General features: G+C 48.7%; 2 protein-coding genes and 1 non-coding gene across 11 annotated transcripts; all 3 read left to right on the top strand.

The window, feature by feature from the left end:
* The first annotated feature begins 22,895 nt into the window (after positions 1-22,895).
* SRCAP (Snf2 related CREBBP activator protein) lies at positions 22,896-56,075 on the top strand. Of its 9 annotated transcripts, XM_059154355.1 has the most exons (36): positions 23,469-23,754; positions 24,968-25,016; positions 25,117-25,190; positions 25,921-26,183; positions 27,566-27,817; positions 29,288-29,473; positions 29,723-29,863; positions 30,643-30,865; positions 30,981-31,258; positions 31,891-31,981; positions 32,123-32,212; positions 32,711-32,899; positions 32,985-33,322; positions 33,426-33,603; positions 34,134-34,270; positions 34,516-34,685; positions 34,801-34,993; positions 36,368-36,504; positions 36,593-36,779; positions 38,409-38,578; positions 38,964-39,229; positions 39,436-39,723; positions 40,196-40,360; positions 40,622-40,807; positions 41,006-41,272; positions 41,593-43,082; positions 46,548-46,813; positions 46,950-47,152; positions 49,873-50,042; positions 50,177-50,373; positions 50,463-50,577; positions 51,032-51,151; positions 52,459-52,653; positions 52,809-52,892; positions 53,005-53,052; positions 53,805-53,955. In XM_059154355.1, the coding sequence occupies exons 4-36, from the start codon at positions 26,130-26,132 to the stop codon at positions 53,820-53,822; spliced, it is 7,092 nt and encodes a 2,363-aa protein (XP_059010338.1). In that variant the 5' UTR covers positions 23,469-23,754; positions 24,968-25,016; positions 25,117-25,190; positions 25,921-26,129; the 3' UTR covers positions 53,823-53,955. The 9 variants fall into 9 exon arrangements, with proteins under 9 accessions (XP_059010334.1, XP_059010332.1, XP_059010333.1 ...); XM_059154351.1 differs by having other exon boundaries at positions 22,896-24,048; positions 53,005-56,075; XM_059154348.1 differs by having other exon boundaries at positions 40,199-40,360; positions 53,005-56,075.
* Positions 31,672-31,800, top strand: LOC131820231 (small nucleolar RNA SNORA30/SNORA37 family). The gene has a single exon (XR_009349545.1). It is a non-coding gene; the product is annotated as a small nucleolar RNA SNORA30/SNORA37 family (small nucleolar RNA).
* A 77-nt stretch (positions 56,076-56,152) lies between the features above and the next one.
* Positions 56,153-59,853, top strand: TMEM265 (transmembrane protein 265). The gene is made up of 3 exons (XM_059154384.1): positions 56,153-56,661; positions 57,675-57,845; positions 59,369-59,853. Exons 2-3 carry the CDS (start codon positions 57,678-57,680, stop codon positions 59,528-59,530), a joined length of 330 nt encoding a protein of 109 aa, XP_059010367.1. The 5' UTR covers positions 56,153-56,661; positions 57,675-57,677; the 3' UTR covers positions 59,531-59,853.
* Positions 59,854-62,573: the final 2,720 nt, after the last annotated feature.

Below are 62,573 nucleotides of genomic sequence, written 5' to 3'. Positions count from 1 at the left end.
ATTAGTCTTTCCCCCTTCTTTGCCTGTTCTACTCTTCAGAAGGAAGTCCCTCTGCGGCCCAGACTGCGGGAGCTGGGAAGTTATGCTCCCCCTCTTTGAGGACGGAGCATCTGCCTTACGTTACTTGGAATTCTGTATGGGAAATCTGTCTCCTCTCCCTTTACTTATGTATTCAATAATTTATTTATATTATCATGGATTCATGGATATTTCTTTTCTACTTATGTCATACCTCAGTACTATTTTATTTATTACTCCCCAGTTTTCAGTTGGCTCCTGTGTCCCTTTCATTATGGGTTGTTTTTTTTTAAGCAGAAGCTGATTTTTTTTAATGTTTATCCTTTTAAATCTTTCAGTTTTTGTCTCATGTGCATGTATTATCTGTTCTTAAAAATTAAAAACTGCCAGTGTAATTAACATAAAAATTGTGTAGCTTATAGAAAAAGGTAGGAGAGGGGTGGCCGGCTGGCTCGTTTGGTGGACCATGTGACTCGATCTTGGGGGCATGGGTTTGAGATGACTTAAAGAAAAATTATTTTTAAGAATGTATTCATTTTTTACTTTTTAAAATATTTTATTTATATTTTTTAAAATTTAAAAATTTAAAAAATTTAAATTTAAATTTAAAAAAATTTTTTAAAAAAGAAGGTAGAATAAAAAGTTTCCTTCTTTCCCCGATCATTCCTGTTGCTCCATTTCAGCTTTCCAGAGATACCGTGTTGATTTCTTGTTTGTTCCTCCAGAACAATTCTTTTTTTCTTCTTTTTTTTTTTTTAAAGATTTTTAATTTATTTATCAGAGAGAGAGGGAGAGAGAGCGAGCACAGGCAGACAGAATGGCAGGCAGAGGCAGAGGGAGAAGCAGGCTCCCAGCCGAGCAAGGAGCCCGATGTGGGACTCGATCCCAGGACGCTGGGATCATGACCTGAGCCGAAGGCAGCTGCTTAACCCACTGAGCCACCCAGGTGTCCCTCTTTTTTTCTTCTTTCAAACAAATGTTTACATATAGTACATACTGTTCTGTGTGATGTTTTTCTAAAGTAACTATCTCTTGCAGGCTATAGCATTCCTATGGAAGGCTCTACCGTAATACACTTAACCAATCTCCTTTAGTGGATATTTAAGTTCTTTCCAGTCTTACTAGAACAAAGTGCTGCAGTGACTACCCACCTCATTGTATACGTGAGCAAATACATCTGCAGGATAAATTTCTAGGAGGAGAATTGCTGAGTCGAAGGGTACATGCTTTCAACATCTAGATGCTGCTGCATTGTCCTGCCCAAACCTTGTAGCAACTGCCGATTTTCACTCTCACCAACATCGTAAGAGAAGGCCTGTTTTCCCACACCCTTGCTAACACGGAGAGCTAACAAGCTTTTTGACTTTTGCCAATCCCATAGGTGAAAGATGGTGACTCATAGAAGTTTGAATCTGCATTTCTTTTAAATTTGAGTGAAGCTGAGCATCTTGCTGGACATTTACAAGTCCTTTGTGTCTGTTTTCTGTGAATTCCCTTTTCAAACACCTGCTCATTCCCCTCACGCCCTGCTCTCCATTTCTTTCTTTTTATTTTTCTTTAAGATTTATTTATTTACTTATTTATTTATTTTTAAAGATTTTATTTATTTGGCAGACAGAGAGGCAGGCAGAAAGAGAGAGAGAAGCAGGCTCCCTGCTGAGCAGATGTGGGGCTCGAGCCCAGAACCCTGGGATCATGACCTGAGCCAAAAGCAGAGGCTTAACCACTGAGCCACCCAGGCGCCCCGAGATTGATTTATTTATTTATTTGAGAGAGGAGAGAGGAGAGAAAGCAAGCACGCACACACAGGGGAGAAGCAGGTTCCCCGCTGAGTAGGGAGCCCCATGTGGCGCTCAATCCCAGAACCATGGGATCATAACCTGAGCATCATGACCTGAGAAGGTGGACGCTTAACTGACCAAGCAACCCAGGCGCCCTCTTTGGTTTTTTTTTTTTTTTTTAATCACCTTTGTTTTGTGCCTCAGTGAAAGCTACTCATTCATTTCTTCCATTACCAAATATTTGTTTACCTACTGTGTGTCAGACTCTGTGTGAGCAGTGTGACAGTGAGCAGAGGGCAAAGGTAATTCCGCTCCAGGAGATTAAAATTCTAGAGGGGTGGACAGAGAGTAAAGGAACAAATACATGTGGGTTGGCAATACTTGTTGGGGGGAAAGGTAGGGTTTGGGCTAGAAAGTTCTGGGGTGCTATTTTATGTAGATGGATTCAAGAAGGTTTCTGTGGGGGCTGCCCAGGGTGCGGAGATGGGAATACAGTGAGAAAAGGAAACATGCGGCCATCTGGGAGAGGCATGCTCTCGGCACAGAGGCCCTGAGGTAGGAGTGTGCTTGGTGAGCTGCGGGATCAGCCAGAGGGCCAGGGGGGCTGGAGCAGAGTGAGCGAGAGGCAGAGCGGGTGGAGGTGAGATTCGAAGGTAAGTGGAGACCAGATCACGCTGGGCCCTTGAGGCCTTTGTAAGGACCTTGGCTGCTTCTCTGAGAGAGGTGCTAGCTAGTCATTCCAAAGTTTATTTCGGCTGTACCTGTATAAAAAAAAATTTTGGGAGAGTTTTGGAGCAGAGGAGTGACATTATTCAATTTAGCTTTTTAAAGGACCATATAGGATGCTTGGGTGGCTTAGTCGGTTAAGTGTCTGCTCTTGGCTCAGGTCCTGATCTCAGGGTTCTGGGATCGAGTCCCACATCAGGGTCTCTGCTTAGTGAGGAGTCTGCTTCTCCCTATATCTGCCTCTACACACACACACACACACACACACACACACACACACATTCTCTCTCTCTCTCTCTCATAAATAAATAAAATCTTTAAAAAAAAATAAAGGACCAAACAACAGCACGGTCTAGGAATTGAGACATTACAGTACAGGTGCCACTGGGAGCATTTCTCATCATTAGCCTGTTCAACTGGGATGTTTAGGAGCTGGGCCTGCTGTAAGCAAATCCAATGTATGAAATTTCAGATGCACCTGATTTTCTTTAACGGACTGGGCAGTCACAGCCACGGCCATGGGCTCAGTTTGGCCATGGGCTAATGTGGTGATCCCAATCCCCTAATCCCAAAGATTTTGCTCATGGACGACAAGTAAGCCGACCCTTTTCCCAGTGGAAGGAATCATCTCCCCCAAGCCCAGCAGCCACACCCCAGAACTGCCTTCTGTTGAGCCCTTTGTACAAAGCCATAAATATGCATGTTCAGGAATGTTCCCCAGAATTAGGTAGGTGGTAATAGCTGCCCAACTTTGTGAATATACCAAAAATGCCTGAATTGTATAATTTAAAGGGTTGGAATGTATGGTACATGAATTGTAATTCAATAACAATAATAATGACAAGGGATGTTCCCAGAAACGCTGTTCATCACAGCACAAAGACTGGAAACAACCCAAATATCCATCCACAAGGATCTGTTAAATACACTTGTAGGATCATCAGTGGGTAAACATGGAAATGTCAAAAAGAACAGGGTGTGTCTGCCTTTGCAAATGTGGGAGACAGAGAAGGCTCTCTGCGATGGGTTGTTACGTTTTCAAAAACGAAGGCGAGAGGGGCACCTGGGTGGCTCAGTGGGTTGAGCCTTTGCCTTCGGCTCAGGTCGTGATCCCAGGGGCCTGGGATCGGGCCCAGTGTCAGGTTCTCTGCTTGGCGGAGAGCCTGCTTCTCTCTCTTTCTCTGCCTGCTGCTCTGTCTACTTGTGATCTCTCTCTTTATCAAATAAATGGATAAATCTTAAAGAAAAAAGAAACACATCTGTTGGGGTGGCTGGGTGGCTCAGTCGGTTAGGCATCTGCCTTCCTGTCGGGTCACGATCTCAGGATACTGGGCTCGAGCACCGCATCAGCTTCTTGCTCAGCAGGAAGCCTGCTGCTGCTTCTCCCTCCGCCTGCTGCTCCTCTACTTGTGCTCTCCCTCAATATATAACATAAATAAATAAAATCTTTTAAAAACATGTTTATGTGTAACTCTTATGCAAACATACATTTTAAATATCACAAGAAGAATTTAGAAAATACAAAAATCAAGAATTGGGGAGAGGAATGCACCCTCTGGCAGAGGGAGCAGCAGTGCCTAGTGGCTGAGGCGGAAATGTGCTGGGTGGCCCCGGGGGATCAGCCAGAGGCCGTGTGCGGCTGTCGCTGGCTACTGATCAAAGGGAAGACTGTGACAAGCATCTGTGGGGCACTTTCTACATGCCTGGCATTTTGTTGTGGGCGCTGGTGGGTAAGACTGAGGTATTTTTCCCAGTTCCTCCCAACTCCCAGAATTCCTCCTCGGTCTTGGAGGGAGTCCTCTCTTGCCTGTTTCACTCCCTGCCACCCTTTCTCCATCAAGTCGAGTCCGCAATGACTCTTGAGCAAAGGACTTCACCTTCCTGAACCTTAGTCTCCCCATCTGCAAAATGGGAAAACCGATCTAAGCCTGTCTCCGTGGAACTGTCGTGAGTTCTAAAAAGTAGCTAGAACTGGGGCGCCTGGGTGGCTCAGCTGTTAAGCGTCTGCCTTCAGCTCAGGTCATGATCCCAGGGTCGTAGGATCAAGCCTCGCCTTGGGCTTCCTGCTCAGCCTCGCCCTAACCCTCTCCCGCTCCCCCTGCTTGTGTTCCCTCTCTCGCTGTGTCTCTCTCTGTCAAACAAATAAATAAAATCTTTAAAAATAAACAAATAAAAGTAGTTAGAATTACTGTGAATATTAGTCTGCCTTCAGCACTGACTACTCGGGTTGCCTATTGAATAAAAAGAGTATAACCCTTCTCCCAATTACACAGAGAGACAGGCGAGGCTGGTACTACTACGCCCATTTCGTAAGGAAGTACAGCGAGGCACGGAGATGAAAAGGGCTTTCAAGACGGGCAGAGTTTAGGGTCGTACAGAAATAGGAGTTTGAGTCTGTGCTTTGCAGCCTTTAGGCTAGTTAGCTCTCTCCAAGAGTTAACCACAACCTATCAAAAAGGGACAAGGCCTCAGACCTCACCGGACTTCAAGGATTCAAAGCTGCTGGAAAAGAACAGGCCTCCCATAGTGCTTGGAGCACGGCAGCTGTCCAGGAGCGAGCTGCTGTTAGGGTAATTATTCTGGAAAGGTTCTGCATGATAATATGTAGGGACCAAGGTGTCGCCTGTGTTAGGTGCCGAGGTCAGATGACAGACTAGGTCTTGCGGTCTCTAACTCCTTCCCGAACACGGGCTCCTGCCCTCCCGAGCCCCACTGTGAATGAGGCGGACAGGCCCTCAGTGATGCAAATGAATGTTGACTTTTTTCATTAACAAAACAATGAGCTCGTTGACACCTGCGGTGGAAATGTTTAAAACTTTGAAAGGAGAAAAATCGGTTCACACGTGTTTGTTGATGTACTCACACTCGTCAATAAAGATTTCCCAAGGCCTGCTGGGATAACCCAAGGCTGGACCCCTGTTGCGGTCTCTAAAATTCTGTGTGAACCAAAGCCTCAGCGTGTTTCAGGCTAAAGGACGCTAAGCCCTCAGGGCTGGGGGCGGAGCGGGAGGACTTTGATGAAATGTGTATGAAGAGCCGGGAACCACTTAGAAAGTTTTCTTGTCTAAGGAAATCAGTTTATTTTACCCCAGACCTCCCCACCCCAACCTTAACTTCAGGAGGACGCTGACCACAACCGTTGGGGGATCAAGGAGCCGCTGACGGTCTCCCGGGGAACACACGGGGAGGAACACGGTGAGGAATAAGGGCCGTGGGCACCTAGGCCCGTTGTGCTGGCTGCAGAGCAGGCTGGTTAGGTACGCAATAGAGAGAGATGAAAAAATATATATACACTGTTTTTCATACACGTGAAGATATTCACTGAAGCATTCTTTCTAGAACGAAGGGAACGAAAACAATTCCAGTGTCCAAAAGAAGAGACAGAGAAAATACATCATTCGACATTCACACAATGAATGGACCAATATAGGTTTTTTTTTTTTTTAAGATTTTATTTATTTATTTGACAGAGAGAAATCACAAGTAGGCAGAGAGGCAGGCAGAGAGAGAGGGGGAAGCAGGCTCCCCGCCAAGCAGAGAGCCCGATGCGGGGCTCGATCCCAGGACCCCGAGATCATGACCCAAGCCGAAGGCAGCGGCTTAACCCACCGAGCCACCCAGGCGCCCCACCAATATGGTTTTTTAAAGATATGTTTTTTAAGATTTTTAAATTTATTTGACAGAGAGCGCGAGAGAGGAAACACAACAGGGGAGTGGGAGAGGGAGAAGTAGACTTCCCGCCGAGCAGGGAGCCTGATGTGGGGCCCGATCCCAGGACCCCAGGATCATGACCTGAGCTGAAGGCAGACACTTAACCCACTGAGCCATCCAGGCACCCCCCAATATGGCTTTTTAAAGTATAAGATAGATCTAACATGAACATCTGGGCTAATCTTCAAGATTTAATTTTAATAAGTAAGTGGAGATATCTTATGTTCATAGAGAGGGAGACTCAGGATTGCAAAGATGCAATTTTCTCCAAATTGGTTGGTAAGAGTCAATCCAATGCCAATTAAACTAATAACAGGATCTTTTTTTCATAACTAAAAATTTATTAAGGAGACAAAACCAGTGCTGCAAATGGGACAACAGGATTTTTTTTTTTTTAAATGAAATTCAATACATAGGGAGGGGGCGCCTGCTGGCTCAGTCAGAAGAGCATATGACTCTTGATCTCTGGGTCATGAGTTCAAGCCCCATATTGGATGTAGAGATTACCTGAAGAAGTCAACTTTACACACACACACACACACACACACACACACACGCCTGGGTGGCTCAGTCTGTTAAAGTGTCTGCCTTTGGTTCAGGGCACTATGCTAGGGTCTTGGGATTGAACCCCTTATCAGTCTCCCTGCTCAGTAGAAGTCTGCTTCTCCATCTCCCTCTGCTGCTCCTCCTGCTCATGCTTTCTCTCTCAAATAAATAATATATTTATTTTTATATATAGAGAGAGAAGTAAAGGGGCAAGAAGAGGAAGAATAAAGAGAAAAGGTTTGCTGTACCAGGATTGTTTCAAGGCTGTAGTAATGAAGTCAAGATGCAAATCAATAAAGAACAACAAACCAGTAAAACAAAATAGGTAAAAGACTTGAAAATGCACATGAAAGGAAACGTGGCTGAAAATCTCACGAAGGGGTCGATGCTCAACATCACCAGTAATCAAGGAAATACAATTCACGAGAACAATGAGATGCCACATCGATTTATATGCAGTCTGTGGCGACAGTTAACAAGTCAGGTAACACTAAGAGCCGTAGGTCTCCTGTCCATGGCTGGCAGGACTGTATATCCATTTTGGAAAGCAATTTATCATTTTCTTGTAAAATTGAACACTCACATACCTTGAAAAATGGCAGTTCCACTCTTGGCCAAATATCCAGGAGCAAGTCTTATATGTGTGCTCCTAGGAATATATGACTATATTAACATGATATATGCATATGAATATATGAATATTCATAACAGCTGTGAATAAATGGCAAAAAGAAAATCCCAACAACAACAGAAAGAACTCCAACTGCCCTTCAACAGGGGAATGGATAAGTGCATGAAGGTACATAGACCAAATGGAATACTACAGAGTGAGATTTGAATGAATCACAGCCACACATACCATATGGATGATTTTTAATTTTTTTATTTTTTTTTAAAGAGACATATATTTTTTTAAGATTATTTATTTATTTATTTGTCAGAGAGAGAGCGAGCGAGAGCAAGCACAGGCAGACAGAGTGGCAGGCAGAGGCAGAGGGAGAAGCAGGCCCCCAGCGGAGCAAGAAGCCCGATGTGGGACCGATCCCAGGACGCTGGGATCATGACCTGAGCCGAAGGCAGCTGCTTAACCAACTGAGCCACCCAGGCGTCCCCATATGGATGATTTTTTAAAACTTATTTATTTATTTGAGAGAGAGAGAGTGAGAATGCATATGGGGGGAGAGGAAGGGCAGAGAGAGGGGGAGAGAATCTCAGGCAGACTCCGTGCTGAGCGCAGAGCCTGAAATTATGAGATTATGAGCCTGAGATTATGACCTGAGCCAAAACCAAGATTTTTATTAATATGATACTGAGTGTAAAAAAAGAAAACAGGAAGCCAAGGACTACCTACACCACCATATCCTTTTTCTAAAATTCAGAAACACTACAGCTAAACAATATATTGTTTAATCATCATACTGGGGACAAAGCTACAGAACTAAAGGCAAAAACCAATAAACACTAAATTCAAGATAGTGGCTTCCTGGTTTGTAGAGGGGAGAAGCAGCTTGAATAGGATAGAGGTAGAAGTCATCAGAAGATGTAAATTATTGTCAATATGATCTTAATATTAATAAGTAAATATATAGGGGCACCTGGGTGGCTCAGTCAGTTAAGCATCTGCCTTTGGCTCAGGTCATGATCCCAAGGGCCTGGGATCGAGCCCCACAGCGGGCTCCCTCCTCAGCGGGGAGTCTGCTTCTCCCACTTTCTCTGCCATTCTCTATCTCTCTGTCAAATAAATGAATAAAACCTTTAAAAAAAGAAATTAGAATAAAAATGGAGGGTTTTTTTTAAGGTTTTATTTGACAGACAGAGATCACAAGTAGGCAGAGAGGCAGGCAGAGAGAGAGGAGGAAGCAGGCTCCCTGCTGAGCAGAGAGCCCGATGTGGGGCTTGATCCCAGTCACCCAGGTGCCCCCATAAGGATTAATTTTTTAAAAAAGGAAAAAAAATTTATAGATTCACCATACTGCCCAAGATATAAGTGTACAAGATTGCCGTCACAGCACAACACAAAATTAGTTACCCACCGTGGTATAGCCACACAAGTGAGTACTCAGCCACTATTTAAACATAAGAGATTGGGGCGCCTGAGTGGCTCAGTGGGTTAAAGCCTCTGCCTTCAGCTCAGGTCATGATCCCAGGGTCCTGGGATCGAGCCCCACATGGGGCTCTCTGCTCAGCAGGGAGCCTGCTTCCCTTCCTCTCTCTCTACCCACTTGTGATCTGTCAAATAAATAAATAAAATATTAAAAAATAAAAGTAAGCGATGCCTGGGTGGCTCAGTGGGTTGAGCATCTGCCTTCGGCTCAGGTCATGATCCTAGGGTCCTGGGATCGAGTCCCACATCGGGCTCCTTGCTCCATGGGGAGCCTGCTTCTCTCTCTGCCTCTGCCTGCCTCTCTGCCTGCTGTGCTCGCTCTTTCTCTAACAAATAAATAAAATCTTAAAAAAATAAAATAAAATAAAAGTAAGAGATGTCTGTATGTATTAACCTGGAAAGATGTTACACATACATTAAGTGTAAAAAGACAAATGCAGAACAATATATATAGTATGATACCATCTGCAGGCATAAAAGACACACATATGCATGGAAAATTCCTGAGCAAATGCAGACAGCTGTTAACAGCAGTTACTTCTCAGGAGTGAAATTGAAAGGGTAAAGGGAAGGACATCCTTTCTGGTCTATATTCAATGCTGGAGTTTATTTTTTTTATAAACAGCAAACACTTATTACTGTAATAAAAGAAATCTATTTCAGGGGTGCCTGGGTGGCTCCGTTGGTTAAGTGTCTGACTCTTGATTTCAGCTCAGGTCTTGATCTCAGGGTCATGAGTTCAAGCCCCATGCTGGGCATAGAGCTTACTTTAAAAAAATTAAATTAAAAATGTATTTTAGAAGTTCAAAACAAAGTATTACATGTCAATTACATCTCAGTGAAGCTGGAGGGCAGTTCATAAATTAAAAAGAAGCCATGTGGGGCGCCTGGCTGGCTCAGTCCATAGAGCACGTGACTCTTCATCTTGGGATCAAGATCCTAGAATATTTGAGCCCCATGTTGGATATAGAGATTACCTTTCTTAAGATTTTATTTATTCATTTGACAGACAGATCACAAGTAGGCAGAGAGAGGGGGGGAAGCAGGCTCCCTGCTGAGTGGAGAGCCCGATGCGGGACTCGATCCCACGACCCTGAGATCATGACCTGAGCCGAAGGCAGAGACTTTAACCCACTGAGTCACCCAGGCGCCCCTACTTTTTTTTTTAATAAAGATTTTATTTATTTATTGTGGTATAGTGAGAGAGAGAAAGCACCAGCCAAGAGGAGAGGGAGAAGCAGGCCCCCTGCGAGCAAGGAGCCCGACGTGGGCTCAATCCTAGAATCTGAGGATCTTGGCCTAAGCCAAAGGCGGACGTCTTCGAAGTGCCCAGATGTAGAGATTACTTAAAATAAAATCCTAAGGGGCTCCTGGGTGGCTCAGTCAGTTGAGCATCTGACTCTTGGTTTTTTTGGCTCAGGTCAGGATCTCATGGGTTGTGAGACCGAGCCCCACCCCCACCTCCCCAGATCAGCCTCTGCTCTCCGTGGGGAGTCCGCTTGAAGAGTCCTTCCTCTGTCCCTCCCCCGCTAGTGCAGGCCTGCGCATGCTCTTTCTCTCTCAAATAATCTTCAAAAGAATAAAATATATTTTTAAAGATTTTATTCATTTATTTGAGAAAGGGAGAGGGAGAGAGTGAGAAAGAGAGATCATGTAGCAGGGGGAAGGGTCGAGGGAGACCCAAACTCCCCGCTGAGCTGGGGACTCCCGGCCCCCACGGCAGGACTTGATCTCAGGACCCTGACTGAGATCATGACCTGATCCCAAGGCAGACGCTTAACCTTAACCGACTTAATCGCCAGGTGCCCCATAAATAAAATCTTTTTTGAAAAAAGAAGCACCATGGGCACCTGGAGGCCACAGTCCGTTGAACATCCAGCTCTCGGTTTCAGCTTAGGTTGTGATCTCAAGGTCATGAGATCAAGCCCCACTTTGACTTTGCACTCAAGTCTGCTTGAGATTCTCTCTCCCTCCCTCCCCCTCGGTCCCTCCCCTCATGCTCTCTCTCTCAAATAAATAAATAAATCTTAAAAAAAATAGAAGCAATGTAAAAAGAAGTAAATTTTTGCTCAGTGCATAAAAAATTTTTAAAGAAAATATAGGAGCACATGAGTAAGAAAAGATGTCAGTTTTTGCCTTCTTACCCTTAACAAAATGTCGTATTTAATAGTTCAGGGTATATTCTTTTAAAAATTTTGTCTGTCTTGGGGCACCCAGGTGGCTCAGTGGATCATGGGATCATGACCTGAGCCAAAGGCAGACACTTAACAAACTGAGTCACCCAGGCACCCCTAAGTACATGTATTTTTAAAAAAATAATTATAAAGCAAACATTTATGTGACCTCTACCCTAGAAATATTATTTTAAAATTGTTTTTGGGACGCCTGGGTGGCTCAGTTGGTTAAAAGTGGCTGCCTTCGGCTCAGGTCATGATCTCAGTGTCCTGGAATCGAGCCCCACGTGGGGCTCCTTGCTCAGCGGGGTCCCTGATTCTTCCTCCTCCTGCCTCGCCCCCTTCTTGTGCACTCTCTCTCTCTCTGACAAACAAATAAAAAAAAAAACTTAAAGAAAATAAAATTGTTTTTAAGTTTTAAAAAAATAAGAAAACTAAAACAAACACCTGTGTACTTATATCCTAGGATTAGTAAACATGTGTTCTGTTAATTTTTTGGTTCCTTGTTTTTAGTTAATAAGACAACAAAATAGAATGTGTTTTACCCTAACACCTTGTTTTAGAATAGAGTACTTTAGGGTTACTCTCTTGTGAAAACTTCAATGGACCAAGACCAATACCGACAGGTTGATATTCTCCTTTTGAGGTTTCGGTAGTCTTAGAGTTGACCCTGAGTGAAGATTCCTGTGTCTTTCCAATAAGACTTCATTAATCTTTGAAAAGCGCCTGGCTTCCTGGCTCAATGAGATACCGCAGGCTTACCTTGTACCTTTCAGCCGTGGTCACAGACTCAGCCTTTTCGGCAACCCGCCCTTCCTAGTTCCTTTTTAAGACTATGACCTGAACACTAAGATGCTTTGTTAGGATGCAAAACTGTCAAAATAAATGCAACTTTACAGATACAGGTGAAGTCCTCTTTGCTCCGTGAAATAGTAGTTATCACTGTCCCCTGGTCCATCATCCATGAGGTAGACCATCTTTTCAATATACTTACTGGTCATTTGAGTCTCCTTGCCTCCCAACTGCTGCTTCTTTGCCTGTTTTTCTGTTGTTAAAACTTCCATGGCATGTCCAAATTGTTTTGCTTTTATAAATAATGCTGTGATGGACATCTTCACACCTGCACATTTGCTCATTTTTCTGATTCATTCCTTAGCATGAGTTTCTAAAAGTGGAATGTCTGGGACAAAGGACATATTTTATTTTATTTTTTAAAACTTTATTTATTTGAGAGAGAGAACAAGTGACAGGGATAGCAAGAGAGAGCACACGCAGGGGGGAGAGGGAGAAGCAGGCTCCTGAAGAGCAGGAAGCCCAACATGGGAGTCGGTCCTAGGACCCTGGGAGCATGACCCAAGCCGGATGCAGATGCTTAACCTACTGAGCCACCCAGGGGTCTCTGGGACCAAAGATATATTTTAAATTTACAACTTTTTTTTTTCTTTTTAAGAAACAATTGTTTAAAAAGCCAAATCAGGGGCACCTGGGTGGCTCTGTAGGTGAAACGTCTGCATTTGGCCGAGGTCACGATCCCAGGATCCTGGGATCAAACCCCAGGTTGGGCTCCCTGCTCCGCGAGAAGTCTGCTTCTCCTTCTCCCTCTGCCACGCTCACTTGTGTTCTCTCTCTCTCAAATAAATACATAAAATCTCAATAAAAATCCAAATTAAAAAAATACTGTGTACCTGTACACACCCCACCCCCTGCAGCGTGTGAGTGCCCGTCTTCCCACGCGCTCCCCAGAACAGAACGTCACGATTTTAGTTGCCTTCTTGGAGGGTTGCGGATGTTTTGGATCGGCGTGCTTGCTTAAGAACGACTGGATTCCACCCGCAAGGTCCCCGCACTGTGTTGGCTGTGTTCTCAAAAGTTCCCAGTCTAGGGATGCCTGGGTGGCCCAGTCGGTTAAGCATCTGCCTTGGCTCAGGTTGGGATGGAGCCCCGCATCGGGCTCTCTGCTCAGCGGGGAGCCTGCTTCTCCCTCTGCCCGCTCTGCCTGCCTCTTCCCCTGCTTGTGCGCGTTCTCTCTCTCTGACAAATAAATAAAATCTTTTCTTAAAAAAAAGTTCCCAGTCCTCCTAGAGAGGAGAGAGGGGTTCTAGTAGCTCACCACCCTCTCCTAGCCTCCTGGGATCTCAGCCACTTGACAGCTGTCTTTCAGAGGCTCCTCTCAGAGGCCCCCCCGAAGAGCTATTTGCTGAATCTGGCGACTCTACTCCCAGGTTCCCGTTGCACGCCTCTCACCTGGACTGCAGCGGTTGCCCCCGGGCCTCACCCCTACAGTCCTTCTCGACACTGGCCTCTGCTCACAGCTTTCCTGCTACACTTGGAATCCCATCGGAACTCCTGAGCTGGGCCTTCAGAGCCCTGCCCAGTCCAGGCCCGGCTCTTCTCTCGATCTCAATGCCAACAGCTCCCCAGTTCCCTGCAGTCCCCTGGGCCTCCTGGATGTTCCCTGTTAGGATAAGCTGGGCCGGCCTCCGAGTCTTTGGACCTACTTACCTCTACTTGGAATGCTCTCTTCCCCAAGCATTCTCTGCTCAAATATCACCACACCAGAGAGGCCTTGTCAGGCCACCTTTGTCTAAAACAGCACCTCCCCTGCCCGAACCCTGCTTCCTACTTCCCTGACACACATCACCTGTCATTATTTTATACGTCGACTTAGTGTGTCTTAGTGTGTTTGTTCTGGTCTTCCCTCACCGGGAATGGAAGCTTGATAAAAGCTGGAACTTCAAGTGTTTGACTGGTTTGTTTTTCCAGTATTATCTCCCCTGAGCCTAGGATAATGCCCGGCACTTCTCGGAGCGGGATCTGACCGTCTGTCCCGCACCACAGCTGAGGGCACAGCCGTGAGTCAGTCTCTCTGGGTTCAAGCCCCGATCTTCTTGCTGCTTTCCAGTTGCGTCACTGGGGCAAGTTACTTAACCATCCTTTCTACCATCTATAAAACAGAGATGATAATCTACTCTCATTAGGTTGTTTTGAGAGATAAATGAGTTAATCCACGTGAAAACATAGGCTGGTGTTTGTCACTATTACAGTTTCTGCGGGAGTTAAACACCTACGGGTTCTTATTACACACACACACACACACACACATATGCAAACGTGACCCAACTCTGACCTTCCAGTGTATGTGCCTGTCACTCCCCCAGGCCATGGGTATAGACACGGACACAGAAACTAACAAGACAGTTGTGACCCCTCTCTTACTGTGAGTCTCCAGAAACTCATATAATTATTCCTAGAGTTAAAAGTGTTGAGAGACAACAAAGCACCGAATTTTTCAGGAGATATAACTTAGTCTGAGGGTCAGCAAGAGGTCCTGGAAACTTCTGTAAGTTCCGAGCTGGTGGAGAGGAAAGAGAGACCCGCGTGTGAGAAAGCCCAGGGCGGAGAAAGAGCCTGTACAGTGGGAAGGCCTGTGTGGCTGCAAGTGCGAGAGAGGCGGCGGGAGAGTCTGGGGGGACCAGCAGGCGGGGCTTCGGTGGTCTCAGAAAAGACTGCCACAGGAGTCGTGTAAAGGAGGGACTCAGAGCTGGAGACTGACTCTGTCCACTTAACAGTTAGCCAGGTCTTCCCTGGCTGCTGCTTTAGGTCTCTGTTCAACAGCCCCCAGAGACCACCTTGTTTAAATGGCATCTCCCAGGGCGCCTGGGTGGCTCAGTCATTAAGTGTCTGCCTTTGGCTCGGGTCATGATCCCAGGGACCTGGGCTCGAGGCCCACATCGGTCTCCCTGCTTTGCGGAGAGCCTGCTGCTCCCTCCCCTCTCCCCCGGTTTGTATTCTCTCTCTCTGTGCATCAAATAAATAAACCAGATCTTTAAAAAGTAAAATAAATAAAATGGCATTTTCCCTGCTCCCCATCTCTGCCCCTCTTCACCTGCTTTAGTATATCATGAGCCCTGACATTCTATCACTCTCTCCTTTTTCAAAGATTTTATTTACTTAAGATTTTATTTATTTATAATTATTTATTTGGTAGAGGGAGAAGCAGGCGCCCCGCTCAGCAGGGAGCCCGAGGCGGGACTTGAGTCACCCAGTCAGCCTCTGTCACTCTCTCTTACGCGTGCTCTCATGTCACCCCCCTTGAAACGGAACCTCCAAAAGAGCTGGGACTTTGGGGAGGGGGAGAGAGACTGGCCACAGGAAGACGGATGAGGAGGTTGGTGTGGATGGCCAGAGTTCTGGAGCTTTGATTTACTAGGAGGGTTAGGAGCAGCTGGCTGGCTGGTAGAGAGAGAGCAGGAGGCTAGAGGACTTGACTGCTTGAAGCTTCATTTGCATGGCACTTGACACCAGCCCGAGAAAGAGCAATTGTCCATATCAAAGAACGGAGAGGGGAGGCGGTGAGACAGTGGTAGTGAGGAAGGCGGACTGAAGTCCCAGTGGTCTCAGGGCGCCCGGCTGGCTCAGTCAGTACCTAAAGTGCCAGCAGTCCCCACAAGCCAGTTCTTGGTACGGTCACGGACTGTGAGTCATCAAGGGCTAAGGATCAAGTGTGGGGCTGGAGAGAAATAGAATATAGAAATGTGGAGGCGCTTGAGTGGCTCAGCCAGTTAAGCCTCTGCCTTTGGCTCTGGTTATGATCCCAGGACCCTGGGATGGAGCCCCATCAGGCTCTCTGCTCAGCAAGGAGCCTGCTTCTCCCTCTCTCGCTCCCTGCCGCTCCCCTGCTCACGTTCCTTCTGTCAAATAAAGAAAGAAAATATTTTTTAAAAAGAGAATATAGAAATACACTCTAAACATCTTTTTAGAAGATTTTATTTATTTGACAGAGAGAGAGAAGAAGCCAGGGGAAGGTGAGAGGGAGAGAGAGAAGCGGACTCCCCGATGAGCAGGGAGCCCGGCGGGCCTCGACCTCAGGATCCTGGGATCATGGCCCAAGCTGGAGGCAGAGGCTCAACCGACGGAGCTGTCCAGGCGCCCCAAGAATACAGAAATCTTTAAGATGTAATGGACAAGACTTGGTGGCCAGATGTGGAACGGGAGGGAAGGGAGGGGACGTCTTCGTTTCTAGTTTAAGCGCTTGGGGGATGGTGGTGTCATCTCCTCAGAGCAGATTCTGGGGTTCGGCTGGGAGGCCTGGAGGAATCCAGGGGTTATGCAGATGGGAACACAAATTCTGAGCTGAGGCAAACGTCTGGCTTAAGAGATGGACGTTGGAATGCACAATGAAATCATGACAAAATGCCTTGTTCTTCTGAGGCCTCTTTAGGCAAGTTAAGTTGCCTTAAGTCTAGTTGCCATCAGAAAAGCTTCCATGTCAATGTTTTCTGGTTGCAGATGGGCTTCTCCACTTCATCTAGCCTGTTCTATAGCCCCCAGATACTTCTAGCAATGGACGGCCCCTGTAAAGAAGGGGTCCAGAAGCTTAAACTTCTTAGCTTCAGGGTATCCGCCTCTGCCCTTGTGGATGTGTTGGAGAAGAGAAAGCAACGGAGGGCAGAATCTTGAGGAACGCCTACGACTGGTGGACGGGTCCAGAAGAAGCCGCCCGCGAGGGAGACTGAGAAGGGGCGTCCAGGGAGGTAGGAGAAGACTGGGAAAGGCTTCACAGAAGGCAAGAAGAATGGCTGTTTAGAGGATCACTATCACTAGCAATCAACCGTGTGCCAAGTTCTGCTAAGGCAGCCTCCGCAAGGTCTCGCCCTCTACCTCCACTGCCACCTCCTGGTCAATAGCCCCCATTACAACTGGGGGACTGCTCGGGAATCTCCATTTCCAGCCTCCAGTGGAGCCTGGACCACGCCCATCCCACCTCCGCGACTTTCACTAGCTCCCTGTCACCTCCAAACGAATCCCACTGCCTAGAATGCTGGACCTTTGGCCGCCTGGCTCCAGGGGACTTGTCTATCTCAATCTGCTCCCTATGGTCTATTCGCCATCCCCACAACCCTCAGCCTTGCTGCAGCTGTGTCATCTTCTTGAATTGCCCACCCTTCGTGCCTAAATTTTTCAAGGTCAGTCTCCAATGACATCTTATCTAGAAAGCCCTCCCTGATACCGACTTGATCTGATCTGACCCTTGACCACCTTCTCTTGTGATAGCAAAACGCTACCCTGATTTTCACCAAGCTCAAAGATCACTCCCAGTGAGGCTAAGTTCTTGGGAGCAGAGACTGTGTCATCATCTCTCCTGTCTCTCCCATTTAACCCAGTACAGGCCCTGACACTCAGTGGGCAGAGAAAATGCTGGTCAGGAGAGCACACCCACTACCACCCAAATGCAGGAACAAGAAGTTGCAGATTCAACTACCCTCAGGAGCCAGACAGATGAGTGCATGAAGTTACCTACAGCAAGACAATTAGGAATGGCAGGGTCTGTGGCAAGTAGGAGCTTTCATTCTTTTGCCTAAAGTATTAATAACACTCGGAACATTAAAACACCCTGTAAATCATATCTTAAAACTAACTTGACCTGAAGAGCCATGAGTTTGAGACTGAAATATCGATCCAAAGTACACCCCTCTCTTTGGAGCTTTCAAAGCAATTTTACATCAGTAACTCTATCTCCCTTATACGTGTGAGAAAAGTGAGGCTCAGAGACGTGAGGTGCTTCTTAAGATGACATAGCAAGGAATTAGTAGCACAAGGCTAGGTCCAACCCTTTCAGACTCTGGCCTGCCTTCCTGTCTTCTGAAGGTGATGGGAAGAGGGTCTAAAAAGATGGGCACCATTTAATTTTTTAAAATTAAGGCTATTTTGGGGGGCACCTGGGTGGCTCAGTTGTTAAGCATCTGCCTTTGGCTCAGGTCATGATCCCAGGGTCGTGGGATCGAGCCCCGCATCGGGCTCTCTGCTCAGCAAAGAGCCTGCTTCTCCCACTCGCCCTCCCCTTGCTTGTGTTCTCTCTCTTGCTGTGTCTTTCTCTGTCAAATAAATAAAATCTTTTAAAACAAAAAATAAATAAAAATTAAGGCTAACTTTTAGAAGAATATTGCATTGATAGCATTGAGGGAAAGGCACAGAGACTTCTTAGATACACCTGGTCCCCACACATGAGAATCTCTCTATTACCAACATCCTTCATGATAGTGGGACATTTGTTACAACTGATGAACCGACATTGACACAGTCTAATCACCCAAAGTCCATGATTTACCTTAGAGTTAACTGTTGGTGTTGTACATCTTATGAGTTTAAACAAATATATGACGACGTGTATCCACCATTACAGTATCATAGAGAGAGTATTTTCTTCCCTAAAAATCCTCTGTTCTCGCCTCCTATTCATCCCTCCCCCACTGACCCCTGGCAATCACTGATTATTTTAGTCTCCATAGTTCTGCCTTTTCCAGAATGTCCTACAGTTGGAATGATACAGTATGTAGCCTTTTCAGATTGGCTTCTTTCACTTGATAACATGCATTTAAGTTTTCTCCATGTTTCTCTCTCTCTCTCTCTTTTTCTTTAATTTTTAGAGAGGGAATTATGGGGGAGAGGGGGCAGAAGGAGAGGGGGAGAAAGAATCTTAAGCAGGCCCCATGCCCAGGGCAGAGCCCAATGCAGGGCTTGATCTCACAACCCTGAGATCATGACCTGAGCCAAACTCAAGAGTTGGATGCTTAACTGGCTGAGCCAACCAGGCACCCCCCTCTTCCATGTTTCTGTGTGTCTCAATAGCTCACTTCCTTTTCGTGTTGAATAATATTCCACAGTCTGGATGTATCATGGTTTATCCATTCAGCTACTGAGAGCCACTTTGGTTGCTCCCAAGTTCTGGCAATTATGAATAGCACTATAAACATCCATTTGCAGTTTTTTGTGAGGATGTAGGTTTTTAAAAAAATTCCTTTGGGAATCAGAAGGAGTGTGATTGCTGGATTGTATGGTTAGAGTATGTTTACTTTTTTTTTTTTTAAAGATTTTATTTATTTATTTGACAGACAGAGATCACAAGTAGGCAGAGAGGCAGGCAGAGAGAGAGAGGGAAGCAGGCTCCCCGCTGAGCAGAGAGCCTGATGCGGGACTTGATCCCAGGACCCTGGGATCATGACCTGAGCCGAAGGCAGCGGCTTAACCCACTGAGCCACCCAGGCGCCCGAGTATGTTTACTTTTGTAAGAAACCACCAAACCATCTTCCAAACTGGCTATACCATTCCCAAAAGCAACGAATGAGAGCTCCCATTGTTCCACAGTCTTGTTGGCATTTGGTGTTGTCAACATTCCGAATTTGGGTCATTCTGATCGATGCGTAGTGGTATCTCACTGTTGTTTTAGGTGGCATTTCCCTGATGCCACATGATGTGGAACATCCTTTCATACATTCACTTGCTGTCTGTATGTCTTCTTTGCTAAGGTCTTTGGCCCATTTTTAATGTTTTCTTATTGAGTTTTAAAAGTTCTTTGAATATTTTGAGTAACAGTCCTTGATCAGATGTCTTTGTAAATACTCTCTCCCGATCTGTGGCTTGTCTTCTCATTCTCTTCACATTGACTTTCACAGGGACATTTTTAGTATATGTGCTGCTGAAGCGAGCACTCACAGGGACATTTTTAATTTTAATGAAGTCCAGATTTCCAATTATTTCTTATATGGATCATCCTTTCCTTATTGTTTCTAAAAGGCATCAATACCACAGTCAAGGTCATCTAGATTTTCTATGTTATCTTCTAGATGTTTCACAGTTTTGCTCTGTACATTTAGGTCTGCAATCCATTCTGAGTTAATCTTTGTGAAAGGTGTAAGGTCTGTGTCTAGATTAATATTTTTGCTTATGCACGTTCAGCTGTTCTGGCTTCACTTGCTGAAAAGAGTATTTTGGCTCCATTGTATTACCTTTACTCCTTTGTCAAGATCAGTTGCCCATATCAATGTGGATCTACTTCTGGGCTCTCTATTGATCTTTTTGTTCTTTTGACCTATTTGTCTATACTTTTGCCAATATCATGCTTTCTTGTACTGCAGCTTTACAGTAAGTCTTGACGTCTTTCAACTTTGTTCTCCTTCAATAATATCTTGGCTCTTCTGCCTCTAAAGTTTAAGGTATAAACTTTTAAAATCAGTTTGTTGATATTCACAAAATAACTTGCTGGGATTTTTATAGGGATCGCCGCAAATCTGTAGATCAAGTTGGGAAGAATGGACATCTTGACAATATTTGGTCTTCAACACTCACTTTCCATTCAACTGAAATTTCATTTGTCAAATGGAATAATCTCCTTTTTACAGCGTTGTCTGAAATGTTATCCAGAGTACTGTAATTCCTAGCACAATGTCCCTGCTCTCAGGAAGCTTATCTTTTAGACGGGAGGAGGGCAGACAATAAACAAGCATCAGATAAATTAGTAATTTCCACGTAAGTGTTGTGAAGAAAGCATGGAATAGGGAGTGACTGGCAGTGAAAGGGCTGTTCAGTGTCAGGGAACTTCTGAGAAGGCAACATTTAAATTGAGACTTTGATGAAAAGGGAAAGCTAGCCATGAAGAAAAACTTTCAGACAGAACAACAAAAATGAAGGCTCTGGAAGCAGAAATGAACTTGATGGTTTGGAGAAGGACATGGTGGCTTCAGTGCAGTGAGCAAGGTGTAAACGGAGTTTTAAAAAATAAGTAGACAGGGGTCATGTCCTATAGGATATTTATTCTTAAAATTAAAGTATAAGATACATGCTTTGAGGTACACAAAATATACAAATGTTAAGTACACAGCTCAATGAATGTTCGCATCTATCTCGATCTGGAAATGACCTCCTCCAGATCAAGATAGAGAACAGCGGTCAGCAGACATTTTTGGTAAAGCACCAGACAGAAAGTCGCTTAGGCTTTGTGGGCCGAGGGCCTTTCTTGCAACTACTCAGCTATAGTACTGTAATAGGCAAGCAGACATAGATGCCATGTTAGTCAGTGGGTATGGTGGGATGCCAAGAAATCTTTAGTTACAGTGAAATTTGGTTTACATTTGCTTTTCATGTGTCACAAGAGTTTTCTTCCTTTGACTGTCCCTCAACCATTTGTAAGTGTAAGGCTTGTCACTTAGACTTGTTAACATTCTTAACTGGCAGGCTGTATGAAACCTGGGGCTGTACAAGACTTGCCCTCTGGGCCATGATTTACCAGCTCCTGATACACATTTCTAGTATCCTCCTTGTGTCTCTTCCCAGGTAAAAGACCTCTCTCTCAATGGGTATTATTTTTATCACCATCGGTTATTTTTTTAAAAAGATTTTTATTTATTTATTTGACAGACACAGTGAGAGAAGGAGGGGCTGGATGGGAGAGGGAGAAGCAGGCCTCCCACGGAGCAGGGAGCCTGATGCAGAGCTCCATCCCAGGACCCCAGGACCATTACTCAAGCCAAAGGTAGACACTTAACAACTGAGCCACCCAGGCGCCCCACGGTCAGTTAGTTTTGTCTGCTCTTGAACTTTATATAAATGGGATCATATGTCAATTCTCTTGTGTCTGGCTTCTTCAACATAATGTCTGTCCTATGGAGATTTTAAGATACATAATTTAAGTGAATTAAGATGCCACTCAGGGGTCATAAGTATGAGAGCAACATGATCTTATTTATATGTAAAGGTCACTCTGGTTGCTATGTGGAAAATGGAGTAAAGAGAAACAGGAGTGGATGTGGGGAAGCCAGTCAGCAACCATTATCTCCAACCAAGAGATAATGGTGGCTGGCTCTAGGGTGATAGTCATAGGAACAGAAGAGAGATTTGGGGTTTATTTTCAGTTTGAGCTCATGAATCCAATACCAGTTATTTTTGTTTTTAACCAAGTATTATAATACAAGTAGTTCACACTAATAAGTTTCCCAAATAATCTTTCTGAGACTGGCTTCGTGGATTTTCATGTATAAACCATGTTCCTATCCTCAAGGGGTTAATACTTTTGGGGGTGCGGTGGACAGACACGAATCCAGATATAATGCAGTCAGTGCTTTAAGAAACCCAGGAGGACCCAGGGGGACGCCTGGGTGGCTCAGTGGGTTAAAGCCTCTGCCTTCAGCTCATGTCGTGGTCTCAAGGTCCTGGGATCGAGCCCCGCATCGGGCTCTCTGCTCTGCAGGGAGCCTGCTTCCTCCTCTCTCTCTGCCTGCCTCTCTGCCTACTTGTGATCTCTGTCAAATAAACAAATAAATAAAATCTTAAAAAAAAAAAAAAAGAAAGAAAGAAAGAAACCAAGCAACCCAGGGGCTTTGGGAGCCAACAGTAAGGGCAGCAGCCTAGGGGTGGTCGAATGGGATCACCTGGGGGTTGTCACCCTTGAGCTGAGTTTTGAAGGAAGAATAGCTGAAAAAGGACGGAATGGTTCATGGGAAGGCCCAGAAATGGGAGATCTCTTGGGAGCTCAGGGTGGTCCTATGAGGGGTCTCAGAAATAGGTAATCTTGGTGTGGAACAAACCACCACCACCACCACCACACCCACCACCACACCCGCCTGGGCCTAAATGGGTGGACATTCATCCACTTTTTCAACCAACTAATCTGTCCTGAGTCCTTCTGTATGCCTCGAGGCTCCAGCAGAGGCCAGACGTAGCCAATGGGCAACCTGTGGCTGAATTTGACCCCCAGACGTATTGTGGCCCGCCGGGTGACCACTGGAAAATCGTGGTTTGAACAGTGGCTATTCTCGCGAATCGGAGCAGTCTCCAGGCCCTCTCATTCCTCACCCGACCCTCTTCACTTCCATGACTTTCGTGGCTCTTTTAGGTGTCGTCGTTTTCACACTGATTTGCTTACTGAAGTGTGAGCAGCCTACTGTGTGATGCTGCTTCACGCGCATCCGTCTGTTTTCGGCCCCGATCTTCGCTGTAAGCAGCAGAGAAGGACCAGCTCCGCGTGAACCGGTAGGAACTCGGCCGAGGGAGGAGGTTTTGAAGGAGAACCTCATCCGGGCTCCCAAGGTGGGCGAGAGTCGGTGCAGCTGGACGCTCGGCCCCGACCCTGGCTCCGCGGTCACGGGCCCATCCAGGAGCTTCAGCTCATTCGTAAAACGGAGTTTGTCGGGATGAAGAGGGCCAGTGCATAAAGCGCTCTCGGCAGAAGGCGACCGCTCCTCTTCCGCTCTGGGCTGGCGCCTCTCCAGGGAGCCCCGAACCAGAAAGCTGGCCATCGGACGGCACCACCAGCCCCGCCTAAGACGGAGCGGACCGCAGGGAACGCAGAGGCCCAGGTCTGCGGCCGGCTTGCTGACCAACAGCTCAGCTCTCCGGGTGATCTGGTCACAAGCGGGGGCTGCTCCGGACGGGCAGCCGCAGTGCAGCCTCACGGGCACGGCCTCCAGTGGACCAAGACGCTGGGCCGCGGGGCGAGCGCGAGTCTCCAAGACTACATCACCCAGCCTGCTTTGCGCTTCGGGCAGCGCCCTACGCTAGCACGCGAGCCTCCCGTTCCCCCAACCTCGTTACTGTCTCTCGCGAGAGGACGGGCCGCGCCGGCGGTAGCGATAGCGAGCTGTGGTGCTGGTGCTGGTGGTGGCGGTGGCGGCCGAGACGGCGGCGGCCATTTTGGTGGGGCCTCGGAAGCGGCGGCGGCGGTTCGCTGAGAGTAGCGTCTTCCATTTTTCCCACCCACCGCCCGCAACCCTGTGCCGCGAGAGGAGGCAGTGGAAGCAAGGCGGTGAAAGTAGCCGCGGGCCCCAGGGGAATTTAAAGGCCGCGAAGGCGGCAGCCAAGAGGGGGCCCTCCCCCCTCCTCGGCGGGAGGGGGGGTGGAGCGCACGCCCCCGAGGACGCAGGTAAGGAGAGGGAGACAAGATGGCGGACGCTCCACAGTTCCCCCTCCCCTGACGGGTGACTGCGCGCGCATCTTTCCACCGCCGCCTCTCCTCCCACCTTCCCGGGGTGCTGCGCGCGCACCTTCGGCCGGGGCCCCGGGGCCGGTGCGCGAGGCTGTCGGCGCGCGCCCATAGAGACAGGCTGAGGGGGGCCAGGCCGGCCAGCACAGGGCCCGGGCGCATCTCCTCTCCCCTCCCGCCCGTCTGCGCACGCGTGCCTGAGCGAGCGAGCGAGCCCTGAGAGGACGGACCCAGGTGCGCTCCTGCCCGCCCACCAACCCCAGCCGCCCCCCCCGGGGGCGCGCGGGAAGAGGAAGGGGGGCGTGGGACGAGGAGTCGGGGCGCGCGCCCACCCTATGCAGTCAGTAACCAGGACCCGGCGGCACGAACCCTCCCTTATGTCAGCCCTTCGCGGTCAGGTGGTGGGGGGCTCCCTGACGGGTAGGCATGAGAGACTTCCCAGCCTGCGACCCCCGTGTGCGTGGGCTTGGGCTCCGGCGGGAGCCCCCGGGCGGTGCGCGCAGCCGGCTCTCTCCGCCTCCAGGCGCGCACGCGCGGGCCCCTCCCCCAGTCCGTCGCGCACGTTGGGTGGGGTGGGAGTCGGGAGGGGGCGGGGCTAGCCTAGGGTTAGCGGCAGCTGGGGGCAGAGGTCAGGGGTCACGCCGGGTCAGTCTGTTGGGAGGCGCTGGGAGAGCGCCGTGCAGCCGGGGGTCAGGAGCTCAGGCGTCCTGGGGTCTGGTCCGCTCGGGTCCTGCGAATCGGCTGCGGAGGAAGGCGAGAATCCGAGGCTGCTCCGTGCTGAGGGCCGTCCTCGCGCGCGGGGAAGCACTTCCGGGCCTCGGTGGGTTTCGCCCACCTGTTTCCGGGGCACGGCTCCGCGCCCAGCGGCCTTTCTGCGCCTGACTTCTCCGAGGGGCCTGCGGCCGCGCGTGTGTCGGCGGGAGCGTGCGGCGCCGCAGGCGGAGGACGGTCCGCGCTCGGCCGGGAGCGGCTTCCGGAGCGTCCGCGGTGACAGCGCCTTCCCCGCGCCGCGGGCTCTGCTCCCCGCGCCGCGGCCGCCCGCACTGGCGCCTTGGAACTTCGGGCTTCACGTCGGGGCTTCCCTCCGGCCGGCGCCTTCGGCCCGTGGGGAATTCCTTTTCCGCGAAACATGGTTTGCTTCTGTTTTCCCGAGATGTGAGCTTCTCTTGCGGTTGTGGCTGTCTTCCCGGCCTCGGATGTGGGTGTGTTTAACAACCTCGGACGTGGCGGTGCAGAAGCGGGGGTCGGTGCGGGTCGGTGCGGGTCGGCCCTCACGGTGCCCCTCCCTGCTGTGTGTTCCAGGCGTGGCTCCCCGCGGCGCGGCGGCACCGTGGAAGTGCAGACCTGCACGGGGGCTGCGGTCTCGGCTCACGCAGGTGAGGGTGCAGGGGCCGCGTCGTGCGCGGCGCTGGCGGGACCGCTGTTTCGAGGGTCAGAGGGTTTCCGGCTGGATGCGGGGTGCGGGAACACACCGGGCGCGCTTAGACAAACGTCCGACCGTCCTTGCCGTCGCCAGGCGCGGAGCACGTTCTCCGTGGTCTTGGCACGAAACTGCCTCAGTTGCAGTCTTCCCGTCGGTCCCGTGTGCGTCTCTGTGAGCCCTTTGTAGCGTGCGGTGGGGAAGGCTCATCTCCGCCAGGGATGTCCTCTCTTTAGTCCAAAGAAGGAACTAAGCTCTTATTAGGGTGCGAAAGGTACCTGGCTTGCAGGGCAGGTGTGAGGGTTATACAGCGTACCGGGTCGGGCTTAGTAAAGTGTGACCCACAGTGGAAGCTCCGGAAACATAGGCTATAATCATCGTTCATTCTCTTTATTCTTTCTCTTACCTTTTTTTAAGATATTAATTTGACAGACAGAGATCACAAGTAGGCAGAGCAGGGGGGGGGGGGCAGGCTCCCCGCTGAGCAGAGAGCCCAATGCGGGCTCGAGCCCAGGACCCTGGGATCATGACCTGGCCTGAAGGCAGCGGCTTAACCCACGGAGCCCCCCCAGGAGCCCCCATTATCTTTATTCCTTAACATTGTTCTTGGTTTTTGTTTGTGTTTGTTTTTTTAAGATTCATTAATGTTTTCAAATCCCATTTTTACTCTTTTTACCCTATTTTAGGTGCTCCAGAGGCCGGTGGACCTGAGCGGAGGCTGGGACGCCCTAGTGGGCCCCGGGCCCTGGAAGGCGGGTCCCGGTGGCCGGTGGCCCAGAATGAGGCCAGCTCCCAGCATGCCCTGCAGCCGGACGCCAGCCCCTCGGCCAGCAGCAGTGGTGATAACGACCCAGTCATTCTTCAGGCCTCCAAAGAGGAGCCTGGGAGTGGGACCATGCAGAGCAGCCCCTCCCCTGCTCACCCTCAGCTCCCAATCCTGCAGACACAGGTTTGACGTGGGGAGGATTCCTTCTCCGATTCTGCTTTGTGGGCTGTTAGATCTGAGTCAGAAGAAATGTGGCAAGTTTTAGCCACATTTCCATGATCCTACAGCTATCTGTATTTGGAAAATTTTTGGTGCTCAGGTTGACCATCAGTGTGATTAGATATTCACATGCTTTTTGACAGTAATATGATATTGATCGCTAAGACTGTGGAAACTCATTGTTACCTAAAAAGGGTGGAATTAGGCCAGGTTGGAAATGGAGATTGGGACAACATGCTTCCTAAGACTGAGCTTTGAGAATAGCTTAGTTTCTTTAGGAACTGGAAAAACAGAAGTATTATGGATGGTGTGTAGTGTTTATACTTTTCTCATACTGAGGAAATGTAAGAGTAGGAACAATGTGGCTTTTGAGAGTAGACATACATAGGTTTGCATAGAGTAGGGTTTTGATGGGCATGGATTTGATACTTAAAATTTTCCTGAACGTGGGGCGCCTGGGTGGCTCAGTGGGTTAAAGCCTCTGCCTTCAGCTCAGGTCATGATTTCAGGGTCCTGGGATCGAGTCCCACATCGGGCTCTCTGCTCGGCAGGGAGCCCACTTCCTCCTCTCTCTCTGCCTGCCTCTCTGCCTACTTGTGATCTCTCTCTGTCAAGTACATAAAATTAAAAAAAAAAAAAAAAATTTCCTGAGCAGCTGGGGAATTTTGTGATACACACTCATTTGTCATTTAACTGAGGTAGGAATTCCAGTGGCACACCTGTTAGGCGAGTGTGCTGGAGTAATTTATATGAGTTTGCTCACATCCACATTTAAGTGAGACTTTGTTCTTTACTTAACTATTTTTTTGCACTATTTTATGAAGTAGTAGTTGAGTGTTTGAGAACAGTGACCAGTCCCCGTCCCCTTCCACTTTCCTAGTAAACGAAACAACCAAGATTGATGAAGAACATTAAGAGGTTTAAGTAATCTGGGAGGTGGTCATGGTTGCTTTTTGAACTTGGTGGTAACTGAGATTGATTCTAATAGGTGAATCTGCCATTCAGTGTAAAGGAAGAAAAAATGGGGAGGTGTGTATGTGAATGAACTTCTTTAGGTTCTGAAAGGATCATTAGTGTTTGAAATTATATGGTATGGTATTATTCTTGAATTTGGGAACTGTAAATGTCTGGCTGTGACTCCTTTTGCACGCCAGGCATCTGTAAACTTGGGTCTGCTATATTGAACACCTTACCAAAACATAATATCTTGTATATTTATATTTATAAAAATGAGATTGGTTATTTACTTGAGTTTTTTCTTGTAAGGTAGAATGAAATAATATGATGAGAACGTCCAATATCTTGCTAAGCATTCATTTTATCTATCATTTTCTGTTTATTTCTAGATGGTGTCGGACGGCATGACAGGCAGCAATCCTGTGTCCCCTGCCTCATCCAGTTCCCCAGCCTCTAGTGGGGCAGGCGGCATCTCCCCCCAGCATATAGCTCAAGATTCTTCTCTGGATGGACCTCCAGGGCCCCCAGATGGTGCCACAGTGCCCCTGGAGGGGCTCAACTTACCCCAGGCTGCTGACCTGGCTAACAAGGGACCAAAGTGGGAGAAGAGCCATGCTGAGATTGCAGAGCAGGCCAAGCATGTACGTATTGGGAAGGCCCATGAGGATTCTCTTTCCTCAACTTCTGTGTGCCATGAACTTTTTACATTTCTTTCCTTGTGGATTTAGAGGGTGGGCTCTGCCTTAAATTGCAAATGTTGAGCAAGTTGCTTGGTCTCTGAACTTCCTTGTCTGTAAGTTAAAGGTGGTGTAGTAGTCTATAAACTGTTGTGAGCTCTAAGTTAAAGGAGGAAATAGACCTGGAATGCTTTTTAAACTGTGAGGTTCTTAAGATTTACTGGTTTCTACTGCTCATTTCTGTCCTCTAGCCTCTGCTGCTTTACCCAGTGGTAAGTGTGGTCCCTGGACCGGCAGCATTGGCATCACCTGGCAGATTTGTTAGAGATTCAAGTTTGTTGGTACCCTTTTTACATCTATCCATTTAAAGCTAGAGGGTGGGGGCCCAGCAATCTGTCTTAAAAAGCACTCCACGTGATTCTGATGCATGCTTAAATATAAGAGCTATGGCCTAATAATACCCTTGTCTTTCTTGATTTTTTTCTTCACCCATCAGGCCATTTAGTTCCCTGTCCTCTCTGGCTCTTGTTTCCTATGACTTAGTTTTTGTCAGGAGAAGACAAGAATAATGGAAGCAGTTGTCTTGAGCTTGTTTTTAAAGTTTTCTTTCTTTATTTTAGAGAGTAAGTTGTTCAGGGGGAGGCAGAAGGATAGGGACAGGGAGAAAAGCTGAGAGGGGAGTCTGACGGGGTTGCTGGATCCTGCAAGCCTGAGATCATGACCTGAGCTGAAATCAACAGTCCAGTGCTCAACTGACTGAGCCACTGGGGCTCCCAGTTGTCTTGAGTTTTTAAGCCACTTTTGTCTATTTCAAATGCTTTCACTTTTTTGCGTGTGAAATTTAGCTATAGTAGAAACACGTTACCTTTTTATCATACTATTGTTTAATCTTTTACGTATAACTTTTCAGTATTTTTACCAAAATGTATATTTCTATAAAAACAAATCAGATTGTGTACATTGGGCTTTATATATCTAAGCATGAACATACTCTTAAGTGGAATTCAACAGCGATGAAGATCCTTTGTATCCAGTCTATAAGGGAGGGTAGGCCCCTGCCTCCCTGGAGGCTTCCCTTGAAATCTGTTTTCCTCAGTCTTTCCTATGTTCGTGGGGCATGGAGATTGAGTGAAATAACGGAAAGAACATAAAATCTGTGTCTGGAATCATTAGACCTATTTTTTAATTTCCAGCTCTTACCACTTCCTGGTTCTGTGATCTCAAGTAAATCCCTTAATCTCTCATCTTTTCCCCCCCCTCACTTGAAAAGGTTATAATACCTACTTACTTGCAGGATTGGTATGCGGACTTTAAGTCACATACAACATTCCGTCCAGACAGTGCCTATATTTAATCAGTGCCCAGGAATTCAGTTGTCTTCATGAGGTAGCATATATGTGTGGTAACTTGACTGACCTAGCTCTTCCCTGTTAGGAGGCTGAGATTGAGACTCGGATTGCTGAGCTGCGGAAGGAGGGTTTCTGGTCATTGAAGAGGCTGCCTAAGGTGCCCGAGCCTCCCCGCCCCAAGGGGCACTGGGACTATCTTTGTGAGGAGATGCAGTGGCTCTCTGCTGACTTTGCTCAGGAGCGTCGTTGGAAACGGGGTGTGGCCCGTAAGGTAGGTCATCTGCTGGGCGTACCTTCCAGTATTTCTTTTCCAGATTTCCTTTTCCTTGATAAGTGGGTTGGTTTGAAGGGAACCAAACAGAATAAACAGTATAGCGTGCTTATTCATGCCCATAGTTTCAGGAGGCAGGCTCTGACTTCCCAGATTTCTTGGCCTTGATTATTCTCATTGCTGTTGGTTTGAGGAGGGAGTAGGAGACTGGCCTTGGAATGTTTTCACTCTGGTTCCGTATTCCCACAGGTTGTGCGCATGGTCATCCGGCACCACGAGGAGCAACGGCAGAAAGAGGAACGGGCTCGGAGAGAAGAGCAAGCCAAGCTGCGCCGAATTGCCTCTGCCATGGCTAAGGACGTCAGGCAGTTCTGGAGCAATGTGGAGAAGGTAGGCGCCAGGGATCAGGAAAGGGCATTGCCGCCGGTTTGCTTAGTGCCAGCGTGGTAGCAGGAGCGGTCGAAACTGCTGCAGAGAGGGCGCCCGGGCGGCTCAGTGGGTGAAGCCTCTGCCTTCAGCTCAAGTCGTGATCTTGGGATCCTGGGATCGAGCCCCGCATCGGCCTGTCTGCACAGCGGGGAGCCTGCTTCCTCATCTCTCTCTCTCTGCAGGGCATTCAGCATGCTTTCCCTAAAACCTCTTTATGCCATTTACCTGTTTAAACATCATCGAAGTTCTCAGTAATCAAATTGTTCTCATATAGGAAGTTTTGTTTCTCAAGTACTGCCTGGTTTCTGTCTGTATATTCAGTCTTGTCTCCTGCCAGTTCCTTTTCTTTTCTACTTCAAATATTCTTTTTTTGCACATCCCTGATAACTTACCCATGTTCTTTCTGCTGCCGGGAGTGCCTTTCTTCTCATGCCCACTTAGGGAACACCTACTTAGTCTTTGAGATTCAGCCCCAGATACATTTGTAACTCTTTCTCTGCTGCCTGAAGTTAAATTGGCTATTCTCTTTCCTGTGCTCCCTTTGTGCTTTTTTCAAGCACTTTTTTGTTTTGTTTTGTTTTGTTTTGTTTTCTTCAAAAGCACTTTTAAGGACATTTAGTTTTTCCCTCTTGAAAAGCAAGCCCAAAGACTAGCACAGAGGAGGTTTCCCTACATGTTGGGTTAAAGATTACATGAATAAAAGATTATATTCGTGACCTGTCCATTTCATGCTGTGGCAGGTGGTGCAATTCAAGCAACAGTCCCGGCTTGAGGAAAAACGTAAAAAAGCTCTGGATCTGCACCTGGACTTCATTGTGGGGCAAACTGAAAAGTACTCAGACCTTTTATCTCAGAGCCTCAACCAGCCACTAGCATCCAGCAAAGCTGGCTCTTCCCCTTGCCTTGGCTCCTCCTCAGCTGCCTCTAGTCCTCCACCCCCGGTTTCCCGGCTGGATGATGAAGGTTTGTGTCCTCTTTGGCTCTGTTACTCTTCCTCACGTGCCCTTTCCAGAGCTGAAAACCCACCCTGTGGCTTGCAGGGCCCCGTGGACTTTGTGACCTTGTTCTCCTGCTATAGATGGGGACTTCCAACCCCAAGAGGAGGAGGAAGAGGATGATGAGGAGACGATTGAGGTTGAAGAACAGCAGGAAGGCAATGATGCAGAGACCCAGAGGCGTGAGATTGAGCTGCTTCGACGTGAGGGAGAATTGCCATTGGAAGAGCTGCTCCGTTCCCTCCCCCCTCAGCTGCTAGGAGGGCCTTCCAGCCCCTCAAGAACCCCCTCATCTCGTGACAGTGACCCCCGCGATGGGCCTGAGGAAGGTGGTGAAGAAGAGGCCTCTCGGGTGTTACAGGTATGCGGAGGATGGGTAGAGGGAGGACTCCGTGGGAGCCGAGCTGGAGGTTCAAGGACTGAGTTCTGGCTCATAAGGTCGTTGTGGTTTTCCGGAGTTCTCCCTGGTCGAGGGCATTTGGCTCTCGTTGAGGGATGGATAGTGAAGAATCTGGGTTTGGGGCAAGTTGCGTTCTGAGATGGGAAGTTTCCAATGCTGTAGTGGAAGAGTACTGTACTTTACAACTGTTACGTGACCTTGAAAAAAAATACTTAATCTAGTTCTGCCACTTCTGTGAAATGGTCCTAATACTCCCTATTGGTTTGTAGGTTTGGAGCTAGGATGATAATCCTGAAGTCTTTTCTGGACCTAAGCTGTCTCTTTCTTAGAAGTCTGAGTGTGTGGGGTTGGTGCCGGGGGCCTGTGTTTCTTATCTAGCACTTTCACAGATCCTCCTCTGGACAGTGGGGCCAGGATTTGGTAGCTGGTGCTGAAAGAAAACCCTTGATTGCATCCTTGCTCTGGGACTGTGCCAGTGGCAGCTGTCACTCAGTGGGACAAAGAGATTGTTCTGTGACGTCATATTCAACATTGCATCTTTCTCCTGCTGTTCTAACCTCCGGTCTTGTCCCTTTTCATGCTTTGCCATTCAGGTGAAGCCCCCACCCTCTGTCACACAGCGCAACAAACAGCCTTGGCATCCAGATGAGGATGACGAAGAGTTTACTGCCAATGAGGATGAAGGTCAGGCATGTTCTCTTTATCTTATTGCCCCTTGCCCTTTGAATTCTCTGGACCTAACATTTTCATGCTTTCTCCTCTCCTCAACTTGGACTGGGTCCTATGATTCTGTTCCCATTGATTTGGGGTCATTCTCTCTCGCAGCGGAGGATGAAGAGGATACCATAGCAGCTGAGGAGCAGTTGGAAGGGGATGTGGACCATGCCATGGAGCTGAGCGAGTTGGCTCGAGAAGGTGACATTCACCAGACGTTTCATGAGCATCCGCTTGGTGCAGAATGTGAGGGATAAAGAGATGAATAAGAAAGGGACTTTTCATCCCCCTTGGAGGAACTACAGGTCTAATGACAAAGAGAGATGGAAACAAATAATTATAAATAGACTATGACGACCGGTTATGATGGAAGTTTGAACAGAGTGACGTGACCATGTTGGAGAAGTGGAACTAATATAAGAGCATATTGGCCACATTTGACCTGAACCTTAAAGACAGGTTTAGTTTGATGTTGTCCTTCCCAGTGGAAGGCAGCAGCATCCATAGTTCTAGCCCAGGCTGTGGGGCTTGGCTTTGAAGCGGGTGCTGAAAGCACACTCTCTGTCTCCCTTCAGACCTGAGCCCAGTAGTGTCTGTAGAAACCCAGATAAAATGAATGGGCACCACTCAGACCTCTGTTTTGTCTTTACCCCTTTTCCCTCAGAGCACCCAGAAGCTTAGCCGTGGTTTCTTTTCCAGGTGAGCTCTCCATGGAGGAGCTACTGCAGCAGTACGCAGGAGCCTATGCTTCCGACGCCTCGGTCCCAGGCTCTGGGAGTAGTGAAGAAGAAGATGAAGATGAGGTTGAGGCTAACAGCTCTGACTGTGAACCAGAGGGGGCCACAGAAGCCGAAGAGGCTCCTCAAGAGGATAGTAGCAGTCAGTCAGGTGACTCTGTGGCCACGGGCACCCTGGAGGGGAGATACTGGAGGAGTAGGCATGGGGAGCACTAAGCCTTGGTCTTGTGCTTTAGAATCTGCTGAGGAGCAGAGCGAGGAAGAGGAAGATGAGCATTCGGAGGAGGAAGAAACGAGCGGCAGTTCTGAATCAGAGGAATCTGAGTCTGACGAGTCTGAGGAGTCTCCATCACAGAGCCAGGCAGATGAGGAGGAGGAGGAGGAGGAAGACGATGACGACTTCGGGGTGGAGTACTTGCTTGCCAGGGATGAGGAGCAGAGTGAGGTAGACGCGGGGAGTGGACCTCCCACCCCAGGACCTGCCGCTGCTCTAGGCCCTAAGAAGGAAATTACTGACATTGCAGCGGCAGCTGAAAGTCTTCAGCCCAAGGGTTATACCTTGGCCACCACACAGGTAACCCCAGAGCCCAGCTTCTGCTTTCTCATATCTTGACTTTTCTGTTTCCCAGTGACTCGTGCCTCCTTTCTACTGTGCTGCCTCTCTTTTTCCCTACCAGGTGAAGACGCCCATCCCCCTGCTCCTGCGGGGCCAGCTCCGGGAGTACCAGCACATTGGGCTGGACTGGCTGGTTACTATGTATGAGAAGAAACTTAATGGTATTCTTGCTGATGAAATGGGGCTGGGCAAGACAATCCAGACTATCTCCCTGCTTGCTCACTTGGCCTGTGAAAAAGGTAACGAGGCAGGGCCCTCCCATTTGGGTCTTCTTGGCCAGTCCCCTGCAAAGACTGTTTAATGGGACTAACCGCGGGATGGTGAACCACTCCCTGTTTTGTGTTGTCTTGGTAGCTTTATTGACTCTGGTCTGTAACTGGAAATGCCAGTGTAGGATTCTTAGGAGGGGCCATTAGGTAGAGTGATCAGGGTTATACCTGAGGAACCAGAACAGAGCCCTAAAGTTTGTATTTCCTTACTATCTCTCTCTTTAATTCTGCTTAAAATCTTTCTATTTTGTTTTTCTAAGTTGAGATGTAGTTGGCATATAACATTATACGACTTTTAGGTGTCTAGTATAATGTTCTGAAACTAGTGTGTGTTGCGAAATGATTAGCACAGCACACGTCCACTACCACACAGTTGCAAAAGCTTTTTTTCTGTTGTACTGAGAATTTTTAACATCTCTCTTAATGGCTTTTGAGTATGCAGTCCAGTATTATTAACTATAGTCACCATGCTGTACATGTCTCATTCTTTTGCTAAACAGGTAACTGGGGTCCCCATTTGATCATTGTCCCCACCAGTGTGATGCTGAACTGGGAGATGGAGCTGAAGCGGTGGTGTCCCAGCTTTAAAATCCTCACTTACTACGGAGCCCAGAAAGAGAGGAAGCTCAAGCGGCAGGTTCGCGCTCTGTGTGATGGATCACTCCCGCGCCTCCTTTGCCCCACACTGATGCCTCTCTTACTCTTAGGCCCTTTTCTCAAAGAAGTTCTTTTCCCTCCCCTTTCTATTGCTGCCTCCTTCTTCTGGGACTTGGCTGTTTTCTCCAGTCCTGACTTATGTCCTTTGAGGACCTTAGCGCACCTTTTCTTTATCCTTTCCTTCCTTTTCACCCCACCATCTGCTGCTTTCTCCTGATTCCTCAGGGCTGGACCAAGCCCAATGCCTTCCACGTGTGTATCACATCTTACAAGCTGGTGCTGCAGGACCACCAGGCCTTCCGTCGCAAGAACTGGCGTTACCTCATTCTGGATGAGGCTCAGAACATCAAGAACTTCAAGTCCCAGCGCTGGCAGTCCCTGCTCAACTTCAACAGGTGGGGGTGCAAATGGGCATTTGGAGGAGGGTTGACTTGACTTGAAGAGTGGGATGCTCAGAAGGTTGGGACCCTGTTGGTCATCCTTCTTCCAATTCCCTCTGTTTCTTTGCAGCCAGAGACGCCTGCTCCTCACAGGAACTCCATTGCAGAACAGCCTCATGGAGCTGTGGTCCTTGATGCACTTTCTGATGCCCCATGTCTTCCAGTCTCATCGCGAGTTTAAAGAATGGTTCTCTAACCCCCTAACTGGCATGATTGAGGGCAGCCAGGAGTACAATGAAGGTCTGGTCAAACGCCTGCACAAGGTAGGGCCGGAAACAGTTTGGCAGGGTGTTGGGAGCGGCAAACTAAGGGCAGTACCTGGAAGACCTTTAGGGAGAGGGAAATCAGTGCTGGGCTGAACTTGCTCAGTTGTCAGGTGGCAGTGTTCTGGTGACTGACCCATTGCCAAACTGAGTGACCTCATCTTAGTCATTATTTTACTTGTCCCCCCCCCCCCCCCAAGCAGTGACACTTGTCTTTATTCTCTGAATAGAATGGTCCTGCTGATTGGTCCTTGCTTAGATTTCTTCTTACCAGGCTTTCCTCAACTTTTGGGTTCTTTCTCTTTTTCTGTGGGGTTTTTTTTTCCTCTCTCTCTCTTTCTTTTTTTCCTTTTGTTTTCTCTGGATCCTTTTATCCAGCCTTTTTTTTTTTTTTTTTAATTTGAAGATTTTATTTATTTTAGAGAAGGGGAGGGGGAGGAGCAGAGGGAGAGGGACAAGCAGACTCCGCAGTGCGTGCAGAGCATGATGTGGGGCTCCGTTCCGTGATGCTGAGATCATGACCCAACCCAAAATCAAGAGTCGGATGCTCTACTGCTTTGTCCAGCTTCTAAGTAACATCTCTCAGCATTCTGGTGAGACAGCTCTTTTGTCTCAGTTCATGTGTCTTAAGGCTTTAAAGACTTTCTGATTTGTATTTTTACTCTCCCAACCAATCTGTATTTAAATTTCTGACATGGTATCTTTAATTCAGAGTTACTGAATTCGAGTCTTGAATACACAGTATTTAAGCCAAACATCTCAAATTTTATAGCCTACTGTTTCTACTCTGTTTTCTTCACACTGTCACTTCGGTAAATCAAACGAGAAACCAGAATCTTCTTTAACTATGTGTCTTTCCTTCATTATATTTATATTTTTCATTTCTTCCATGTGTATTTAAAAACAATCCTATCAGATTTTACCTCCTCGGATTTCAGATTCGCCTTTTTTCTCTGCTCTCTGTCACTGCCACAATTTTTGTTCTCAGCTTCTTTCCTGGATTTACTTTCATAATATTATAAATTTACAGTTCCTTCTTGAAATGTAATTTAAGTCATCCCTTCTGCATAGTTACTCTGCCCTCGGTGTCTTTTTCTTTCTTTCTTTCTTTTTTTTTTAAAGCATTTCTTAAGGAGTGGTATTACCATCTTTATATGGATCTCCTTCAATAGACCGTAAAGTCCTGAGTGGAGAGCTTACATTTGATTCCTCTTTCTGTGATTGATTCCTGGCATCCTTTATGGCTTTACGAGTATTTACAGAAGGGCTAAGCTAGGGTTCTGCTGGTCATTAGGCCAAGACCCAGCTAGAGGGGCGAGGCTGGGGCTCAGTGCCCATCGTTCTCCTATTAGCCTCCTGCTTATTTGCTTTTAGGTTTTGCGGCCTTTTTTGCTGCGCCGGGTTAAGGTGGACGTTGAGAAGCAGATGCCTAAAAAATATGAGCATGTTATCCGCTGCCGGCTCTCCAAGCGTCAGCGCTGTCTCTATGATGACTTCATGGCACAGACCACGTAAGGGAGGACAGAGGGTGGGCCCTGGGGCCCTATATTGGAACAGATGTGATTGTAAGGATGCCCATTTATTTTTCCTCTCTCCCAGCACTAAGGAGACACTAGCCACAGGCCATTTCATGAGTGTCATCAACATTTTGATGCAGCTACGAAAGGTCTGCAATCATCCAAACCTGTTTGACCCTCGACCTGTTACCTCCCCCTTCATCACCCCAGGAATCTGCTTCAGCACCGCCTCTCTGGTGCTAAGGGCCACTGATGTCCACCCCCTCCAGGTAAGTCGTTCCCAAAGTTATTGGCCCTAGCATAACCCTGTATCCTTTTTTTTAAGGCTAGAGTCCAGTTATGGCATCCTTCCCTTATAAATTGAGCACTTTTCCCCTGGTTTCATCGTTTTCTGTCTGTGTGACTTAGGGCAAGCTAATTTTTAATTGATCTCTAACACTAAGTTTGGTTGCCCTTGAAAGTTAGGGATTATAAAGGCCTATTATCTGCAATATGTTTGTGAAAACTGTGTTAATATTTTTGAAAGTGCCTGGCATGTTAGTGATACTTAAATACTATTTTGTTTTCCTGTTCCTTCCTTCTTTTTGGACACTGCCCCCCCAAACTTTTGATTTTGTTGTGGTAAAATACACAGTTTTACCAGGTTAACCCTTTTTAAGTGTATATTTTAGTGGCATGAGCATAGTCACGTTGTCCGACCACCACCACGCATCTCCAAAACTTTTTTCATCTTTCCAAATTGAAACTCCATGCACACGAAATAGTAACTCCTCATTCTCCCTTGTCCCCCAGCCCTTGGCAGCCACCACTGCTTTTTCTAAGTTTGACTCTTCTGGGTACTCAGATAAATAGGATCATATGTATTTATCCTTTTGTGACTGGCTTATTAGCAGATTGTCTTCCAGGCTCATCCATGTTGTAGCATGTGCCAGAATTTCCTTGCTAAGTGGGGATGCCGTTTCATACATGTGTCTACATGTCTGTATACATCCATGCTTACACATGTATATGTCCTGCATTTTGTTCACCTGTTTACCCATCATGGATGGGTAAATAACTTTGGGTTATTTTCGTTTTCTGGCTATTATAAATAATGCTACAGTGCACATGGGTGTACAAATACCAGTTTGAATCCCTGCTCTCAATTCTTTTGGGGACATAGAGTTGCTAGATCATATAGTAGTTTGATTTTTAATTTTTTGAGGTAAACGGCTGTAGTATTTTCCATAATGGCTGCTGCATTTCACATTGCCAACAGCAGTGCACAAGGGTTCTAATTTCTCCATATCATTGCCAGCACTTGGTGTTTTTTTGTTTTATTTTATAGCCATCTTAACAGGTGTGAGGCGGCAGTACCTCATTGTGATTTTTTTTTTTTTAAAGATTTTATTTATTTATTTGACACAGAGAGATCACAAGTAGGCAGAGAGGCAGTCAGAGAGAGAGAGGAGGAAGCAGGCTTCCGCTGAGCAGAGAGCCCGATGCAGGGACTCAATCCCAGGATTTAATCCACTGAGCCACCCAGGCGCCCCACCTCATTGAGATTTTGATTTGCATTTCCCTGATGCTTAGTGATGCAGAGCACTTTTCCTGTGCGTTGTGTATTTTCTTTGGAGAAATGTTTATTTGGCATATTTGCCTGATGTTTTTACTTGGGTGGCTTTGTTGCTTAGTTGTGGGAGGTCTTTATATGTTCTGGATATTATCCTCTTACCAGATACATGATTTGCAAATGTTTTTGTCCCATTCTATGGCTTACCTTTTCATTTTGTTGGTAGTATCTTTTGATGCAGTCCTGCGATCAGTTTTTTCTTCTGTCGCCTGTGCTGTTGGCGTCGTATCCAGGAAACCATTGCCTTATTGGCCCATCTGACACCACGCTTTTGTGTTTCTGCCAGCGGATAGACATGGGTCGGTTCGATCTTATTGGCCTGGAGGGTCGTGTCTCTAGATACGAAGCTGACACATTTCTACCCCGGCACCGCCTCTCCCGCCGGGTACTGCTAGAGGTGGCCACTGCTCCTGATCCCCCACCCCGGCCCAAACCCGTCAAGATGAAGGTCAACAGGTACCAGGGCTGACGGATAAAGGGATGGGTTCCTGGAAAAAGTGGCTACAGCTGGCTGGGGGCAGAAATTGGGGTGGAAAGGAGAGAGTTGGAGGCTCGGCTAAATGTTTGTGCGGGACGGATGCAAAGTCCTGGAGGAAGTTGGGGAGAGAAGAGGGTCCTGGGAGCCGCCCCTGTGTTGTCACCGATCTGTTGCCCCCTTTTTGTGCTCGGTGCGTTTTGGTCATCGTGATTTCTTTCCCTCTTTCCCTTGTGTCCTTTGTGTCTTTATCGCCTTTGCCTTTGTGACGCTTGACTTCCGCGTCGGCTTCGTCTTCCTTATTCCTTTCTTCCCCGGTCCTGTTCTCCTTCCTTCCTACCCGCCCTTTCGATTCCGTCCTTCCAGGATGCTGCAGCCAGTGCCCAAGCAGGAAGGCCGGACAGTGGTGGTGGTGAACAGCCCACGGACCCCCATGGGCCCTGTCCCTGTGCGACCCCCTCCAGGCCCTGAGCTCTCCACCCAGCCCGCCCCTGGCCCAGCCCCCCCAGTGCTGCCAGCACCGCTGATGGTGTCGGCCTCGCCTGTTGGGCCCCCGCTTCTTCCGGCATCCCGGCCTCCCGGCCCTGTTCTGCTGCCCCCACTGCAGCCAAACAGTGGGCCTCTGCCCCAGGGTGAGTTACAAGGGGGCCAACCTGCTGGGGGGTCACCTCAGGCAGATTGTTCAGGTTGGGGAAGGAGTAATGGAATTAGTGTCGAGGGAGCGAAGTTGGAGACAGAGTTGTGGTGGTTGTTGGCTTGGGAGCGTGTGTGGAGCTTGCTGGGAGCGGGCTGGGGCTCCAGTCGGTATACCTGACAGATGTTTGCTTTGTGTCTGCAGTGTTGCCGTCCCCCCTGGGGGTCCTTAGTGGGACCTCACGGCCTCCTACGCCAACCCTGTCCCTGAAACCGGCCCCACCTGCTCCTGTTCGCCTAAGCCCTGCCCCGCCTCCGGGCTCCTCCAGCCTGTTGAAGCCCCTGACAGTGCCACCAGGCTACACGTTCCCTTCCGCTGCTGCCACCACCGCCTCCACCACCACGGCTGCTGCTCCCACCACGGCAGCACCAGCTTCGGCTCCTGCACCGCAGCGCCTCATCTTGTCCCCGGATATGCAGGCTCGCCTGCCTTGTAAGTTCTCCGTGGTTTGTGAGTGAAGGCTTTGAGACGAGAAGTTTTACATGCTACAGGGCTGGAGAAAAGCTGCTGAGGAGTATTAAAGGGTAAAATTCTAGGTAGCTAATGTCCGTGAAGTATCTTGCTGTATGCTGGAAATTCATAATCGAGAGCTGTCAGGGAGTTCTGAGAGATGAGTGAATAATGGTAACCCTAGCAGTGGAGCGCTTATTTGGGGTGAAAGCGCAGCGTGGAGCTGGGGTGACGATTAGCTCAGTAGCCCGGCAGCCCATTAGAAGACATAAAGGAGATGGTTAGGCAAACCAGTGGGATTGAAAGTAGCAGCACACTGAAGGCTCAAAGGCTGAGTTTACTGGAATTTGGTAAATTGAGGGGGAGGGTTGGAGGAAGTGGAGACCTGTGCTTCGTGGGGCAAAGTGGTGTTCGAGGCGTCCCTGGGTATATTCGGCCCTCTCTTTGTTCCCAGCAGGTGAAGTGGTCAGCATCGGGCAGTTGGCCTCGCTGGCACAACGTCCCGTGGCTAGCGCAGGGGGGAGCAAACCTCTCACCTTCCAGATCCAGGGCAACAAGCTGACTCTGACTGGTGCGCAGGTGCGCCAGCTTGCTGTGGGGCAGCCCCGCCCGCTGCAAAGTAGGTAAAACCCACCCCCTGTCCTGCCTTTTTTCTCCTCTTCTTTGTCTCTTTGTTTTTGTTGCTCTTTTCAGACGTCGGTCTTAATGTTTCTTTCCCGAGCTTCTGGTGGGTGGGGCCAAAGGGAACGTTTGGAAAAGACAGGGTTGCCATCATTCTGGAGCAGTTCTCCCCCCTCTGTTCCTTCCATTTCCTCTTGCCCTCGCCTCTGTCCTCCGGCTGATAGCTGCTTCTCTCTCTCTCTCTCTCCCCTTAACCCAGGGAATGTGGTGCACCTGGTGTCCGCAGGGGGGCAGCACCACCTCATCAGCCAGCCTGCCCATGTGGCTCTCATCCAGGCCGTGGCCCCGACCCCTGGCCCCACCCCTGTCTCTGTGCCGCCTTCTTCGACCCCCAGCACCACCCTTGCCCCCACTGGCCTCAGCCTTCCGCTTGCTGCTAACCAGGGTGAGGCTCCTGGCCTTCCTACTTAGCCCTTGCCGGCCTCGGTCCCTTCAGGCATGCCCTGGGCTGCTGTCTGTCCGGCCTTCCCTCGCCAGTATCTCCAGTATCTGTCTGCTCCCCTCTCGTGCCCCTGGACTGTTTCCATCCTCTGGGTCTCTTGTTTCTTTTCTACCTTCCCCTCAATGTAGCTTCCTCTTGCAGTGCCACCAACCATGGTGAATAATACAGGCGTGGTGAAGATTGTAGTGAGACAGGCCCCTCGGGATGGACTGACTCCTGTTCCTCCATTGGCCCCAGCACCCCGGCCTCCGAGTTCTGGGCTTCCAGCTGTGTTGACTCCACGCCCCACATTAGCCCCTGGCCGGCTACCCACGCCTACTCTGGGTACCGCCCGGGCCCCCATTCCCACGTCCACTCTGGTGAGGCCCCTCCTCAAGCTGGTCCACAGTCCTTCGCCCGAAGTCAGTGGTGAGTCCAGGTGGCTAAGAGCAGATGTTTTTTCCAGGAATAGACAGAGGGTGGTCCAAACGATTTCTCAGTCGCACAGGTTTCTTGTTTATCCGCGTACTGACTTGCTTTGTAGTGGGCCCCAGAACCAGGCTGCTGAGGTCTTGCCTTATTTTAGAATATACTTCTTAGAATCGTGGGAGGGAAAGGAAATGTTAAATTGTCAAAGTCCTTGAATCTTTGACGTCATGGGGTGGGAGTGAAGGTTTTCTGGGAAAGGGATGAAAGGGGGGGGTAAGAGAAGGAATTCTGGGGGGCTAACTCATCCTCTGTCTCCACAGCTTCAGCGCCCGGAGCTGCTCCCTTGACCATCTCTTCTCCTCTCCCTGGGCCAGCCTCTTCTCCAATGCCAGTTCCCAACTCCTCCCCCCTTGCTAGTCCCGTGTCCTCTACAGTCTCCGTTCCGGTGCCATCTTCACTTCCCATCTCCGTCTCCACCACGCCTCCTGCCCCAGTGTCCGCTCCACTCGCCGTCCCTATCTCAGCCCCCCTGCCTGTTTCGGCTTCCGGCCCAGCTCTGTTGACCAATGTGACCCCAGCACTGGCACCTGTTGTCTCAGCGGCTCCTGGACCTCCCTCTTTGGCACCGGCTGGGGCTTCCCCGTCAGCGTCCGCTTTGACTCTAGGTTTGGCCACAACTCCATCCCTGTCTTCGTCTCAGGCACCTGGTCACCCTCTGTTGTTGGCTCCGGCCTGTTCCCATGTTCCAGGCTTGAACTCAGCTGTGGCCCCGGCATGTTCACCTGTCCTGGTACCAGCTTCTGCTCTGGCCAGTCCTTTTCCGGCAGCACCAAATCCAGCTGCAGCTCAGGCTTCCCTTCTGGCTCCAGCACCTTCTGCATCTCAGGCTCTAGCCACCTCTCTGGCTCCCATGGTGGCTCCACAGACAGCAATCCTGGCTCCTTCTCCAGCTACTTCTCTGGCTCCTCTTCCAGTCCTGGCTCCGTCGCCAGGTCCTGCTCCCCTCCTGGCTCCATCGCAGACTCCGGTTCCAGTTCTGGCTTCATCTTCTACTCCAGGAACCTCTTTAGCTTCGGCTTCTTCAGTGGTGCCAGCCCCAGCCCCTGTGTTGGCTCCATCATCGACGCAGACCATGGTACCGGCCCCGGTTCCATCACCTCTTCCAAGTCCAGCTTCTACACAGACACTGGCCTTAGCCCCAGTTTTACCAGCCACTCTGGGTGGCTCATCTCCATCTCCAGCCCTGTCTTTGGGAACGGGGAGCCCTCCGGGGCCTTTTTCAGCGCGGACATCGCCGTTGACTCTGGCGTCTTCCCTAGTGCCGGCTCCAGCCCAGACATTGTCTTTGGCGCCAGGACCACCACTGGGCCCATCACAGACGCTGTCTCTGGCTCCAGCACCCCCTTTGACTCCAGCTTCTCCGATGGGCCCAGCCCCAGCTCACACGCTGACTCTGGCTCCAGTATCGTCATCTGCTTCCCTCCTGACCCCAGCTTCAGTGCAAACATTGACCTTGAGCCCTGCCCCAGTTCCGGTGTCCACCTTGGGTCCAGCTGCAGCCCAGACTCTGGCGCTGGCCCCAATCTCAACACAGGCCCCAGCTTCCCAGACATCCTCCCTTGTGGTTTCGGCATCTGGCGCTGCTCCCTTGCCCGTCACCATGGTATCCCGGCTGCCCGTTTCCAAGGATGAGCCTGAGACGCTGACATTGCGCCCTGGTCCCCCCAGCCCTCCCTCCACTGCTACCTCGTTCAGTGGTCCCCGGCCTCGACGCCAGCCCCCACCACCACCTCGTTCCCCTTTCTATCTGGTAAGTTTTACTCCCTCAGAGAGAGGGAACAGGAATTTGGGGTTTCTTTGGAGTTCTGGTAGAGTGAATGGAACAGAACGATGTTAATCCGGGTAGATGACACAGCCTAGTTTTGTGGACCCGATACTTAGAGTGTGCAGTTGGCCAAGCCCCTTCTCTTTCCTGGCCCTTTCCTTTTTTCTGTGTAATGGGAATGATAATCTTTATTCCGCTTTTCTCAGAGGAGTAATTGAGGACCTAATGTGCTTTTTAAAACTATGAAGAATTACTGATACATTCAAGGCTGCCTTGGTACTGTTGGTCTTTTGGTACTTGCTTGTTCTTGAGTCAGCGTTAGCATCTGATGGCCTCATTTTACAGATGGAAAAGCTAGCCCACTGAGTGATACTATAAAGGTGGCACAACTTGTGCGAACTCAGATGTGTTGACTCCGTTGCTTTCTCCTCATCCACGCAAAAGGCATTCCTCAGAGATAGGAAAACTTTTTTCAGTTGCTAAAACCATCGCAGTTGTCAAGTATTTGAGCTTCTGGGGGAAGGGAATGGCACCATGGACTACAGTTCCCTAAGATCACAAGCCTCTGACGAATGGTTCTCTCTTGTAGGTTTGTTGGTTTGTTTTACCTCCACAGTGTAAAAGGAGCTATGTTTCTTGTCCTTCCATGAATTTTGTGGTGACCCTTTTTTTTTTTTGTTACATGTACGGATCCATACATGTTTTTGCCTAACTTAAACTTGTAGCTCAAATTCGAGTAAGTAATTCAAGAACTAATAGGAAGAAAGATCTAGTGAATTGTTCCGGGTCCTTTGTGTCTTTCTGTCCCTTTAACATAAAGGGAGCTGCTGCTTATTTTTTTCCTCAGCCCCAGACCCCCACTCCGTCCGTGCCGTTGACTCCGCCTTGCGGCCTTTTCCTGATGCTGCCAGGTTGCTCTGGCTTGCTGCAGGGAGAGAGAAGGGAGCTAGATCCAGCCCAAGAGTGGCAGCTGCATGGTCTGTGCTAAATTCTGGTTGCTCTGCAAGTATGTGGAGGCTTTTTTTTTTTTAAGATTTTGTTTTTGTTTATTTGACAGACACCGCAAGAGAGGGAACACAAGCAAGGGGAGTGGGAGATGAAGAAGCAGGCCTCCCACCAAGCAGGTCCTACCAGGACCCTGGGATCATGAGCTGAGCCGAAGGCAGACGCTTAATGACCCCCTGTAGAAGCTTCTCAACACTTTTTTTTAAGCACTTTTTTTGTTTAAGCAGTTTGTCATAAAGATCACATACTGCACAGTTTGCCCATGTAAAGAGTGGCTTTTAGTATATTCACATAGGTTGCAACCATCACTGCTATCGACTTGAAAATATTTTCACGGTCCTGAGAAGAAACCCCACACCCTTAGCCGTCATCTTCCAACTCTTCCGTCTCTTCTAACTTTAGACAAGCACTAATTTTTCTGTTTTTTTAGATTTTGCCATGGAATCATGGCATATGGTCTTTTGTGACTGGCTTTGTTCATTTAGCGTAATGTCTTTGAGGTTCATCCACGTTGTAGCATATGTTGGCATTTTGGTTTTTTTATTGTTGAATAACATTCCATTGTGTGGCAGTACATTTTATATGTCTATTCAGCAGTAGATGGACACGTTTGGAATATTTCTACTTTTTGGCTCTTATGAATAATGCTGCCCTGAAGTTCACTTGTAAGATTTTTTTTGTCTTCATATGTTTTCAGTTATATTGGATATATGCCTAGGAGCAGAATTACTGAGTCGGATAGTAACTATGTTTAACTGAGGAGTTACCAAACTGTTTTCCAAAGTGGCGATAACCACTGATACCACTTTACATTCCCACAGGCAGCACAGAAGGGTTCCAGGTTCTCCACATCTTTGCCAGCACTTGTTGTTATGTCTTTATGATTGTAGCTGTGCTAGTGGGTGTGAAGTGGTATCTTGTGGTTTTGGTCTGTTTTCCTAATGGCCAGTCATGTTGAGCATCTTTTTGGTGGTTTGCCATTTGTGTATCTTCTTTGAAGAAATGTTAGGTACTCAGATTCTTTGTGTTTTTAATTTTTTTAAATTTATTTTTATTACTATTTTTTCTAAGTAAATTCTATGCCCAGTGTGGGGCTTGAATTCACAACTCTGAGATCAAGATCAAAACCATGCTCTAGGGACACCTGGGTGGCTCAGTCAGTTAAGCCACTGCCTTCCGCTCAGGTCATGATCCCAGGGTCCTGGGATCAAGTCCTGCATCGGGCTTCTTGGTCTCCAGGGAGCCTGCTTCTCTCTCTGCTTCTGCCTGTGATTTCGCGTGTGCAGGCGCTCTCTATCTCTCAGAAATAAATAAATAAAATCTCTTCAAAACTGTGCTCTACCAACTGAGCCAGCCCTTTTTAATTGGGTTATTGTACTGATTTGAAAGATACATTCTGGATACGAATACCTTTTCAGATACATGATATGCAGATATTTTCTCCTTTGCTACTACTTTTGAGAGTGACATGCTCTGCTGGGATGCTTTTTCCTTTTTCACTTTGATCCCCAGGAGCCTCAAGTTTAAGGGAGCAGACAGGAAGGGAGATTTGGGACATTGCTTTTTCTCAGGATCATCTCCTAGGGTTCATCTTCATTTGTTCATTCTCATAGCAGCTGTTTATTGAGAGCCTGCTTGGTGCCAGATAACTGAGCTAGATAGTGGGTAATTATAGTGAGCAAGGTAAGATACAGTTTGTGTTATGGTTGCAGTTTCGTGGATAGAAGATATTAGTCAAAGACTCATACAGATGTAAAACAATGTGGTGAGTGCTGCAAAAAAAGAAGTAGTTTTTCAGCCTGTGAAACTTGAAGTGCTAGTGATGGGAAAGGACTGGGTCAAAGTCCTACAAATTTCCTGTCTGCCAGGGCCCTCCCCTTTTCTCTCTTAGGGTGATGAAACCCAGGTGTCTGATTAGCTTTTCCCAATTCTACCCCATTCTAGTATGGCTCCTGGGTGAAACCTCCCATGGATTTGATTAGCCACTCTGTCCTGGTCAGTGATTGGAGGAAGGCTTTCAATAATTGTTTCGGGTCCACTTCTAAAAGCCAAATTAATTTGAATGTTGTGGAGGTTAAGTGTTATTTAAGAAAATTCCCAGAAATCATCCATTTTATAAGCTTATTAAGTATACAGATCTTAGTTTTGAATATTTAGGCATTCTGTTTTGGTAACATATAAAGGAAGATCGGGGTTTTTTTGCAGAGAAGTTATTTCATATAAAATTATGAAAAGAGTAACTCTCATTATTGACAGCTTGGAAAAAACCACTAAAAGCATAATGTAGTTTTGAATCCTGTGGTTTCCATAGGTTATGTTTAATTCTGGGATGAATGGTCAGGTTTTCTATGAGGACACTGATCACTTTTTCTGTGTGCGTGTGCGTGTGTGTGTGCGTGTGTGTGCCTGCGTGTGCGTGTGCGCGTGTTTTCCTCTCATCCCCAGGACTCTCTGGAGGAAAAGCGGAAGCGGCAGCGGTCTGAACGCCTGGAACGGATTTTCCAACTTAGTGAGGCTCATGGGGCCCTGGCACCTGTGTATGGGACTGAAGTCCTGGATTTCTGTACCCTGCCCCAACCTGTTGCCAGCCCCATCGGCCCTCGTTCTCCTGGCCCCAGCCACCCCACCTTTTGGACTTATACCGAGGCTGCCCGCCAGGCTGTACTGTTTCCCCAGCAACGACTAGACCAGCTGTCAGAAATCATTGAGAGGTTGGCAGGGCTAAGTGCTAATGGGAACCGGGTCTTGGGGCCTCTGAGTGGATATAGTGGTTAGGGCTGGTGAAGGTGCACTTTTGGGGCCTTTCCGAGTTCCATCTTTTATGCTGCTTGCCTTCTTCCTTCACAGGTTCATCTTTGTCATGCCTCCTGTGGAGGCGCCTCCCCCTTCCCTGCACGCCTGCCACCCTCCTCCTTGGCTGGCCCCACGTCAGGCAGCCTTCCAAGAGCAACTGGCCTGCGAGCTCTGGCCACGGGCTCGTCCTTTGCACCGTATTGTGTGCAACATGCGCACCCAGTTCCCTGACTTGAGGCTCATCCAGTATGACTGTGGTAAGTTCATTGGTCAGTAAGGATCCCTAGACCTTTCCCCCCACTGTGAGTAGCAAAGACTATATCAAAGGGACGCTATAGCTTGATTTTTGTGAGTTTCATTAAACATCAGCCAGTTTTTCAGGCTACGCTGATAGGTAGGATGGAGAAATGTAGACCTTATGATGGATTCTTGACATGCGTGGATTTGACTTCGATGAAAGTTGAAAATGTGTGTTAACTCATGCATTTGGTAATTATTTTGTGAGTATCTGTTGTATTTTACACTTAGGATACAGTGCCAAATAAGATAGCACAGCAGAGAGTTTTCAGATTTATGGGGAAAGGTGCAAGTTGGTACAAGACTGCACAGTAAATAGTAAGTTGTGTTTTAGGAAAACACAAGGATCTTCCTGTCTTTGGTTAGAATCTTTTTGGTTAGAATGCATTTGGCTACAAGTATTGTAAAACTGAATAGTGGCTTGAACCACAAGAGCATTTATTGAGAAATTCTGAGAATAGTGGTGTATGGCCGGTTCAGCTTACTGATGTTTTCGCGGACCCAGGACCTTCTGGTCTCTCTCCCATCCTTAGCTTTCATCTTCTTCTTCTCATGTTTATTTGTTGGTGGTTCTACCATGGCTGCCACAACTCCAGGGAGCACAGCAGTGCTCTGAGCAGGAAACAGGGCTTGAGAGAAAATATTCTCAGCAAGTTTCTCTCTTTGGGGGGTGGGAAGAAAGTTCTCCTCATTGATGAGGCTTCATAGGGCACTGCTTTAATTTGGGCAATAAGCCCATCCCTAGAATAATCTCTGACAAAGGGAAATGGCAAAGAGGAACTATGGCTTTTTTATTTTTGTTTTTTAAAGATTTTATTTATTTATTTGACAGAGAGAGATCACAAGTAGGCAGAGAGGCAGGCAGAGAGAGAAAGGGGGAAGCAGGCTCCCCGCTGAACAAGGAGCTAGATGTGGGGCTCGATCCCAGGACCCTGGGATCATGACCTGAGCCAAAGGCAGAGGCTTAACCGACTGATCCACCCAAGCGCCCCAACTATGGCTTTTTTAGACCAGTCATGATCTATCTTTTGGGGTTGGATTGGGGCTTATCCTCCCTGGATCAAGGGATCTCTGCCAGGGTGTCTACAGTGTAAGTCAGGTTCTATTATGCAAGAGTATCTATTGGACAGTAGTGAATTGTTTCTGCAACAACCCAGCAGAGATGTTTCTTCAGTAACATGTTTGGAGATTTTGTAAATGGCCTTAGAATGTAAGACAACAAAATTTTTATTAACATATGCTCAAGAAATATTTTAGTAAAAAAACAATTTTGTAACATTTGAAACCATTTAGAGTAAGTAGACAAATTGAAAGTCTTTGTTAAAAGCATTTAAACTTTTCATCAGAAACATTATAGAAGGTATTTCTGTGTTTGATGGGAGATTGAATTAGATAACCTCATAGGATCCTCTATCCATGGTTATGATCTTAGGGATCTTCAATCCTTGTATGTAAGTCATAACATCCAGTGGATGTTGTTGATGTCTGTCCTGTGAATCTGTTGTGTGTTTTAGCTGGCACAACTCAGAGTAGCTCCTTAAAGATTTCCTTCCTGTTCATTTACCATTGAGGGTTTCCTTTTTTCCCCTGAGGGTCTTTATGTTATCCTACCCCCGGTTAGACATAGAAGGTAGATCCTAGACAGGAGCAGACTGAAGAGGGGGATCCCATAAAAGAAGGAAATAAAGTTAAAAAATATATATGTATATATGTATACATATATATATTTTTTTAAAATAAATATTTAATTAAGGATTCCTGGGTGGCTCAGTCGGTTAAGCCGCTGCCTTCGGCTCAGGTCATGATCTCAGGGTCCTGGGATCGAGTCCCACATCTGGCATCTTGCTCAGTGGGGAACCTGCTTCTCTCTCTGCCTCTGTCTGCCACTTTGCCTGCTTGTGCTCCCTTTCCCTGACAAATAAATAAATAAAATCTTTTTAAAAAAATTAATTAACTTAAAAAAATTAATTAACTTGGGGCGCCTGGGTTGCTCAGTGGGTTAAGCCGCTGCCTTCGGCTCGGGTCATGATCCCAGGGTCCTGGGATCAAGTCCCGCATCAGGCTCTCTGCTCGGCGGGGAGCCTGCTTCCCTCTCTCTCTCTGTCTGCCTCTCCGTCTACTTGTGATCTCTCTCTATCAAATAAATAAATAAAATTCTTAAAAAAAATTAACTTATTTTAGAGAGCATGTGTATGGGGATGGGAAGGGAGAGGAAAAATCTGAAGCAGACTCTGCGCTGAGCGTAGAGCCCAGCACGGGGCTCCGTCTCACAACCCTGAGATCATAGCCCGAGCCGAAACCAAGAGTCAGACACTGAGCCTCCCAGGCGCTCCTAAAGTTAATTTTTTTTTTTTTTTAAGATATTTTTACTTATTTGACAGAGATCACAAGTAGACAGAGGCAGGCAGAGAGAGAGAGGAGGAAGCAGGCTCCCTGCTGAGCAGAGAGCCCGGTGTGGGGCTTGACCCCAGGACCCTGGGATCATGACCTGAGCCAAAGGCGGAGGCTTTAACCCACTGAGCCACCCAGGCACCCCTAAAGTTAAATATTTTTGATCTTTTAGGCTAATTGAAACCCTCAGCTAAAGCTTTTATTATTTTTCAACTAGAGTCTTTGAGTGCTAAGTGTTCTCCCTATTCCAGCTTCTAACGAGCTCCCCATACCCTTCATTTTTCGTCAGGAAAGTTGCAAACATTGGCAGTGCTGTTGCGACAGCTCAAGGCGGAGGGCCACCGGGTGCTCATATTCACCCAGATGACCCGGATGCTGGATGTATTAGAACAGTTTCTCACCTACCATGGCCACCTCTACTTGCGTCTGGATGGGTCTACTAGAGTTGAACAGAGACAGGTAACCTGGACATCTGCAGCCCTTTGAGGCTCACCTCAGCTACGGTCTCCCATTTTCCAGAAGGGGCCCCACTAAGCCTTGGGTCTGTGTGGGTGGCCGTGTCTCCTGATACAGTCTTTTCTCTTTCTCTCTAGGCTTTGATGGAACGATTCAATGCAGACAAACGCATATTCTGCTTCATCCTTTCAACTCGGAGTGGGGGTGTGGGGGTGAACCTGACAGGAGCAGATACTGTTGTTTTTTATGACAGCGACTGGAATCCCACCATGGATGCTCAGGCCCAGGATCGCTGTCACCGAATTGGCCAGACCCGAGATGTCCACATCTACAGGTATTGCCTACTCTCCCCTCATTTTGCAGCCTCTTTGCTGGTAGGTTTATTACTCTGGCGGTTGACACGGCGCCTTTGTCACTCCGTAGACTTATCAGTGAGCGGACGGTGGAGGAGAACATCCTAAAAAAGGCAAATCAGAAGAGAATGCTGGGAGACATGGCCATCGAGGGAGGCAACTTCACCACAGCCTATTTTAAGCAGGTACTAAGATCTTCCAGTCTATGCAGGAGACAACTGCTGTGCCCGTAGGGATTGCTCCTGCTCATGAAAGTCGATTCTGGGGCACCTGGGTGGCTCAGGCTGTTACGCGTCCACTCTTGGTTTCAGCTCAGGCTGTGATCTCCTGGGGTTGAGTTGTGCGCTGGGCTCCACAGTCAGCAGGGAGTCTGCTTGAAAGAGTCTTTCTTTGTGCCCCTCCCCTCAAGTGCCTGCGCGCTCGCTCGCTCTCTTTTTTTCTCTGAGATAAATGCTGGATGTATTAGAACAGTTAGACAGTAAATCTTTAACAAAAATAAGTAAATAAGATGCTTTGTTCTCCACAGATCTGCCTCTTCAACTAGTGGCATTCCTGATTATTTCTAAGAGCTCTTATTTCATAGTAGACTTGGGTCCAGCATTCCATTGGCTCTGACACTTCCCTCTCTTCTCTCCAAAGCAGACCATCCGAGAGCTGTTTGATATGCCCCTGGAAGAGCCGTCTGGCTCATCTGTACCCTCTGCCCCGGAAGAGGAGGAAGAGACTGTAGCCAGCAAGCAGACCCATATCCTGGAGCAGGTGAGAAAAGAGCCCGCATTCTCTGGAGTAGAGCGAATGTCTGGGGCGAAAGAACATTTCTGCTGCTTCCCGAATGACTGGTGGCCTTTAGGAGTTGTGAGTAGATTGCTTATTGGCTCATAAGATTTCATAGAAGAAAGGATTTGGAATCCTCAGTTACTTGTTTGAATTTTCTTTTCTTTCTTTCTTTTTTTTTTTTTTTTTAATAAGATTTATTTATTTATTTGACAGAGATCACAAGTAGGCAGAGAGGCAGGCAGAGAGAGAGGAGGAAGCAGGCTCCCGGCTGAGCAGAGAGCCCGATGCGGGGCTTGATCCCAGGACCCTGGAATCATGACCTGAGCCAAAGGCAGCGGCTTAACCCACTGAGCCACCCAGGCGCCCCACTTGTTTGAATTCTAATAGGACCTCTTACTAGCTGTGTTTGTTAAGCCAAGTTAGCTTCATCTTCTGAGCCTGGAATCTTGCTTTTCACCTTTCTGAACTGCTAATGGGAAGGAAGTAACAGGATAAAATGGAATAGTGGACGTAAGAAGTGCTTTGTGTGTGGTGTGACCTCTTGTTTTCCAGATACTGATTGATACATAGTAGACTCATTTGGGGAACCTTTTGGCTTTTTATTTTAATTTGTTTTAAGTAGGCTGCACGCCCAGTGTGGGGCTCGATGAACTCACGACCTTGAGTTTAAGAGTCGTGTGCTCTACTGACTGAGCCAGCCAGGTGATCCTAAAGAGCTTTTTAAAGGATTGATTCCTGGGACCCCATCTGAGAATCTACTAAGTTATGATTTTGGGGGGGCAAAGGCTGGGAATTTGTATTTTTTCAGAGGTAGATGTTGGGAACTATAAGGTACAGTACGGAGGTGCTTTTCCCTGCACGCACTCTAGGTTGTGTTCCTCGGTGACTTCAGTGTGTGCTTTCTGGCTATTCATCACGGGAAAAAACCAGAGGTGGTTAGTCTGTTGTCAAGCGGTATCTCAGTGCAAAAAAGAGTTAGGGATTTTTTGTAATTACAGCTTTCTGGGACTGTTCTCTTAAGAAGACAGAAGGTGGACTTGAATGGAAAAGGAAGTGGAGCTAGAGGTTTTTAAAACAGATGCTTTCTCACTAGTGGGCTTCCAAGTGAGATCTAGTTTATCCTATGTGGAATATCGCATTGCTTTGATAACTTCGAGGGCTCAGAAGAGAGTTGAGTTCAGTTATATACCTGGTTTGGTATAAATGTGGCCTCAGATTTTTGTCTGAATCAAACCACGGGATGTAGAATTCTTTAATTCTCCTGGTTTTTCTTCCCCACACCTTTGCAGGCACTGTGTCGGGCAGAGGATGAAGAGGATATCCGTGCAGCCACCCAGGCCAAGGCCGAACAGGTGGCTGAGCTTGCAGAATTCAATGAGAATGATGGGTTTCCTGCTGGTGAGGGAGAGGAGGTCAGCCGGCCTGGGGCTGAGGATGAAGAGATGTCCCGAGCTGAGCAAGAAATCGCTGCCCTTGTAGAACAGGTCAGTGTTGGACCCACTAGTTCTCAACCTCACCCTTCACAGCTTCTTCCTCTGGGCCTTATGATCCTCCTCCTGTCTTCTCTGGTGAAAATAAGGCTATCGGGCCCTGGTTATCAAGTCCTTATGTTGTTGATTACCACTGTTTCTTCCCACAGCTGACCCCCATTGAGCGCTACGCCATGAAATTCCTGGAAGCTTCACTGGAGGAGGTGAGCCGAGAGGAGCTCAAGCAAGCAGAAGTGAGTATTTCTAGAAGGTGGGGATGGAAGTGAGAAGCGGCTGCTTTCTACCCACTCCTGACCCTGCTTGCCTCCCTCTGACCGCCCACCATTTGGGCTCTCTTGTTGGTAGGAACAAGTGGAAGCTGCCCGCAAGGATCTGGACCAAGCCAAGGAGGAGGTGTTCCGCCTACCCCAAGAGGAGGAGGAGGGGCCAGGGGCTGGGGATGAGGTTTCCTGTGGGACTGGTGGAGGCAGTCACCGGCGCAGTAAGAAGGCCAAGGCCCCTGAAAGGCCAGGGACTCGCGTCAGTGAGCGTCTTCGTGGAGCCCGGGCTGAGACTCAAGGGGCAAACCACACTCCTGTCACATCCACCCATCATACCCGCAGCACTTCCACAACCCCACGCTGCAGCCCTGCCAGGGAGAGAGTTCCCCGGCCAGCACCTAGGCCTCGACCCACTCCAGCTTCAGCTCCTGCTGTAATTCCGGCCCCAATCCCTGTTCCAATTCCGGCCCCCAGTCCAATAACCATGCTTCCTGCTCCTGTCTTGCCTTCTCCCCCACTGCCTCCTTCACCGATTCCTCCCTCTTGTTCTTCTGCCTGTGCCCCTCCTCCTGCCTGCACCCCTCCGGCAGCTCATACGCCCCCTCCCACCCAAACTTCTCTCTCAACTCCTTCCTCCCCTCTCCTGCTTGGTCTGCCTTCTGTGCCCGTCTCCCCGCCAGTCACCAACCTCTCCTTGGGCTTGGGGCCTGAGACAGAGCTGTGTGCACAAGCATTGGCATCTACCGAGTCCCCGGAGCTGGCTGACTTGGCCAGTTCCGAGACGTCCCCGCTTCCTCTTGTGCCCCCTAAGGATCTGTTGCCAGTTGCTGTTGAGATCCTGCCTATATCAGAGAAGAACCTTTCTCTCGCCTCTTCTGCACCTAGCCCAACCCTGGAGGCTGACAGCGTCCCCAACGGTCAAGAGCAGGAAGTTCCAGAGCCTGCTGAGGGGACCGACCTCACAGTGCTGCCTGACGGTGAGGAGGTGCCCTCGTGTCTGAGTGAGAGCAATGGGCTGGATCTCCCACCTTCAGGAGCATCTGATGAGCTACTTCCGGAGCCAGTGGAGGTTGACAAGAGCTCAGAAGAGCTGATGGAGGCCCAGACCCCAACCTCCAGCCCAGAGAAGCCCCAGGAACTTGTTTCACCAGAGGTCGCAGCCCCATCCACCTCATCCTCCGCCACCTCCTCGCCTGAGAGTCCTTCACCTGCCCGGCCCCCTCGGCGTCGCACCAGTGCCGATGTAGAAATTAGGGGTCAGGGGGCTGGTCGGCCAGGGCAGCCTCCAGGCCCCAAAGTGCTCCGCAAGCTGCCGGGACGGCTGGTGACCGTGGTCGAGGAGAAGGAATTGGTGAGGCGGCGGCGACAGCAGCGGGGACCTGCCAGCTCCCTAGTGCCTGGCGTGTCTGAGACGGGCGCCAGCCCGGGAAGCCCGTCTGCCCGCAGCATGTCGGGGCCGGAATCCTCACCTCCCGCCAGTGGGCCCTATGAAGCGGCCCCCCCATCCGCACTGCCCACCCCAACCCAGCAGCCCTTCATAGCTCGCCGTCGCATTGAGCTGGGGGTGACTGGTGGGGGCAGCCCAGAGAATGGAGACAGGGCACTGCTTGCCATCACCCCTCCAGCTGTGAAGCGTCGGAGGGGGAGGCCCCCCAAGAAGAACAGGTCTCCGGCAGATGTTGGGCGAGGGGTGGATGAGGTACCTTCATCCGCCTCTAAGGGAAAGACCAACGGGGCTGACCCAGTCCCTGGGGCTGAGACCCTTATTGTGGCGGAGCCTGTCCTGGGACCCCAGCTCAGTCCTGGGCCCCAGCCTCTCGGAGCCCCGCCGGTTCACAGACCAGAGCCCTTCATCCTATCACCTGTGGAGAAAAGAAGGCGTGGGCGGCCCCCTAAGGCCCGAGATTTGCCCGTTCCTGGGACCATTTCCTCTCCAGGGGATGGCAGCTTAGAGAGCCGGACACAGCCACTCCCGCTGCCACCTCCCCTGCCACCACTCCCACCACTCCTAGCCTGTCCCACTGCTACTGTCGCCAACACTGTCACCAATCTCACCATTTCAACATCCCCACCCAAGCGGAAGCGGGGCCGACCTCCCAAGAATCCACCATCACCTCGGCCCAGCCAGCTCCCTGTGTTGGACCGTGACAGCTCTTCAGTCCTTGAGAGCTGTGGCTTGGGGAGGCGGCGGCAACCCCAGGGCCAGGGGGAGAGTGAGGGCAGTTCCTCTGACGAGGACGGAAGCCGCCCCCTCACCCGCCTGGCCCGCTTGCGGCTTGAAGCGGAAGGAACGCGGGCGCGGAAGAGCGAAGGGTCCATGGTGGTGGCTGTGATTCAGGATGACCTGGATTTAGCAGAGAGTGGGCCGGGCGGGCTGGAATTGACACCTCCTGCGGTCTCGCTAGCTCCAAAACTGCGCTCCACCCGCCTGCGGCCAGGGTCTCTAGTGCCCCCGCTAGAGACTGAGAAGGTGCCTCGCAAACGGGCAGGGGCCCCAGTTGGCGGCGGTCCTGGGCTGGCAAAGCGGGGCCGCCTACAACCTCCAAGTCCCCTGGGACCTGAGGGTTCAGTAGAGGAGTCTGAGGCTGAAGCCTCAGGTGAGGAGGAGGAAGGGGACGGGACCCCACGACGCCGGCCTGGCCCGCGCCGCCTCGGTGGGGCCGCCAGCCAAGGGGACCAGCGCGTTCTGCGCAGCAGTGCCCCTCCCCATCTGACTGGCCCTGCCGTTAGTCACAGAGGCCGCAAGGCCAAGACGTGAGTGGGCTGCCCCTCCACCTAGGCTTTCCGCCACGGCCCCCCTCCCTCCGCAACCAGGCCTGACTCTGTTAACCACTACTTGAAGTCTTGAGGGGGAAAGCCTCCCGGGAGACATAGGGGCCTCTCCCTTCTTCCCACCAAAGTAGGGGGTAGGCGACTGGTTGTCATGGAAATGGGGCTCTTCACATACCCCTTCCCTTCCACCCCACGTGGCTGGGCAGTGTTAAGGGTGGCAAGATAGTCTGTCCCCACCCCCTGTACTTGATTCCCCAGCTATCTTTCACGGCCCCGCCCTTAGGGGAAGGGGGAGGGGCTTCTCTCTACCATGAGTTTTTTTTTTTTTTTTTTTTTTCTTTTTTTTTTAAGAAGAAAAAATAATAAACTTAGTTTCTGTATGAGCATCCGCGTAAGGAGGCTTCTGATTTTCTGGTCTGGTGGAGGGTTGGGTGGGAACTTGGGCATCGTTTTCTTCTTCTCGTTCTTGCCAAAACCCTAGTACCTGATCCCTAACCCAGAATTATGTGTCTTTGAGGCAGAAATCCTGCAAGAGGAGGAAAGATTGGCAAATCTGATCTGGTAGGGCGCCTTTCCCTAAATTTTCAGTTTTGAGTCACTCCAACTCCCACTTTTTTCTCTCCTCCTATTCCCTTAGTTCCTGGACCTTCACTCAGAGCTTTCTGATGCCTCGGACTTGTCCCTGCTTTCACCCCTCTTGTTCAGGGGCTTTCACTCCTTTCCCAGAAGGCAGGCATCCGACCTTCAGTCGCTCCGTTCCCTGTCTTTGCTCTCCTCCATCTAGCCAAACTAGTTTGAGTCAGCCACACCCCTTTCCGAGCTCCTGGGGCCTTTTGGGTGGTGGCTGGCCACCCACCCCCACCCCCGGGCTTGGCTTGGAGACCTGAGTCAGCTCCATCTCCACCCAAGCCAAATCCAACCGGAGGCAGGAGCCGAACGAAACTCGCAGTCCCTCGAGGCCCACAGCCAGGTAAGAGCCGCTGCTCGTCTTTTTTATGTTCCCTGAACCGTCTCCTAATGACTGTGTCTGTGTTCAGCACATCAGTTCTTTCCTCACGTCCCGTCCTGCAGCTGCGTGGCCGAGAGTCTTTGGCTCTGCTTATCTTGCCTCCTGTCACTCGAACGCTTGTTGCTTGTGTTCAGAGAACCGCAAGGCTCCATTTTGTCCAGGCTGTCGCAGATGGTGGGAGATGCGGGTGGCAAGGTGGCTGGCCGCCGCAGCTCGGAGGGGCTGAGAAGTTAGGGAGAGGAGAGATGATGAAGCATCATTATGCAGGTTTCTGTGTGGGTTATGAGGTCATGGCGCTGCTCTGAATACATTGGGTGGCCCGGGTTAAGATGGGGCAAAGAGGCAGCCGGGAGTGAGCCTAGCAAAGGAGGCCGTTTGGGGAGGTCTGCTGTGACTGAAGTCCCCTGCCTCAGCCAAGAAGACAGCTTAGAGGGGTCCTTGCCCCTGCCTTCTCCCATCTCTGTGTCCTCACCCACTCTGCTTTCACGAGAGACGCTGCTGTGCTTGAAGTGGGGGGCAGGGCTCGGGGGCCGTTCCGTGAGCCCTTCCTCATACTCACGAGCAGCTTTTGAGGGACTTCAGAGAATGCTAAGACCCTTTGAAATACAGTTTAAAGTCACTGATTGGTGGAGTCTGGTTCCTACCAGCTTTTGAGATTCTGGGCTTCTGCTTGTCAGTGTGTGCACCTGTCATTTTGTTTTTCCCTGCTTGTCAAAACAGTTAAGCAATACAGACAATGCTACGTTTGTGCCGGCTTCCCTTGAAACACTCAGAATCTTAGGCTGAGAAAAAAGGATTCCGGCGGAACGTTTCCTCTCTTGGTCTGTGAGTCATGAGAGGAATTCCCCAGTACGGCAGCATTCCTGAGAGTTGGGCTAGGTCACAAGGACACAGCAGAGAGAGGGGCGGAGTCTGATGACCCAGGCCAATGGCTCAGTTGTTGGGCTTACAAGTACCTTGACTGTCGCCCACAGGTGATGGAGGACGAGGAGAAGGCAGTGGACACCTTGGTGAGCAACCTGGAAGCTGCCCACCCTCCATCCCCCGTCCGCTGCTGCTGGCTCCGCCTCCGCTACTTGGCAGCTACTAGCATTATCTGTGGCTGCTCTTGTCTGGGAGTTGTGGCCCTCGTGTTTGCCATCAAGGTGAGGAGTGCGATTCCTGTGGGAGCAGAGGGGTGGGTGTAGTCAGGTGATGGTTTAGCGTATTTGATCTATGTACACTGATCACACAGCTGCTAAGTACTTGTCACAGCTTGGCTTCGGGCCTGGTGTCAGAAATGAGACCTGCTTCTGGCCCTCAGAGTGAGTGCCACAGTCTAATGAAAGAGAGAGCTGTGAACATGGGTAATTAATGAAATGTAGCTCATCAGTATTGTGATGGGGAAACACAAGGTATTCTGGAAGCAAGGGCGGATATATATGTGTGATTACGTACCTGTGTATGTAGAGTAGGAGACAGGAAGGTAGCCTTAAAGGATGAGTGACTAAGGGCTGAAAGGGCATTCCAGGTAAAGGGAGCAGTGTGTGCAAAGGCCTGGGCTCCTCGTTGCCCACGACTGGACCAGTGAGGAATGGTGAAGATGAAGCCAGAGGGCCCAGACTCCCAAGGGCCTCCCAAGTGGGCTCTCTGCTCAGCAGGAAGCTTGTTTCCTCCTCTCTCTCTGCCTGCCTCTCTGCCTACTTGTGATCTCTGTCAAATAAATAAAATATTTTTAAAAAGAAAGTACTGAGGAGTACTTTAAAGACTTCTTGCAGAGGAGAGTGACATGGTCAGGTTTGTGTTCTAAGGCCTACATGGAGAGTGGGTTGGAAGGGGCAGGACTGGAGGCAGTTGAGCAGTGATTAGAGCAATCTATAGCAGTTAGGAAGAAGCTGTGGGGTTTTTTAGAGGGCTCCACCATTTCCAAACACCTAACCGAAACTGCATGTTTACCTTTTTTTTTTTTTTTTTTAAGATTTTATTATTTATTTGACAGAGACAGCGAGAGAGGGAACACAAGCAGGGGGAGTGGGAGAGGGGGAAGCAGGGAGCCTGAGGTGGGGCTGGATCCCAGGACTCTGGGATCAGGACCTGAGCCAAAGGCAGGCGCCTAACGGACTGAGCCATCCAGGTGCCCCCACATGCACCTTTTGAATGGCCACACAGGCAACTTAAGTGTCACATGGGAATTTTCTCAATCCTGGTTTTATTTTAATAATCAGAAACTGTATTCTTATGACCTTGAGACTTTCTGGCTTCATCATATCAAAAAAGAATTCTTAGTAAAATGATGAGGCCCATTGGGCTAATGAGAAGGGGGTGGTGTTTGGCTGACGGGAGGGAAAGACTCCAAGATATCTCTCGGTTTCTTGCCAAGGATTCCAAATTCTGAATGAATGTGGGATGAGTAGAAAAAGATTGGGGATAAAAGGTTTGAAAAGGACTTTACCATCCGTGATCTTGTGAGCTAACAATGGCTACTTGGAAGCTTACACAGAGCTGAGTAGAAACCTTACTTTGTAGAGGAGGCATGAGAAATAGACGTTGGAAAGGGAAAAGCCATTTTATTTCAGGGGGTTTGGGTGTCAGGTTTTGAGCCATTACAAGGATGGAGGATTGGTATGGGACGGTGGGCTCTTTGGGGAAGAAGCAGGGGAAGAACCTAACCAAAAACCTGCCCCCGCAGGCAGAAGAGCGGCATAAGGCCGGCCGGTTCGAGGAGGCAGTGCACTGGGGGGCCCGGGCCCGGAACTTCATCCTGGCCAGCTTTGCTGTCTGGTTTGCTGTCCTCGTTCTGGGCCCCCTGCTTCTGTGGCTGCTCTCCTATGCCATCGCCCAGGCTGAGTGACCCTGGGTGGCCTCTGCTGAGAGTCAGCAAGACCTCCTGGATCCTGCAGTGCGGCATTGCTAGCGTCTGAGGCCAGCAGTGGTCCTTCCTGGCTGGAAGGATGATGCCTCTCTCAAAAGGCTTTGGAAGAGCTCTTCTAGACCTTTCTAAAAGGGGGCAGCAGCTAAAACTGTCGAGGGGAGGCCAGCCTGCTCTGTTCTTTCAGTGCCCACCATCCCCCAGCCTGCTACATCCTAGGGGCCTCGACCCAGAGGTGGGGTTGAAGACCAGGCCTGATTTTATTAGACTTTGTTTTGTAATAAAAATCTTTTTTAGCGGTGAAATGCTTCTGTCTAATTGTTCTTCCCCTACTTTCCCCTGGCCCTTGGCGAGAGCCAGACCGACACCTGACTGATGGCAAAAGTCTGCATTTCCTTACTTAGGAGCTGCAAGAGGGTTTCCCTTGGAAAGAACCCAGCTTCTCCCTTGCACATCAACAGAGAGCCCCTGCGGCCAGATAAGACAAGGAGCAGCTGCTCCTGTATTTATGGAGTGCTTCCTACATTCCAAGCTGTGTTCGTAAGCACTTTCTGTTACTTAACTCCTTCACCCCTCACAGCCACTCAGTGAGAGTGTTTTCACTCTTTTCATTTTATAGTTGAGGAAGCCGGCCCCCAAGGTCCTACAGCTAGTGAGATTCTGAGCTGGCATTGAACTCAGAGCCTTTGGTTCCAGAGTTGAGAGAGGAATGAACGGGATGGCAGCAGCAGGGGAATCTCTGCCCTGGATGTGAAAGTCTGTAGGATTACCATGGATTTTTATATCCTTTATCTTGGGCCCTCCCAGTAATATTTTAAACACATTTTACACCTCCTGATCTTAGCCAAAAGGCCAAGAAGCGATTAAACATATTTCAAATTGTGAAGCATATCATATATGTAGGAAAATATTCAAAAGGAATACATAGCTTTTAAGGTAACACAAAGCCAACATCTGAAAACCATCATTCAGTCAAGAAATTGAACGTGAAGAGCGCTCCCGAACCACCTGTCGACAGACCCCTCCCAATCACTACTCCATCCTTTTTCCCACAGGCACCAGCATTCTGACTTCTGACAGTGGGGTTTAGTTCTGCCTGCATTTGAGCACTATCTAAATGGAGTCCTATGTATCTTTTTATGTTCGACTTCTATGACTTAATATTGTTGGTGAGATTCGTCAATATTTGGTGTAGCTGTAGTTGTCGTCATACTGTAGAGTATCCCATTATATGACTTTGTTAACGGTTTAGCCATTATCTGTTGGTGAACTTTGGGGATGATTCCGTTTGGGGGAGATTATGAATCTTGCTACTGTGGACATTCTTATACATGTCTCTTGGAGTACATGTGCCCTGGGAACTGAATTTTTGGGCTATTTCACCATAATTCAGAGATCAGCAGAGCACCTAAAGGAATTAAAGATATTTGTTGCACACTGAAGAGAGAGGTTTAAAGGGGAAGATGGTTGTCTTCGATGTTCCAGAGTGCTCCAGGAAAGAAAAGTGAAGAGTATCCATTGCTGGTCCCAGAGGTTAGAGTTACAACACTGGGTAAAAGCCATACCTAGGGCAGTGGCTCTCAATCAGCTTCATAGCAGAACCACTGGGGAGCTTTAAAAAGTACTTATGCCTGGACTTCAGCCCTACAGATGTCGATTGATCGGTGTAAAATGCTGCCTGCCTGGGCACATTTTAGAGAGAATTATTTATTTATTTTTAGGTCTTGCTATTTTAAAACTCAATTTTGAAAAAATTTTAAACCTACTGAACAATAAAAGAATAGTACAATGAACTCATGTGTGCTCTTCACCTAGGTTTATAATTTTTCACGTTTGTTTTACCATGTTTCACGTTTACCACGTGTTTCACCACATTTGTTTTAAGGTCTTTCTAAATACACATATTGTTGGGCCACCTGGGTGGCTCAGTGGGTTAAAGCCTCTGCCTTTGGCTTAGGTCATGATTCCAGGGTTCTGGGATCAAGCCCCGCATCAGGCTCTCTGCTCAGCAGGGAGCCTGCTCCCCCCTCCCTGCCCGCCTCTCTGCCTACTTGTGATCTCTGTCTGTCAAATAAATAAATAAAATCTTTTAAAAAAATAAATATACATATTGTTATTGTGGAGCCATTAGAGAATAAGTGGAAGGCCCTTTATTCCTAAATTTTTTTTTTTTTTAATTTTACTTATTTGACAGATCACAGCAGGCAGAGAGAGAAAGGAAGGGAAGCAGGCTCCCTGCCAAGCAGAGAGCCTGACTTGGAGCTCCATCCTAGGACCCTGAGATCATGACCCGAGCCAAAAGCAGAGGCCTTAACCCACTGTGCCACCCAGGCGCCCCATTCCTAGATTCTTACTTACAGTTTTTAGTGTCAGTATGGTCTCAGATTGTTTTTTAGTTCAATTTGTTTTATCCATTACTGTCATCCTTTTAAAATACTTGGTTGGAGTATAATTTACATGAAGTAAAGTGCACAGATCTTAAGTGTGTGGCTTGGTGAATGTTTCATATAAACTCATCTGTATAATCACCTAGGTGAATAGAACATTAGAAGACTCCCTCATGGCCCTCATTATTCTTTTTGTTTCTGATTTTGACCAGTGGAAACCGCATCAGCCTAGTTCTTTTGTCCTGATAAGTTCCCACATTTCTTCACTTGCTTTCTGGCACAAATTATTCCAGGCTCATCTTACACTTTCTCTGCTCCAGCCTGGGAATTGGTCATTTCTCCCAAGAAGTCCTGGTTCCTTGAACTGGGGCCTGTCACGTTGAAATCAGTATCTAGACTAGCGGTCCTCATTCTCCTGAGATGTGACTGCTTCTAGGCCCTTTCAGAGGTTAGAGCTAGAAAATATATCTATTTTTAGATCTATGTTTAAAATCATACCTCCAATTTCAATCAGTCGTAAGTCTTTCTCTCCGTTTCCCATCTCAAATTCCATCGTCCCGTATTAAGAATGTTGTTCACTTGCAAATCTATTTAAGTATAACAATATATTCACTTGCTCAATTTCTGAATAATCCCAT

This window comes from Mustela lutreola, chromosome 17 (assembly GCF_030435805.1).
Source record: "Mustela lutreola isolate mMusLut2 chromosome 17, mMusLut2.pri, whole genome shotgun sequence".
In the NCBI taxonomy this organism is placed as follows: Eukaryota; Metazoa; Chordata; class Mammalia; order Carnivora; family Mustelidae; genus Mustela; species Mustela lutreola.
The sequence above is the reverse complement of the archived record's forward strand: the minus strand, read 5'-3'. Positions and strand labels throughout refer to the sequence as shown.

Coding starts and splice junctions, on each gene's coding strand:
- SRCAP (XM_059154353.1), top strand. CDS start 26,130: ATGCAGAGCAGCCCCTCCCCTGCTCACCCTCAGCTCCCAATCCTGCAG. Junction 36,780..38,408: donor CTGATGTCCACCCCCTCCAG/GTAAGTCGTTCC, acceptor TGTTTCTGCCAG/CGGATAGACATGGGTCGGTT. Junction 50,043..50,176: donor CTAGAGTTGAACAGAGACAG/GTAACCTGGACA, acceptor CTTTCTCTCTAG/GCTTTGATGGAACGATTCAA.
- TMEM265 (XM_059154384.1), top strand. CDS start 57,678: ATGGAGGACGAGGAGAAGGCAGTGGACACCTTGGTGAGCAACCTGGAA. Junction 57,846..59,368: donor CCCTCGTGTTTGCCATCAAG/GTGAGGAGTGCG, acceptor CTGCCCCCGCAG/GCAGAAGAGCGGCATAAGGC.